The sequence below is a fragment of the Melopsittacus undulatus genome, chromosome 6, assembly GCF_012275295.1.
Source record: "Melopsittacus undulatus isolate bMelUnd1 chromosome 6, bMelUnd1.mat.Z, whole genome shotgun sequence".
NCBI lineage: Eukaryota > Metazoa > Chordata > Aves > Psittaciformes > Psittaculidae > Melopsittacus > Melopsittacus undulatus.
The window spans coordinates 40,709,897-40,781,985 of NC_047532.1; the positions used below are offsets into that span (position 1 = coordinate 40,709,897).

General features: G+C 42.2%; 1 protein-coding gene across 1 annotated transcript; it reads right to left on the reverse strand.

Moving 5' to 3' along the window:
• Positions 1–259: 259 nt before the first annotated feature.
• Positions 260–51,326, reverse strand: LOC101869266 (histone-lysine N-methyltransferase MECOM). The gene is made up of 15 exons (XM_031047120.2): positions 51,070–51,326; positions 49,241–49,375; positions 38,628–38,730; positions 35,465–35,681; positions 31,733–31,880; positions 30,549–30,702; positions 23,576–24,938; positions 21,516–21,603; positions 11,224–11,390; positions 9,797–9,874; positions 7,875–8,044; positions 6,623–6,767; positions 3,622–3,858; positions 2,877–3,063; positions 260–1,919 (listed from the first exon to the last, which is right to left on the reverse strand). Exons 3-15 carry the CDS (start codon positions 38,674–38,676, stop codon positions 1,785–1,787), a joined length of 3,138 nt encoding a protein of 1,045 aa, XP_030902980.2. The 5' UTR covers positions 38,677–38,730; positions 49,241–49,375; positions 51,070–51,326; the 3' UTR covers positions 260–1,784.
• Positions 51,327–72,089: the final 20,763 nt, after the last annotated feature.

Consider the following 72,089-nt stretch of genomic DNA (forward strand, 5'->3'; position numbering starts at 1 on the left):
CAGTGTTTGAAGGTGCACCAATCCTTCCTGTAAAATAAGTTAAATATTTATCTTTTCCAAGGTAGTTTTGAAACTTAAAAGACCGACCTAAAACCCCCAAATGGTGTGAATGAGTCCAAGATGCTTTGCAATGCCCCATCCTCTGGTTACCCTTATCCTTATAACCCAACAGACACAGCCATTGCTTCCCAGACTGCAGACAAACTACATCAATTTTCCCTGACCCAGACAAAAGCAAGACAAAAAGAAAAAGGATTCCTTCAGTTTTGTAGTCCTTTATTATTTTTTAAGTTGATCCTCTCATAGTAATGTACTGAAATGCGTAACAGTTACATTGTACAAAGCATTTAAAGAAAGTACCTCAACTTGCCGATTATTTCAAAATGAGATTATAAACAAAAGGAAAAATAAATCTGGTCCCTCACTAAAGGCCAAAAAAATACCCCAAAAAATAACTGAATACCTTCCATTATTTATTTATTTTTTTTAAAACATAAATTTGGAACACTTCATCTTACAAATAGGATTAACATGAACATAATAACATCACACAAGTTCGCAGACAACCAGCTTAAAATATTGGGTACAGCTTTTTAATCAGAAGAATCATGCTTTCATGAAGAAATTATAACTGTTTATACAATCGAATCAATTTACTGTATTACAAAAAAAAAAAACCCCAACAAACCAACCCTAAGTCGCATCTATTAGTTATTTAGTTCATTAAAATGCAAAAATAAAATAAAAGAGGAATGTAAGAAAAGTTCAAACACTGTTTTGCACTCCCATATACACAGATCAGTTCACCTCACTCTTTTTGAAGTACATGGGTGCCTTACATTGTAACACAGTGGGGGGCTGGAGCAGTGCTGTTTGTTACAGGAACAGTGCTATTTTTAATCAACAAACAATCGTTTGCCAACAAATAAATACATGGTACACACAACACAAAGAAGAAATTAGAGGGTAGGGGAGAAAGGAAACAATACAACAAAATAGTGACATGATTGTCGAAAATTAAAATCTCCTTACAATGATTTGAACTAGTGGTGCTGTCGATGAATGCAGTGCTTTCACAGAATTATCTGGATGATTTAGCTTCTTGGAGTAGTGAACATTCATAGTTTACAATATACACAAGCCTCTTATGTATTGTTTCTCAGAGGTTTTTTTTTCTTGTTTTTCCTTTTTTTTAACAATGCAGTTGAGAAGGCAAAAGAATCACGGAGAGAACAAAATATTCCCTGCTACTTCTTTCTACATTTACGATGGATAGTGTGCATTTGATAGAACTATTTTCTTTCCTTGAAGGGCTAAAATGCATAAAGCTTTAATGAAGAGATTTGTACATGAAAGCAACTGTTCCCAATCCTGTGTCAAACTATCTTATACAAAAAGAAAATCAATTCAGTTCCTACATTAAAGGAGTGCCCATGTGTGTATCAATGCAGTCTTAACCCTTTTGTCCCTGCCCCTCAAAGCCGGGTGAACTGGAAGACACTTTTTCCCGGCACCAGTTTACATAATCCACTGAAACTTTTATTTTTGTTAAGTCGCATTGATCCTCCAGAAGTCAGCAGCTGCCTTTGCTGTGCAAAACAAAATATTGAGAATAAATAGTTCATTTCTTTTTAAAATTATTCCGTTTAAGGTCACCGGACTTTAAATGAGTGACCCTGCAGATTTATAAGGCATTCTGCTCAGCAGTCTTTTAAATAGTCATATATGAAAGAGCCATGCTACTGGTTTGGACTTGGTCCCATTCGCGGTAAGACTTCACAATGTCATACGTGACTGATGGACTGAATGGCACTGGATTCTGCAGCAGCTCTTGCCATAGTGTGCCACATATTGGGAGAATTGTGGGATGCAGAATGAAGGGAGTCCTTGTCGGAGAGAGAGAGCATCATCGCATACGCCTGGATGGGATGAGAAGAAGGACAAATAGGTCATGATCCCCCCGTACAGATCTGAGCTTGGACTCATGCCATCCTACACAGTTCAGGCATCATTTAGGCCACAACTGCTATTCTCAACTTGCTTTTTAAAAAAATCAAAATGCGTTAGGTAAAACCACTGTCAACCTTTTCACTGACACTTTTGACTCACTAATAGTAATAATAATTTCTGCTTTCATCTGGCTTCTCAAAGCTCTGAGAAACCTTTGATAGTAGACAAGGTCTCAGAGTCTCCTTTGCCTTCAGATTCTTGGCACAGAAGACTCTTTTCAAGAGCCTGAGGAATCACATTATCCCTTGGCTGGTCCTGTATTTCACCAAATACCACAGTCTCCAGCGCTGACCTTTTCTACAAGCATATTCTGCAGTTTTTAAGTTAGATTGTTTTTTGTTTTTTAAAAAAAAAGGGGCTAAAAAGACCCATTTTAATTAATGTTTAAAAAAAAAATCAAGAACTAGCACTAGGATAGCAGCCTAGTTATTGCTGCATGAAAAACATGCTGCAGACCAAGAGGCAGTAACATCCAACAGACCAGAATAACAAGTACCAAGAAGCCAAGCCAGCCAGATTAAATCAAATCCCTGCAAGGCAGCAGCTACATGCTACAGCATCAGTGTGACCACACCAGCTTGTCTGAAAGCAGAGTGGGAGTATTTCTTACTGTATTTCTACGGATGGCAGGTAGGAACAAAAATAGCCAAAAGGAAAGAAATCCCTCCATTATCAGGGACCAGAGCACCTGTCAGGTCTCCCAGGTGCAACGGGAGCACAGGAGGGGGTCGGGGCAGGCTGAGGACTGCCAGTGCAGAGCACAGCCCTGTCTGAGGAAGCTGAAACAACCTTGCCTGCCACACACTAACAGCTTAATCCTTCAGGGATTTGGTGACAGTAACATTTTGACTGAGTTAAGCTTTTACCTGGGACTTGGATTTCCTGTACAAGGGTTGTTTTAGGTCCTCTGGCAGCTGGGAAGTATTGAAAGCTGCCAATTCAGTGTCACTATATTGATTTTCTTCCATTTTCCTCATTTTGAGGCTATCTGTGAAGTGCCTTATGTGGTCCAAAGCCGAAAGTCCAGTCTTATTATACTCCTCCTCTTTATACCTATAAAAACACCATGGAAGTTTTAATATCAATTAAGTGATCCTCTCTGCATTCCCTCATCATCTCGCATTTACGTATTTGAGGAATTTTCCCCTTTTCTTACATTCATAAGCCACCTTGCCCTGTGGAACTCTGATCTTGAAATAAAAGAAATTTCCTTTTATTTTCTAAAGAGGAGGGGGTTGGCAGTGGGAGCATGGGAGGAAGAGGCTGTCTCTCTTCTGGTGTCTCCACAGCATTTCACATAACCATTATGGGAGATCCAGGTCAGTTTACGAAGCAGATAATGTCTCTCCCATGAACATTTCCTGTCTCACTCAGAACATGACAATAGCTCCCTGAGCACAGTTATTTTTTCTCTGAAGGGCTACAGATTGCATGAAGAAACTGAAAACAGGGCTGGTATTGACCCAAACACAGACACATGTTGCTATTGTAACCGGGAAGCTGGCTACTTCGGACAGGTTCCCACAGCACACAGTTTGGCACTGGCACTCTTGTATGGTTTATTGTTTTTATTCCACATATCGGGCATGCCAATACTTGGAAGAAACCAACCTGCTAGGGGAAGTTTTGCAGTTCATGTCCAAAGTACTTGTTTCCTCGTAATCCTCCTCTGGAGTCCCCTCATGTATGTCACTAGTAACAGGCTCTTTGACTGCTTTCCCTGCAATTTCACTCTCTTCATCTTCTTCGTCCATCATTACTTCATCTTCTGCCTCTTCGTCATCCAGCAAATCTGAGTTCTGGCTGGCTACCATGGCTTTTTCATCCTTAAAGTGGCTGCCATTCATTCTGAAAGTACCGAAAGAAACCCCAGCAATAATCACAGTTACAAAAGCTCCTCACTAGTAGATTGTCAGAGGCAGATGTCAAAATGATCTGTCCCAGTAGAATAAAGGGATTTCTGGATTTTGTATCTTGTTTAGCTTCAGATGTTTATGCAGAAAATTGGTGAAATTTCTACTAAAAATCAATGGGATGTTACAGTATCATGAGCATGGTATTTTCCAGTTATCCTGATAAAACTACTGTTCAAGTGGAGGTATGCTCAGATATCCATTCCAAATTTTCTCATGCATTATTTCATCTCATGTTTCCAATCATACACGTAGTCTGTGCAAAACAACTCACTGCCTTTTAGCAGAAGCTGTAGGGGCCAAGAAACTCTGAAAATCAGATCTGGCATTTTCAAAAATGACATCCAATACTGCATTCAGAGTTTTAAAGTCAGAATTACACGCATAATTTATTTTGCACACTACCTACCACCCATTTAGAAGCCATACTACTTCACTGAACATATGGATTACATACACGGGAACCTAAGTGACTTCAGCTAAAGACCCGAAGAGGAGCCTTCAGTATTGCCTGCACACTGAACTATATTATTGACTGATTTGAAGGGTAAGAAGTAATGAAAAGGAAGGTCGCATAACATTTCAGGCGTATTTCTTCCTATTAAGCAAGTAATTATAGCAATACACACATGGAAAACCATTTGGTATACTCGCTGTTATTACGCTGTCCTTTGCTTTCCAACAATGACTTCTCTTAACTACTTCCCATGGGATTTTATCAAGGACATAATACCCATGCTGAAGTAGGGGCTCGTTTGCTAAAGGCCTCAACCTTGTAGGATTCTAAGCATTTGGAGCTGCATCATGTCTGCTGTGTTATATGAGAGCCGAAGAAGCTCAGCACCAATGCTGCGTCAACAAATGCATGGCCAGAGGTACTAGCAGTGTAGAAGGGCAGCACTCAGTGGAGCCACACAAATTCATGCTACCAGTGTATCTGCTCATTATGTAGCACACAGGCCTTGATTCATCTATTGTTCTCATTGTGCAAAAGGTCCTTACTCTTCCAGGAATACAGTTATAAAAATGGAAACTGTATTGTCCACCCACAGTTTGCTTTAGACTCCATGTGCTTCAAACTGTGTGGGACAATATGGAATATAACCAAAAGTCTGGCAAGATAAGGATGCGCCCTAGAGGTGTATTTAGAGTTTAACATTTGACTTGCTGTTGTAACAGATATACCTTCTTATGGAGCATACAAAAGTGACAGGTGGTTTCCTATACAATAGTATCATTTTCCTAAAAACAATGGAGTTTCATCTATTTTCCAAGCAAATTCCATCAGACTGTCATGAGTTGAGTATTGCATTAAAAAAATAATAATTAAAAAAAAAAGCTAGGGAATGGTCTGTTTATATCACAGTATCAAAAAAAATCTGAGGCTCTGCAGAGTTGGGACAGCTGAAGCAGCCACCCCCTCTACAATAATCAGAACAGTATCTCTTTATCATCTTCTATTTAAATAGGCAGAAATAAGAAATTGTTGAGCATGGTTTGGGCTGCCAACTTGCTTGTTATGCTCAATTGAGGCTGCTAGAAATGAAAGGGAGATGGACTACAACCAAAGTAACAAAAGCCATGTGATTAAGAAAACAGATTCTCTAATTATGCTTTCAAATGCAGCAATTTGTGAGGGATAAAATATCCGTCAAGAGCAGTCTGAAGTGCCAAATTTAGAAAGGAAACACCGCACAACCCAGCAACCTTTCCACTTTGCTGACTTCCTGTCAGAGGACATGTTGAGACCAGATGTGCAAGGAAAAAATCCCAAGCCCTCATTGCCAATCAAGATGGAATGAAATTTGAATATGCATGTAATCACTTAATCCAATACTTTTGTGGAAATCATGTTATGTCCACCTTTTTTATCCCTTCACAAAAGCATCTGGAAATTGAGAAGACTGTGAAATTTGTCACAAACAGCAAGAATTTTTTGATGCTGATAACATAATGCCAATTCAAAGGTATAAATAATCCATAATGCAACGCCAATCTCAAAAAAATATGTATAGCTGACATGTGTATCCCTGTTACAGTCTTTTCTGTTTGGTTGTACTTTTATTAGCTGATAATATTTAGAAGTGGTCTCTCTTCTGTTAGTTCAGAAGAATTAAAACACTCATATACCTAATAAATCTTAGCAGGAAAAAGTCTTCCACATCCTGGAGTACAGGTGGACTACCAACATCTACTCATAGCCTCACGTGTTTTTTGCTGGTCAGCATCTTTCCTGGGATTGAGTTACTTACAGGAAAGGACTTTTAGTTATAATCTTTCATTTGATCTGAGAATTTCGCTTAGTTTACTTTACTAATTGCACATTTAAATTGCATTTAAGTCTTAAGGCTCTCTACACTTAGCCACAGGATGCACAATTCACTTGCTCTGCCATGAATGTAAAATGAGGGCATTTTTCAACAGATTTAAGTTAATGGAGGGAACTGGAAACTGAGAGTTTCTGATACAAGGAGGAATGTGTTCATAGATGGAACCTTCTTTCCAGCATCTGCCACTGGCAATACAATTATACACAACGGGGAGGGAATTGACATGCTTCTTTTTGTAATACAGCAAGGGGAACACTGAAGCAACCAGATTGTTGAAGTATCTCTGGCTCCAGACATTATCAAAAATGAGAAATCAGCCAGCAAACCTGAAAAGTTGCACCTTTTGAATGCAGATCCAATGCAACTTACCTCTCCTCTGAGTTTCGGGGGGACTGATTATTGTGGTTGCTGTTTCCAATAAAATTCCTAATTTCTGTGAAGTAAGAGTCTTCCTTGTCATCTAGGATTGCTCCCGTGCTTTCCAGTTCTGAGTGAGGTGAAGATGTTGCAGTACCTTAAAGCAAAATAGAGAATTTCTATTGCTGGTCTTTTACATTTTCTATGTCTAAACATTTATGTCAAATTGAAATTGCAACGATGGTTAAAATGGGCAAGAGCCAGAAAAAGTTGGTCATAGTGATCTATCAGCTTTCGGCCATAAAACTGGTAATTAAAAGGGAAGTGGTATTATCTATGGGCAAAGGTGGTTTACAACTAAAAAGACTGCTTGCATGCTGGATGCCATTTCCATGGTCCATAATCACTTTTGCCATGTATCTGTTTCAATATCTCCCTCCTGTTCCCTTGTGACTCCAAGACTGTCAGTCAATAACTTTGTTAGACCAATGGCTGAACTGAGCAAACAGAAATTCTTTTTATTAGCTACAGTTATGCAGAGTTGTTTAAAACATGAACAGCCACTGACATAATCACCCAGGTTCATTAGCACTGATAGACCACTGACAGATGTCTTTGAGCATCAGGGAAAAGACAGCTATGGATTCACTGCATATACCTGGTTATTTCCAGAGGTGTAAAGTGTGTACTTAAAAGACTACAGACAGGATTTTCATTAAACCCTGAAGATACCTAAACCAGACCAATGATACCCATTACTTGCCACTGCTTTTGCTGCTGCTGTGCACTGACCAGTTTGCTTTGAGGTTTGGGAGACACCATTACCTCCATAATAGCTAGTGCTTTTCAGCTCCTGAGTGGGGATATTTTAGAAGGTGCCAAAAAAATCTTTTAGAGTACCCTCTGGACTCCAAATCTAGGACTCCTATTGAGAGCCAAGTGACTGCAGAGGTGGGATTAAATCGATTTTCTCAGTCTGTTCTCAAAATGCTATGGTTGGCTTAATTAAAACCAAAAGAAAAGACATCATCCAGTGGTATTAAGTTATACAAAAGTAGAGTTTATACTGGGATTTTCAAAGCACTTTAAATGTCAGCAGAGCTTAGGCACTTACATATTTTCCAAACACCCACTCATTGGAGCAGACGGCACAGAGCAACGTGTGCCTATTGACACTCAGTAGCATTGAAAGTGAACATGCAGTCCCTGTATATGAACACTGGCGGTAGGTAGGGCACTCTGGGGAGGGAAAAGGCATACATACCAGACATGTTCCCATTCTCGTGCTTTTTTAGATGTCTGTCAAGATTGGTTTGTTGACCAAAACACCTGTCACACAAGTGACATTTGAATGGCTTCTCTTTATTGTGGATGTTACGGACATGTCTCTGCAGGTTAGAAGATATGCTAAAGGATCTGTCACAGTATTTGCATCTAAAAAAAAACCCAACAAAACAAAACAAGTGGGTAGAAAAGGATTTGTTAGTGTCTGGAAATGTAAGGTTTGACATAAGAGACATGAAGCACCTTCTGGACTCAGCCTCAGTACCCAACTGCAGTTCCTTGGTCTTTATTAAGGCAAAACCTTTCCTGCAATCCAGACAAGTTTTGGCTGAATAACTGGACAGCTGTGCTCTTGGAATGGAAATATCACTTCTATGGTGGGGTTTTTAGCTTTAATTCACACTAGGTTTTACATTTTAAGTACTGCCTTCAGGAATAAGCATAATATTTCAGAGTTAATGGCATCAAATTAGCTAGAGTAATTGATTCCCATGTTTTTGAAACTGTTGCACGCAAAGTTGGGAAGTTTGAAAACAGTAGAGCAATAACTATTGTTTCATGTGCTGCCAATACAATACAATTACACACTTCTGGAAAAAACATGAAACAGATCTCTACTAATGCTCAAATAAGGTAAAAAGGGCTATTTTTTTTTCCTATTCTAAATTATACTGTGTGATTAAATCTTTTCTTGAGGAATTAGCTTGCTTGATTGCTAATCCCAGAGGAAATTTGGTTATCTTGCAAAAAACAGCAATAAACAATCCCAACCTTTAATATTGTGCCAATGTGAGTAGTTTAGTCTATCACTCTGGTACCAGAGGCATCAATTTTCATACTCTGTAGCAATTTGGAGTCCCTAAAGCCTTTACTGTATTGCTCTTTAAGTCATTACTAAGTCATACTATAACTATTCCAAATTCTCTGGCTGGCAACCAGCCAACAGCCTTCATCACTTTAGTTTTGCAATCTTCTACTTCTCCCATGTTTCTCTTACGCTTGTCAGTGATGTCAGGGGTTTTTTTAGTGCTGAAATCGTCCATTATGCTAGTAATTGCTTGTGGCTTTTATGCAGTGGACAGGTATAACATGCATCAAGACCTTCCTTCAGTAAAATTAGATGTGAATCTCATTTCCCAAAGAGACTAGAGCCAAAAGACATTGTTTCCTCACAAACAATGAGCTTACTCTGCTCTTTGCAGCTCATAAAATGCAGAAATTGGTGCATCTGTTTTACTGGAACATGAACTGGCTGTTTTCCAGTTGATTTAAATTAGTCTTTCATTTTCAATAAAGTGATGCTTCTCTTCACACATTTCTGGATGTGACTGTCCTAAACACACAATATCACATACATACTTCTATCAACAAGAAAGTACACCCACATGGGCTTTGGTTAGGCAGACCTCAGAAAGTATCCAGATTAGGCAGGAAACAAATAAATACAGTAACGCCTTTACAACTGGGACCTTCCAGAAATCAGTCGATTGACAAAATACCCAACTTTAGGCTGTAAATAATAACACAAAGCTCCTACAAAGAAAAAAAAAAATTGCAGGGGAAAATATGGCCATAAATTCTACTGAAAATCACTTCAATCATTCTGGTTCCGAAGTGCCAGCTATCCCATGAGGCAAAGGCAGGATTTGCAGATAGCGCCTGAGCAGCTGCCTAAGCCAAAAGAATTTCACTAAGTAGGACCAAGACCCTCCCCCAGCTCCACAGCTCCAATAGTGAGTATCAGCACTGAATGAAAAAAGCCCTGTTTAAGACCAAAACACAATGGTTGGTCATCAGTGCTAAGGAGCAAGCACTAAAGCTAGCTGAGCAAGGCTATTGAACACTCATTCCCTTGCTTTATTTAGTTGACCAAGCCACCGATGGGATAAGGGGTTGCAGTACCTATAGGGCTGCTCTCCAGTGTGCGTCCTCAGGTGGCGTGTTAGGTTTGCAGATCTTGGGAATATCTTGCCACAGTATCTGTGATAAGAAAAGGTTTGATAAGATAATGCAACCTTCATCCCAATTTGAGCTGCACTGAATGCACAGCCCAAATTGAATCACTAATATAAGGTACTACTGGCATTGCTTTGGTGTAACAACATTATAATAAAAGCATTCAGCAAATGTAAGTGACTGACACAACCACAGAAGAATTGGATTGGAATTGCTAGCACTGACCAGCTTTTCTTGTGCATAAGCAAAGGATATATGAAAACATACCAGTTTTAAAGATCACCCTAAATTTCTAAGCTCACAAGGTGATTATTGGTCACATTCAGATTTGGAATCAAGAGAATCTGTTACTATAGCCTTGGACTTCTGCCTCTATGTAAGCAAATTGCAAATCTTTCAACCAATTCTACGTGTCAGCAAACATGACATCATTCTGTGCACTGAACAGGATCAGAGCAGACAAGACTCAAACACCTAATCCATCAAGGTATGCTTCTATAACAACATGTCGTGAAAGAAGGTGACATGTTTTCAAAAAGATCAGATAAACCTGATATGCCAGTGTCAAACACCTGTGCATTCTGGAGATGATACACAGATCTTAATACTGCAATTTAAAAACAAGTCTCCAAACTCGATAATATGTTACAGGAAAAATTATAGGGAAAAAAATATCGTGAGCCCTCCCCCTTCATTCAAGTAACATACTAATATTCAGTTTATGATCTATTAAGAACATTCAGCCCATTTTATGCATGGGAGCAGAGCACACACAACTTACGTGAATGAGGGTAGTGGTCGTTCCATGTGACAAGTTTGAAGATTGCATCCCTTCACTTTTGAACATCCCATTTACTTTTTCACAATGTGGTATATAAGCCTTCAAAATACCCACACAACTAACTCTACTCTCCTCAACAAAGCTCCCATTCATTTTGGTTGCACTTATAATGACAATCTTCATTGTATATTTTTAAGTCTGTACATAGAAATACTAGTAAGTCATGTATTTTATCACTGATCCCTTTGGATATTAAAACCAGAAACCTGAGAAAAAAACATGTCTTGTAGTTTATGATCAAAAAAAAAAAAACAGTAACGAAAGCACACTTGTGTATATGAAAGTTATGAGAAAATTTGGAAAAAAGGATTGATTATGTAATAGTTTCCACCTCATTTATCAAACTGGTATGATACAGGGCAAGCTCTTTGTTTCATAACACCAATAATTTAATAAGATCCCCAAAGTAAAACGTTTTCCATGTTTTATTGGACACACAGAGCTCTGAGACCTGCCATGGTCCCTGTCAACTATCTGAGCAGGGGGGATTTCAGAAGCCTGAGAGAGCAGCATGGCGTGGCCCTGGGGCTACCTGCAGGTGTAGCGCTCCTTGCCCTTCCGCAGCAGGGTCTCTGGCAGAGTGCTCGGTGGTGCACGGAAGTTGAACATGGATGGCACCGACTGGATCAGCTCATTGGCCTCCGGTTTTAGGGTGCTAAAGCTCTCCAGCTTTTCAGCCATGTTTTCTATAGCTGACATCTGCAACAGAACATAGCACAGAACCTGTCATGGTAAATACTGCTTTGTCTGTCTGCTCTCACTGGAAACACAAAATGCAAAGAACATACACTGCCAAGAGACAAAACAAGGGGAAGGAAGAAAAACAACCAAACGTAGAGCTGCAGTCTCAAAAATTATGGGGCACATTAGGCAAGGTCGTGGCCATGATGTTGTCCCACTTGGAATAATGCCTACAACTATTATAGCATGGTGCTGTTTCTGTACAAGGCCAGCATACAGCAGATCTCCTGTCCTAACTGCTATAATGGAAAACTGCTTCCAAACATCTAAATTAGACAGTGTTCATTTCTTATTTTTAAGCCTCAGCTACTATAAAATTCCAGTTTACACAGTCATGGTCTGTGGGTTTGCACCTGTGAGTCTATGCATCACATCTACTGAAAGCATTGGCCATTTTGGACCAAATCAACAGAAAAAATAAAGACCCAACAACAACTCAATTCCTGCAGTTTGGGTCTTTTTACAGGACTTGCAGAGGACAAATATTGCAGATGAAACCTTATGAATACTCTAGCTCAACCAAGATCTGCAAGAAGCCATATCCAAAAAGGCTCCATCAATGTCCCAGCCACATGCAAACATTCAGTTCAGTCTTATGGCCCATCACAGTCAAAGGCTATGAGACAAATTCATAAGAAATTAACCTTTGGTGGGTTTGGTGTTATGTGTTTACATTATCTATTAGATGCCTATTCTATTTTTTTCTCTGAATATTTCAACCTCTTAATATTCCTTTTGTTGCCTGTAAACCCTATGTGCTTTGGGGTATCTCCACTCTTAGCTGACTGTAATTTTCAGGGAGTAAGGATTACATAATTTCTGGAGAATAGTTTCCTTTAAGGTGTCTGGATCTAACCATCAAAACCTGCTCCAAAATCTCAAACATTGTCACTTGGAAAGTCCATGACTGCCGCTGAGCCCTCTGACAGGCAAGAGTAACTATCTGCCTCTTCATAACACCACAAATAAGTGAAAAAAGAAGAAACCCAAGATCTCACATACAAAGCATAAAAACCACAGCATGAGCCCTGTGCAATACCTTGCTTGTAATGAAGGAAGAAATTACAAGAAAGACAAGATGCTGAATGCTCCTTAGCTGAGAACACCTTTACAACCCTTTCTTCAAAATCCATGAGACTGCTCCGATTGTTGAGATTTTAAAATTTTATTTAACGGGAATAATTGCACATTTGGATTTGGTGGTTTGGTGGTTTGTTTGTTTTTTTTTTTAATTTTATTTTAATGGTCAGAGCTGTGTATTTGTCTCCTGGAATGACTATTCACATGCTGGTTAGCTCTGGCTTTGGGTTGTGGGTTTGTTTTTTTTTCCCTTTAGCCTGTAGCTTGCCCTCTCATTTCATGCTCACGGTCCTAATGCTAAGTACAAATTGCAATGTACAGGGTACCACTGCCAATTTGCCAAACATCTTTTATCAAACCTGGTGAAAAAAAAAATCTCAGAGGGAAGTCAAGATACATTTACTTGTCAGACAACAAATGTGAAAGCATTGTGAGGCAGTAGGGGCTGTAAGCTCTGGGGTTTGATTCATAATCACTCAGCTGCTAAAACATTCTCCACAGATGCAAGTGGACAGCACATTTGTCAATATGAAGGATTTTGACATGTACTGATCACAGGCATGAGATATGTAATGATGATGCTGTTGGGAGGGAAAGTAATTCTATCTCAGCACTGAGATGTCATTATCGACCCATACAACTCAATGTTACCATACATTTCTTTTTATATGACTTCTTTAGTCAGAATTGATTTTTAAAGCTTTTGTAATAGTCCTTTCACCGTCTTTAATTCCTTCTAATTGTTCCCCACAAGAATTCAGTCGTCTATTTTGCAATTGCAGAAAATAAATGGTTTGAATGAAAAATGACCTTTGGCCTTCAGGGTGATTAGCAGCAACAAGACAGAGCATGGGTTATGATAGCACATATTTACGGTGAAGAATAATGTTTTATTTATGTATATTTAATATTCAAGTCAGTTTCATTATCTAGTGGCTTTAAATCATCCTTGGATCATCATTTCTCATGTACTCAGTCCCCTACAGTAATATATTAAGGCAACTATTTTCCCCATTAGATTTGAAATGGCTTAGTCATGCTTATTTTTTTTTTTTTTTTTTTAGTTCTTATTTCCATGATTTTGCAGAGGAGAAACTGGGACTGATTCTTCTCTAATGTATGGCAGTGCAGAGCAAAACTACCTCCAACACCACCTCCAGGATTACATCAGTCCAAAAACAGGTATGAAATCAGCATCTAATTTTAAATCCCTTATTCAGAGGAAACACAAGCACTTCCAACTATTTTAAAGTATTACTTGCTTTCCAAAAATATGTTTCTCACTGTAGGAATGACTATTGTTGTTTTTTTTTAAGACTGATCTATGTAGTTACCTGGTATGATTTATGTTTTTCAAGAAATTCACCAGCAACGACGGGAAGTGCTTGGCCTGAAGCCTGTGCTGATACAAGTAGATACCACTCCACCTTTACTATCTGCTGGAGATAGGGTCACAAGAACCAAAAATTGGGGCATTTTCTTATCAGTCCTAAGTGTGCTGCTGGTGCTCAGGGCATTTGGGATGCAATTCCCTATTGCAAATTGGGCACCTGGGCTGCATGGGCTTGTTACAGCCCACGGAATCCTGCCAGCCCAGACCACAAGCTCTTTATATGCAGGTAGACAGCCCCTGCTCATCAGTCTACCTGCAATATATTAACAGAGTAACGTGAAATCTGGGGTCTGTCACACTGAGGACTAACTTTGGCACCAAAACCAAGCAGGAATTATAAACCTGCAACACATTTTTGGGAAGCTTATACCCTGGTTTCAAGTAGTGGCCCAAGGGAATGTGCAGGAGGGCAGGCAAGGGACAAACCTTCACTCCAGTGTCTTCTGTCACACACCAGCAAGGAGAAGTGCAAGAGCCTTAACTGGGGCTTGGATCTCGATTACAGTGTTGAATGGCCATTGGTGGCTGCTGCTCCCATTCATCTGGTGAAACCCTTTTTGAATCCATTTATATTTTTGTCAAGGAGAGTTCACCAATTTAATTAGGTGCATATGAAAAGACATTGGCTTTTCTTTCTTCTAAGCCATTTGACTGATAATTCAGCTGGGTGCCCCTCATTTTGTTTTCTGGTATTGTTGAAAGTAATGAATAACCATTTCTGCTCACCATTCATCGTCCCTTAGAGCTGGGACACAGCTCCCTCGGGCATTTCTTAAAAAAAAAAAAAATAATTCAAAATGTACTTAGTCTCTTTTTGTATGGAATCTGTTCCCTACCTCTGATCATCATTGTTGCATTTTTCTGTCTTTTCTAATTCTACTTTCTCCTTTTTGAGAGGGTCTTCAGCTGTATTCAAGACCTGAAGGCAGTATAACATAATAATGTTTTCAATTAATTTCTGCTAAGCACTCAGTTATTATTTTTCATAAAACTATCAACTTGAATATTTTTTTCTTGAATGACATGAGTTTTAAGAGTCACACTTTCCCCTCAGTATTACTGACATTGAGTTTTACTGCTGTTTTTATCCCTTGTGACTCAGCTTTCTATGAATCTTCTGCAAAATCTTCATAGTTAGCTTTGGATTTAGCTATTCACAATAAAATACTCTTCTCAAACTCTACTCTTTGTTTGCATATTCACCCTTCTTCCTATGTCATTTACAGACATATGCCAGTGTTCAGAGCCCAGTGACACCACCACAAGGTGGACTCACTGATCATTTTCAATGATGGTAAATATCACAAATTTATTCTTAGCTTTTTTTCTCCAAGATTGTTGTTGTGTTGGGTTTTGGGTTTTTTTTTGGACAGGGTTAATAATTATGAACCCAGAAGATGACTTCCCTTTCTCATTAATGAAACTCCCTCTTTCAGCTGAAACACAACCAAAGCAACTCTTATTGCTTCAAAACACCGTTATTTCTGATGGTAAAAGTAAGTCTTGCCTCCATAGAAACTGCATTGACCATAGAGATGCTATGAATCAGCTATCCACCAAACTTCTGGAGCAAGCTGTTAGGGATAACATCTGTCCCAAGAAGTCAGGTGGGTGCCTATGGATACCTCATTTCTCCAGGGATGGTCCTGGGGACCACCACAGAGGCAGGTGTGTGGCTGAAGCTGCTGGGCTTTCAGGAGGGGTCTGCACCCCAGCTGAGTGCCCAAGGGCTGTGGCGATCCTTGAACAGAGCTGGGGAGGAAGGCACTGCTTGACCCTGAGGATGGGATTAGTATGATTGCCATCTCCATGAAAGCTCTCTGAGGAGTCAGGAGAGTGAGAAGATCCTATTACATGCTTTACATGCAGCTATTGCCTTATGGACAAGTCATGTCTGCTCCTAATCTGAGATCAGTGAATGACAGTATTTTATATAGAACAGCAACTTTTGATTTACACATATAAGAGTTGTTGATTCTATCTGTGTCCAGATGTCTGGAAAAGGAAGCAGCTTTCCCCCACCTCCCTCCAGCTCCCTGAGAGGCTATTAACCTCCTACTGACGCAAAACTAATATGCAGTTGCAATTCCCCAGCTCCGACTCAAAAATGCAGACATTACCATAATCGGCTAAAACAAGTATTTATAAGCATTTCAACGGGCAAGATATCATCATCAGTGGCCTTGAGCATTTGTCTTAAAATTTATTAACCAACAGAAGAAAAAGTGGCATAAATAAAGCAAAGGTTTGTTGTTGCTGGTTTTTAAGAATAACCTGACGATATGAAATAATCTAGCAGACAATGTCATGAATTACATGACCTCATGTTTTACAAACGCAACTCCTTCATTGCTATTATCGCAAAACCAACTGACTTTATGGCTGTAACTCATGGGAAAAAAAAAACTGCTCAAATGTTTGCTTTCTATTTTTACTAGTGTTATTTAAAGAAATCTTGAAAACCCAACCGCTAAAGCTCAGGATTTCTTCCTCACCAGTGCAAGTTAAAATGTTTTCCTGAAGAACTATGACTTGCAAATTTGTTTTCTTGAAACTGTGTATTTGGACGTCCAGCCATGGAACTTGGCTGAGCTACTGAGCTATATTCACATTCAAGAGACCTATCACACGTGGCTGAACCTTATGAAGCAGTGTAGAGAAACTCCTGCTGATCTGCAGTATGATTCCAGAATAACTATCTGTATTCATGCAATTGGTGGGGATTTAGCTGACCTAACAGAATGGACTGTGTCCTAAAATAAGCCCGGTAAAATAAAACCTTTGTTAATGCACTCACCAAATTTCTTTTAATTAGTTTGTAAAATTATTTTAATTATTTACAATGATTCTCCATAAAGCTATTGCAAATAAAGTATGACTCTAATTACAGAACCATTTTATAGCAACCTTTTCATGATGGGACCAGAAGGAGATGAAAGAGTTTACAGACTAAATAAATCATGATCTATTCAAGAGAGGGTGTTGTCATTGATTTGCGCTATCAGGTTCCTGCCAAAGTTAAAAACAATCTGAAATAATCTTGAAATATATGGCACATGCAACTGCCATATTAAGATAGAAAGGTTTATGTGACGTGTTCAAATCTCTCAAGATGAAGATTTATCCATGAATCAGCATCCTGCTCTAGGCACTTTATATTTTAAATACCTATTTCTGCTGCAGCTGCTCAAAGCACTAGCATAGCCAGGAGACATGCGCTCGCAAAAACAGCAGGATGATGGAAATTTGAGGACCAAGCCAATGTCAAAGAAAGCAGACAGAAGAAAAAGACTTCACTGGAGTTTTCAACTTGTCAAATATTCCCAAACATAGCCACTTTTCTGGGGATTCAGGGTGCCTAGGCCAAATCACAAATCCTACCATGGTACTTTCATGTACTACACTAGATTCCCTCTGCTATAAAGAAAATGTTTGAGATTGACCTTTTGTGCTCTCTAAGTCTGGCATCTAACCCTCCCTCCTACCTGTTGAGCTCATTCAGCATCTATGGTACTTGCAGGAGTCCTTTGGTGCTTGCCTAGCTCCTTTTATCTCAGGATTCTAGCGCATCTTATGCAGCTGCAGAAACCGTTGCCTTACAGGAAGAAAATATGATCAAAAGCCATGTGTGCACAAAGCAAAGGTCCATCACTGCTTTTGGACGGCACACAGATGACAGTAGGAAGGGCTAAGTAAGTGCCAATATGCAGGGGCAGCACCTTTGGGAGCTCCTGCACTAGCCCCGTAGAGACACATGTGGGAAGAAGTACGTGAGGATCTCAGATCTCATTTTGAGAAATTCTGTCTTTGTCTTGTGAAATTAGTCCACGTCGCACAGCAAGTGGTGAGTGAGAGTGAGTCAGGACCTGAGCCGCAGCTGGCTGGCTCCAGCTTTCCCTTCTGAAGCCCGAAGGTTGGGAAAAATCTGGGACAAGTATTTATGGGTTCAGTGCTGCAGCTGAGGAGCCAGCAATGCAAAAGCAAAACACAGTGTTATGTGAGTTGCGTCTGCAAAAGCAGTTGCTGGGGATCTTTTTTTTTCATGAACAATTTAAAAGTATTAAAAATAACGCTTTGTAAAAATAGAAGAGGAGGCTCAAATTTATCCAATAATACTTTTCTAGTACTATTCCTGTTTGCGTAAGGGTGATGATGTAAGTATACACACAGGACAAACCTGACCCAAAACCATGTAAAATAAATGGGGTCAGTTTAGCTCAAAACTTCAGTGCTATTAAAGTGACTAACTCTCACTGAAGTCAATGCAAGATAGAAATGTGAAGTCTCCTGAGGCCATGTATTTTAATGTCTCAAACAAAGATTAAATGTTTGTAACTACTGCAATCTATCGAGACTTCAGACTGAAAATTTCACTGCAATCTCTGAAGGAAAGAGATGTCCAAATTGTTCCAAAGGCTTGGAACAATTTCAGTGAAATATAAACAAAGACTGCATTTTGAAACCCTCGCTCAGGTAAAGCTCCCATTGCCTTCACCAAATAAAACCCGCAGGATTAGGTAGGTAAAAATAAAGCCAATTTGACATAAGAGGATATTTATCTGCTACAGCTACAACACTCTGTAGGAAAGTGTGGCATGCTCTGTAATTGAGTGGTAAATTATCTTTCATATTTTATTTTTCTTATGCAATTTATTTCACAATTATTAAATCAAAAATATAAGCCATTAACTTACCCAAATTCTTTGATCAGGCAATTGGAACTGGGAGCAAAATTGAAACAAAAACAACACATTATTCCTGCATTGGAACCCTCATTGCAATCAATCTACTAATTAAGGTTTTATTTAAAGATACTAATAAAAATGTTAGTCTGAATGATTTCTTACATCGGCATATTCTTTCCCTAACAGTGTAATCCTTGCAATGGCAAATTATTGTGAAACAACATTAAATGATCTTATTTTCTTAGCTTTCAGGCCACTACCACTGGGAGGAATTTTGCTGAAGCAGGGACAGGGTAAGGACTGGATGGTTTATGTCATTAATCTCTACTTCAGAAAACTATTCTAAAGATTTATCTGTTAGCTGTCATCTTATCCAGTTAAAAAAAAAAGAAAAAAAAACCAAACCAACAAACATACAACCTTACTTCAGATGGCAAGTTTCAGAAATAAATTTAACCACAGAAACACAAACTTGTAAGACACGAACAATAATTTTGCTCATATTTTAATCCTGCCAGCAGAAAATGAAAACTTGCAGTACACTTCACACCTGTACTTTTACAGGGGTGAACAGGACTATAAAGGAAAAACAGCTTTTCTGCAAGCTGTTCCCCAGTCCTCTATAAATACCAAGCCAAATTCTGCCTTTCCAAACAAGAGATTCCTTTCTATTAAAGTCTGCAAGAAAGAAGATTTTGGCATTGCCTTTTTGACAGGATGTGATGGTGGTTTAGTTTTCTTTTAAATGTATTAAGAGCAGATATTACACTCATGACCTTTGTATCCATGCATCTCACACCAAGTCAAAGACATCTCTAGCAGCTAGGCAGGTGATAAAATGAAAGCCAGTCTTTATCACAGATTTTTTTTTCTATTGCACAATGAGAAACATGGAGAAATAGATTCAGCCATGTGGGCGCACAACCAGCCATTCCTCCTGCCCGAGGGTGCTGGCTCTGCCCCTCCTCAGATGGCACTGCAGGAGGGAGGTGGCATCTGTCACCTCCTGCTCACACTGAAAGACTTGGTGACCAAGCTGGGACCTTCCGCAGGCACCAACAATAGATTTCACTAACTATGAAATATACATGAAGGGTGAAATCCCAGCATCCTGTCTGCTAATGGTAAAATGCCCAATGTCTCCATTTCACCTGCTCACTTAGAGTATCCTCGCCTAACTCCTATAACTCTTCTCCAGTTCCCTGTGTAATTCAGTCATACAATGCTACACAGAAGAGTATCCAGCTGTTTCCCCACTCACCATTCATCTCCTAAAGGTGCATTTTACCCAAGCAGCCTCGTTTCCCACCCACCAATCATGCTACCTATCATCATCATCAAACCAACTTGAGACAAAACCTTCAGAGCCCCCTGAATCCAACTTCACTAAACAACAATCAGTTTACACCTCCTGAAAAGCTAGCTATCACAAAGCAAAATAATACAATTTCTTCCATGAATACAGTACCTAAAATGCCTTCATTTTAATAATTTACTATTAATTTGCAGCCCCTTCAACTGTTCTAACACAATCACTCACCAGAAGAGGAACCAGCCTGGTTTTACACCAGGGAAAACAAAGAGGATGTAGCTCCTGTCTGTGTATTTGTGCATTAGTACTATCTGCTATGAAAGGGGAATTTTTACTTGCTGCTTTGCAACTTGGGCAAATCGGGTAACTCAGCAAGAGGTGCTCAGCTTTTCTTAAATCTTGTACATAAATTCTACCAATTTTAATACTTAACTAGATCTGTCACTTTCTTCAGACATTGGAACTGCAATGGGGGGGGGGGGTGCTCTGCAGTCTCTGCTAATGCAGTAGCATTATGTTTGTGCATCTTGCAACTATATATGTCATCAGCTATTCTTCCTAGTTCCTCAGAAGTCCCATGTTTCAGAATCTATTCCATACAGTACATAACAACAGTTGACTTCATTAAGAAAATTAAAAAAAGGCAAGTGATGGTAGATTATTGGAATGGTTTCCTCAGGAATTCAGAGTAAGCTGAACCAGAGACATCAGCTCCTGAGTGTGTGCTTAAAATGCAACATACACGTGGGGTGTTCTTGTTAGGATGAAACAGCCCATACTCAGTAAGGGGTTCAAATCTGCAAATACAATTTTATTTTAGGCATAAGATTTAACCCAAATTTTTAGCAACATCTCCTTGAGCAAAGAAGAGGAAGCCAAAATAAGGGTTTGGTGCTGTTGAAGAAAAGCAGCATATAGTTTACATGGAAGTCCTCTTTTTGTATTATATACACATTGCAGTTTTTATACCATTTTAGGGACACCCTCCTAAATGTTTGTTTTTCAGCAAATAAAGCAGCAAGATTATGACCTATGAACAAGACAGCAGCCCTCTCAAATAGCATGTCTTCAGATGTGGAAGAGCAGGGATGCTACAAAGAAATTGCATACACTATCGCCCACAATGGCTACCAAAAAAAACAATGAAGCATTTGCATTATGAGACTTAAAAACACTGTGTAGAAGTTTTTATATCTTTTCTGGAGTTCTTAAATATTGACCACTAGAATTTTCATCTTTGTTGGCCTAACTTGGAATCTACATTTCCTCCTTGTAGTCAATAGACTCCACCACAACAGGCCAGAGCACAGGAGAGTGCTGAAGAAGACACAGGTGGCTGCAAGTGTTGGTAGCTATGCTACGGTTTGGAGAAACACAGTTCTAAACCATACATGTAGTTGGAATCTGGCTTCCTCTAAAATCAAAACATGTTGTTTCATCTGCAAAACATCAAGAAGCTCAGAACAATGCTTACGCTTTTCCACCACAATGGTACAGCAAAAGCTATGTGTTTTAGGAAATCCAAAAATGACTAAGACTACATTCATTTCTCAGCACCTGCTTTGAAGCATCAACAGGCTTGTTTACAACATCTAAATTCCCAAAATACTTACTTGTGGATGAAACAAGAATCCCGGGGAAGGTCTCAAGTATTTCTCTTTCAAAGCTTCCAGTGGGTCCGTTAACTTTCTTTTTTCTACTCTGTAAATGTTAAAATTAGATTTGCGTGTGATGAATCAGTCTCAGATATTAATAATCATACAGCTACTCATATTTAAAATAGTCAATTATACATCAAGTGTGTTTTTTTTTCTCAGAAATAATGGTAAAAGATAAGGAAGTATAGTCAACTCGATTCCCGCATACAACTCATTACCTCAGGTAGGGGCTGTGAATTGCCATTAAAGGGAGATTATACCATTTACAGAGGAAATAATCCTATTTCAAAAGACTGTTTAATAATTATAACAGGAACCAGTGACTAACTACTGAGCACTTTTATAAAGAAATAAGGCAACTCAGAGGAGAGGAATTCAAGGTAACAGGGACCCTTGAGCAATGGGACCCTCCTTGTCTGTCTATGCAAGACATCATAGTCACCATCCTGGAAACATCTCCTTGTGCATGGCTGTGCACAAACAAGGAAAGGCAGGCTTGTAGGAACACAGTGAATACGATATGTCAGGAACAAAGACTGTGATCAACTCATGTGGGCATTTAGGCAGTGAAACAGAGCAGATAATTCAGAAGCAGTGTGGAAATTTGAGGTTTTTGCTTTTTCTGTTACTGATGTGTATGGTTTAAGGGACAGAATCTGTTGTCCACACATAGATGTAACTCACAGCAAAGGAAAAGCCTTGGTAACAATTTGCCTTGTGCTCCTGCCAGAATTTGTACAGATTTCATTAGTTTGTAATGCAGGACCATAAAACACGGATCATTATTTCCACTGCTTCGGGCATTTAAAATGAATATGACGCAAAGAAAACCTATGGTCTACTACAGATATCAATCTAGCATGAATAAAACCATCTCAGTAAATAGCATCATATCCTGTTTCTTCATAATGCATACCTGCTGTCTTATGTGAAAGCTTTCCTCAAAAACTTTGCCCACAGCACTTCTTTTTCAGATAAAGTAATAAATTAACATCATTTACATGGCAGCAATTTTTTGTAACAATTTTTAACAATAGGCTGTAAAATTAGTCATTTGTATTACAGACAAATATTTTTATGGCTAATATTTCTCTAAACTAATTTAGATTAATGACTTTGGCTGGTTACAGATATACGAACAGAATGGCGAAGGGCAAAGAGTAGCTGACGTACACAGGATGCAGGTGAAATCCAGATCCCAGTGAGACCGTCTCAGCACTACTGGGAAACACTAAGAGGTCAGGATTTTACCACTTTTTTTTAAAACCTCATCTCACTAAGAGTGCCTGCTTGTGAACCCTTTGAAGGAAACGATGAGGCTCCCATTGATTTCAAAAAGTGGATCAGATTAACTAGCCCATTGGTTACACTTTGTACACACAAGGATGCTGTACCTCCAATTATATTCACAACATGCCTGGAGAAATCAAACCATTGTTGAAATAATGGTAAAAAAGGACAGAAATCACTCTCCTTTCCACACTTTTAATACACCCTAGGATAAATTTGGGTTTTTGCTGTACTCCTATTTAATTCAGGAGGAACTAGAAAGGTGATGTACAACCAGCACCCTGGTGAGATGCACTGCATGGGAAGGCAGAGGGCCCCCAAGGTAAGTGGGCAGCATTAAGGAAGAAAAGGAATTTGGGACAAACCAGTGATGTCAAATACACAATAAACATACAAATATTCACACACTGATGCTAATTAGTTATGGGTAAAGGAATATATTCAGCTTCTGCATGTCAAGCTAATGACTCACGGCAACAAGGGCAGTCATGAAGACTTGCTGAATGTGGCATTACCAAACCCAGGGTTTGCTCTGAACAGCTCCGATTTGAGGTGGGTGCACAGGTCAGCAGGCAGCCTGGGCCACCCCATTTCCTGGTGGCGGGATGACACTTCCAGGGACAGCGGAAGGAGAACAAGGTCATTCTGCATCCATGGGCAGGTGGCCATGGCAGACCTAGCTGCCTGTACCAAAGGATGCTGAAAGGCAGCAGGGAGCGTGTTACCTGTAAATGGGATCCATAAAAAATGGGGTCGGCCTGGCATGCTGCAAGGAGGACTCTGAAGCTTTCCTTTGCTCAAGGTCGCCTCCTTTCTTTTCTCCAAAGACATGGTTTTTCCGAGGCTCAGCTTGTTTTGTGCTACTGGCTCGACTTCTGCTGCCCATGCTGAGATCTAGAGGCTGGTCCTGGCTTGCCACAGAGGGGGCTGTTGGCTTTGAGGGTATAGGAGTAAGTGGCTTCTCCTCCTTACGCTTTATGGTGAGGTCAAAGGGAGACTCAGAGCTTCCCTTTGGGATCTTCTTTATTTCACTGGGTGATTGGGGCTCCACTTTCAAGGGTAACGGTCTCAAGTCTCTATCAGGAAATGGATATATTGATTGAGAGAATGCTGGAAAAAATGGGAGGGGAAACATGGAAGGGTAAGGTAAGGCTCCGACTTTTTTGTCTTGCAGCCCCACAAGTCCTGTTGAACCAAAGTACTTTTCAGCAATAGAAGCAATAGCCTTTATAGAATCATTCACCGCTCCTGACACCGCAGTCTGCTCCTCTAAGGATGGTGAGAAAATGGAATGATTGCTGTGGTCTTTCTTATTATTTATTGAAGCCAGGCTCTGCAGAGAGCTTACTTTGTCTTTGAACATTTTACCATTTTCTTTAAATTTCTCTTTCTCACTTTCAATGTCACTTTCCAGATCAGAGCCCGAGGTGGTTTCCAGGTCACTGCCACTGGGGGTACTGACATCGTCAAGGTCAAGGTCACTACTCTCTGACTGGTCACTGAGTTTCTCATGTGGCCTCTCTTCAGAGGACCTCTCTGGTTGAAGCTCCACTGGCTTATTCTCCCCTACTGATGGTTGTTTATTTAGTGCCTTCAAAATATCCTGCGTAGCTGGCAGTATCTGAGGATTTGTCATGAGGGGACTTTGACTTTTGTTTGTCTGATCTGTGCTCGGTAGTCCTTTAACAGGAGAACTAGTAGGTAGTAAAGGTGGCCTGTGGTACAAGCCTGAAGGAAACAGACCAGGGAAGCTAAAAGAAAATCCAGGAGCTGTTGGAAAGGTAAGACCAGCAGGATGCCTATTGGCTCCAAAATAGTCAGCAAGGCCCGGATTTGCATGATTCATATTAACCATGGACGTTTTATCCATAGCTGGGGTTCCAGGAAGTGAAATGCCTTGGCCAAAAAATCCTCCTGCTGCAAAATGGTTCTTGCCCTCACAAAATCTCCTGTGTTTATTTAAGGAAGACGTAGTGCTGAACATTTGTCCACAGTCTTTGCACTTGATTTGAGTTCTGCAATCAGCATGCATGCGCTTATGACGACAAAGGTTTGAAAACTGAGTATAGGATTTATGGCAGACCTCACCTGTATGCAAACAACAACAACAACACATCTCAGGCTTTATGGTAATTACCGCCACTCTCAAAATTTTGCAAACAACACCATTTTTTACCCACCAAATGTCAATTAGGAAGCTGTAAGGAGAAGTCAGGATGCACAAATGTACAAGCTACTGTACCCTTCTAAGGCAAGGCATCCAAGCAGACAAATGTCTAAAGACAGCACCAAAACCCACTCCAGCAAACCAGAAAAGGTATGAAACCACTAAAAGACAAAGTTTCCTTATTTGGTCTTTGTATTGCACAGTGTTGCATATTTGGTAACGTTATTCCATATTGCATTAGCATCCAGAGCCACGCCAAGACCCATGTCTCAGTGCTGTAACACTGTATGAACCCACAGTGCTCTTGCATCAGCGAGCACTTGTGTTTGCAAATGGCATCCATTTAGATCACTATTACCATGTGGAAAGTTAGTCATTAAAGTAAATAATTGGAGGACCAGACAAAAGATAGATGGACAGAGCTGACTCAAAGAGCATTCAGTCTGCAAGACCATAAAGATACAAAAGAAGTGAAGGAGGAGACAACCAGACACTTTCAAGTGCATAACCTTATTAACAAACAGTATTTTTTTTCACTTACAATTAAGAATTTAATCTCTTCAAAGTCCAGGCTAGAATAACTCACACATCCAAGGCACTTCTATTCATAGAATTCATACAGTCCCTAGAGGTGCCTGGGGTGCTATAACTCTAAATTCCACATTTTAATAATCTTACTAGTCTTAATGTTGCTTATTTGTCTCTTGCACATGAAAAAAAAAAACACTCTGTTTCGACAATTCATTTAAGAATGCAGTTGCATTTATTTGCATGTGTGATGCTCAAAACAGCTCAATGGATTTTGTTTCAAACTCCTCTGGGGTGAGAATAGCTTCAGCCTCACAAAAGCAGCTCTTGGAGAAAGCCTGAATACACACATGTGAGAAGATCTACCTCAAGCTCATGGGCCTGATCTAACCTGCAACATTTGGCAGATCCGAGCATAACTTCCAGCAACCATTTTTAGTAACAGGATGCAGAAAGCTGTCCCGGTGGTGATAAGCGAGATGCTATGAAGAGTGAATCACGTCGCTCAAACAAATGAGATTTTACAGGTCCCTAACTTTCTGGCTGATAAAGACCTTAGGGAGTAAACTGGGGCAACAACCACATTATAAGTCTGTAAGTTAAAATGTGGTTTGGAAGAGGATAATGCTCAGCTCCCCAGTGCTCCCTTTTGGCATTCCTAAAATGGGAAGAGGCATCAAGCAAGTCCCAGGACTGTGCTATTTCTTGTCTCTTCATTATGCTAAAATTTGTCCATACCTCTGCCCTACCTTCCTTCTAACAGTTTAAAAACAAAGCAACAGCATTATTGGTAAGCTGTGTTATCCCCTGCAATAAATCTTTCTTTTTTTTTTTTTTTTTTCCAGCCAGGAAAAAGCATGTGGCCACTTTATTTTTATTTAATTTGTGTTATATCATAAGCTCTCATCTTTCACACATCAAAGCCACTCAACAATACACATTGTGTATTCTGAGGCCTTTTCAACAATCATTTTCATGATTCGAGACAGACTGACATAATTTACAATGGCTCTATTTTAAGCCTGCAAAGGAAACTGAATTGAATGTATCCCATCCTGCACTTTTGGTTCCCATGAACTGCAATCACGTCCTCTAGCTTCCACTCACACCAGGGCCCACACTAACCTTCCTGCTCCTCTAAATCTCTGCCCTTGAGAAACTTGACCACTTGTTGTCATCTCTTAACTGTTTACCTCTTCAGCAGGCTGCTTCATATCTCAGCAACAATGCTCCTATTGTTTGAGGCCTGATCCTGCCTGATCTACCCGTTTTCCCTGTTCACGTCCCTTTGACATCCCTGGGACAATTCATGGGGCAAAGAGTGCAGAATTGGGCCCAAACACAGGAAATTTGCAATGCGGTAATTCAGGAAGAATGTTTGTTGTTGTATATCAGTTACTGTTCCTGCTGGAAATCTTCATTCACAAGGAAAGACAATAAAGAAAAAAGATAAAATTAAAAAGAAAAAATAGAGGGAATATAAAGAAAAATAAAGACATGAAGGAAAATAAAAAATATAATAAAGAGAAAAAAGGGGGAGAGGAGAGGAGAGAAGATAGGATTATTCTAGTTCCTTGTAAAGGGTTGATTTTCTCTGGATAAGTACTTTCTGATTACTTTTTTTTTTTTGAAAATGTTTTATTTGCCTATTTAACGCAGAATTATTTCTTTTAATTTAATATAGAACTATTTGTCATTTTTTGTTGCAGTTTTTTGCTATTTTCTCCTATTTTTAGCCTAATTGTAGGCGCAAGGTTTCTGCTCCCACAAATGAGCGTCACCTCCGTACTTCACAGTACAGAACCAGGTCCCTTACCTTCACTGTTGAGGTCTTACACAAAAATCGCCCCTGCTCCCATCAGGTTGATCACAGAAACCAAAATCAAAGTGACCAGAAGGGTGATGCAGAGTGACATATCCACACGTTTGCACAAGCTTTATCATGGATATTATGGGTCAACTCCTTTCTTTGTGTAAAGCAGGACAACTCTATCAATAAATATTGATAGAGTTATGCCTAACATATAAGCAGCAGAGTATCAACCATATATACTTTTCAAGAAAAAGAGTATCTCCAATGCACGCATTTACAAGGCTAGGCTGATACAGAATTCAAAACAAATCGCGTTTTGTTAACTCCTGATCTTCTAACAGGTTGCGTGAGGGCCTTCTTCTTATCCATATGACTATTAAACATAACCTTCACTCAAGTAGGTTAGACTGGCAAGCAGGTGAAAAGGGGTGTAATGCCACAGATTTGGTCTTCCTAAAGTTTGGAAAGTTCTCCTTTAAAAAACATTGGTACATTATTAAATTATTATTCTCCATTAACATGCTCAAAAATCAATAGAAGCAAGAAATATTTTATTCTGGAGAAAAGCAAAATACACACAATTGAAAGATATCCTTACAAACTAGTAAAAAGGAGATGCAAATTTATCATTTGACTAAATATATTTTATCCTAATTTTAAAACTAAATAAAAACAATAATGGGGATACTGTTACAATATGTAAATATTTATTATTATAATCTCAAACAGTTACCAATTGTCCCAAAGACTAACTTTTTGAGCATAAAAGTTATTTACAGTTATTTAACTAGGTGCTACTTGCTCAAGGTGCCTCTTGCACTTAACAAGCAGTCTATTTAACCCATGGGCTTTCAAGGCCAGCAAAGACATTTTGGGCCCAGGGCCGAAGCCTTTACTCCCCAGAGTAGTCTTGGGGACTGCTGCCTGAAGCCAGGATGTAATATGGCATCAGTGAATCGCAGAGACTCTGTCTATATCAACTGCACCACCTCAACCTCTGTGGATATTCCCAGGAGTCAGGACTCATCAGATAAATTCATGCTATAAGATCTACTTCTTTTCCTTCACATGACTATTTCCAAGTACAAAAGTTTTGCTTAGACTTTAGTAGATGCGGATGGTTATCAACTTTAATTGCTTCCACACATCTAAGCAACAGAAGCTGGGTTTGACTTCTCCTATTACACCTTATTACACCCTTTAAATCTCAGTGCCATACTTTTAAGTGACTAATTTCTAATGGAAGCTTCTTCTGTTGCAGGTTTTATTGATCTACAGACCCCAGGTTTAACACAAGCTCCCAATCTGGCTCCCAAATTGCAAAAATTCATCTCATGCCTACTCACACTCTGTACCGCAATTTTCTGTAGACCCCAGATTAGCCAGCAATTAGTTTGCATATTTTCTGCTTATTAAAAAAATTACTGTACTATTTTGAATATGTTCAGTCTATTATGGCATGTGGTTTCTATTTGGAGAGACTGGAGATTTTGTGAAGGCAGTGAGTAATTACCTTAGTGTTGGTGAGTTTTCACTCAAGCTTGGGTGGTGTACTGTAATAAGAGACAGTTGCCATAAACAGACTGGTACAAGTAAATCATGGTGTGTGGCCTTCTGGTGGAAAACAGATATCTCCTTTAGGTGACCTTACCTCCCTCCCATCGCTCAGCAAAGCCTACCAAACATGTGGTCTCCAAATCCAATGTTCTGCAATTACATGACTGTTACTCATAGGTTGCTCAATGGGTTTTCATCCCTCACACTGTACATATGAAGAGTCTCAGTTGCTGGTTTATCAGAATAAATAGTTACAAAGAGCATTTGAGAGATTATTTAATTTATAAGAGGTGCCACTTACAGACTTTTATGTAGGGCACTGCAACAGGACCATTTGAAGTCTCCCTATCTAGCCAGAAGTTACTGTGCTCTAACAATTATAATCTTTAAGTGTAATCACTTAAGCTGCAATCAGGCTTAAAAATTATTAGTGATATTTATTACTGGATCTAGTTACACATTTTCTCATTGAAGAACACCAAACTAAAGTTATTATCTAACCCAATGTCAGGTATACAGATTTCACACAAATGAGTCCTTCAAGCCAATACTCCTCTTGAGGAATCATCTTAGTGTGCAGTTGACACTTTGTTCAGGTGTGGTGTTGACATTTTGGTAAATTACTGGTGAGAGCAGCAGAAGATGAAGTTTAACAGACAAGTATAGGAGGTGGTCACAATGGACCTTTCAAGCTATAGCAGGTGTCTGAAAAGACTGTGATGAAGATTAGCACTATCAAGAACAATATTCTTAAATATTTTCTGCCTCTGCGTCCTTGGTGAAAGGGAGAGAAAGCAACCTGCACCGTTACCCAGTAGGATCTGGCTCAGCAGTAAACCTAACCTGTGATCCAATTTACAGCCCAGTACAGAGTCAGGCCCACATACAAGGGAAGTTTTATGGCTGGAGCAGCTGTTGGCAAAGATCTAATAGCTCAACTTGATACTTAAATCTGGGGTGTGCACAGGAGCCTCAGGAAGACGGCAAGCTCCTCTGACTGAAATCTACTGCCTCTAAGGCTTATTTTCTAACTCAAGCAAAAGTCATGGCATCTGCTGTGAAGACTTTGTAGCCCAAAATTAACCCAAAAGAAAGCTGCCATCTAGGAACTGCTGGCTTTTCCTAATTCACAGCATGTCCCAACTGTACTGGCAACCAGTGCCACCACCCTGCAACTGCCACCTCCTCCCTTGTGCCAGTATTAACCCTGCCCTGCACAGCAGGGCTGGATCCAGGACAGGGTGCAGTACTGGGACCACTGCTGCTGAAGAGGAGCAGGAGGCAGAGCAGCCAGCTTGGCACAGTGCAAAGCAACAAGGCTGCAGCCACCAAGACTGGGATGGCTTCTTCTTGCTAAATCTCACTCCCCATTTGCTCTCTGCATCTGTGCATGGAAAAGTAACCCAAGGACAACAGGTACATATATACAGCATACAGTATCTGTCTGAAAAGGAAAACCATATGAAAATAATGCTCTGCATTGGACTACAAATTACCCAGAACTCATATAATAACTCACAGCCCCTGTGAAAACAGTGAGAAACTTGAGCATAACACAACCTCCTGCTTCCAGATTACACTGCTTTAAGACAAGAGACATAACTTAACCAAAGATGTTTAGGTGAAGACTTACATATAAAAGGTTTGACACTGCTGTGGATGTGTTTATGCTGTTTGAGGCCTGAAGAAGTGGCAAAGGTTTTACCACACTCTGGACAAGCGTGAGCACGAGCCCCAACATGCTGGGAACGAATATGCCTCTGAAGGTTGCTGGGGTCCGTGAAAACCTGCTAGGAAATGAGTACTGATTAACCAAGAAACTTGACTGCTAAAGAAGCCAGTTATTACAAGAGTCTTTTAAAATTCAAGCCTTAGAGCTATCTGGGAGTCTTTAAGATTAAAAACCTCACTAACCGACGTCAATGGGAGCTGTGCCTACAGGATGGGGCCTCAGTTTCCCAGGATCAGCCAAGTATTTGGTGGCTCTGTTAACCCCTTTGCAGCCACTGCAGCAGCTGCATTTGATCCTGCCATTAGAAGCTGTGCTTTTGAGAGGTCAGGGACTTCACAAAAAATGAGTCAAAATGTAGCTATTTGAAACCTCTATGCATTACTGCAATAGAAATACTTCAAAGCAACAACTGAGTATGTGACAGCAAGAAATCCTGTAGATGACATAGTCCTAGCACCCAGGGCTTGGCTGCATCTTACAACTGTCAGCTCAATATAGAATTCCCATTATTATAGCAAATCTACTTAAAAACAAGGAAGTCCTCATGCAAAAGGCCCAAGCTGTGGGAATCTGATAAAAAGCAATACGGAGCTCCAGATCCTATACAAATGATCTATACAGCAAGCCCGGTGCTGGGAAGTGATAGAAAGGCTCTAGAGATGAGATAGTTGCACTCATCTTGTGCAGCTGGTACCCATTGCTATTTCTTATTTTGATATACTACAACAGTGTCCTGAACTTTCTGGCCCCAGGAGCCGGCACAAAGCCATCCGCCCTGCATTTCCCTAAGGTTTCTTGCCCCCCAGTGATCCTACTTACACCCCACCAGTCCTCACAAAGCACCAAGCCCTGAGCTCAGGGATGCTCCACAACCCGCATCAGCACCCATTTCAAACTCCACAGCCATTTCCAAATCAAAAGGGGTAGAAAATTAACATATTTATAAAGTAGAACTGTAAACCCCTGAGAAACTGTTTGGAGCATGGCAGAAGCTCCCAGCAGCCCAGCCCCAGGCATCCCCATTTCCATGTTCCCCTGCATCCAGCAGCACAAGAACTGCCAGGCAGCCTACAAATTCACTGTACCTTGGCACAGTTTTCACACTCGTAGTGCTTCCCACTGTCATGCGACATTTGGTGGCGTATCAAGTTGGACTTCCAGTTAAAAGCTTTGGGGCACTGGTCACACTTGTACTCCCTCTCCTCGCTGTGTGACAGCATGTGCTTCTCCAGGCTGCGGAAACAGGAACAGGGCTTAGTGAGGGTTTATCACTGGTTTATAGGAAGAGGAGACAGCAAAACACATAATAACAGCAAAAAAAAGAAATAATTAAAAGCACCCTGAAGGCCCAATCCTGATGGACCCAAGTCCTTTAATTACCAGGTTCACGCCAGCCATGCAGAACGTCCTACTCCGACCAGAATAACACATCCTCTCGTGTTTTGCCAGGCTACTTTCAAATGCTGCAGGAGAAGATGCTGACATTGCTCCCTAAGGAGATTATTTCATACACCTCTCAGTATTTCACTCTGGTAATTCTTCCCTGCAGTCTGAGTTATTTCTACCTTATGACTTTCCCTATAAGCACACCCTGGATCCTACCACCTGACATAATTCCACTTCTTTAACGGGAGTCAATTTTTCTTACAACAGGAATAGATAAGGAGAAAACTCCAACAGAGCAGGACAGGGTGAGCATAAAAAGCCTCTAAATATGGTATACTACAACAAAAGTCACATTTGATTAACTGTGTTCAATTGTTTAGTTATTCATTTCTTAGTTACTTATTCAGTCTATTAATAGGGTATTCAATCTCCACGTAATTTCTGCTGCTCATCTTTGAATTAATTTTTGTCTCTGAATTTTCTCAATTCCTGTTTTATTATTCATTTGTAGAAAATATATATTTCTAAACACCTGTATTGCTTGGTCACATACAGAGTCCTAACTCACACTATTACTTGAGCATCACTACATAATGTAAGAGTGGATTCACAAAAAAAGCACTGCAAACTGTGATTTTTAGCCTGGGATGTCAAAGCACATCAGTCTTTCCTCAAGTGAAGCTCCCAGTGATCTCTGCTGAATCACTGGACAAAACCTGCTGGGTTTACAGTCTTGTTTGGGTTGCGCAGCCCTAACAACAACGTCCGTTCTTAACCACAGGCAATGGAAGTGCATTCACCCTGTGGATGCTCTTTACTTCTAACCCCTTTCAGTCTTCTTCCTTTGGGGGAGAAAAATAATTCTGGCTTCTCCTCCTGATACTTCCAGAACAATTGACTCTCCATCATGCACTGGTAAACAATTTCACTCCTAAAACCAGAGAGACTCTTGTCCCTAGCTCTGGCACCAGCTCACAGATGCCTGCCATAGGTACATGATCTGCCATCAGCACTGGGCTGTCCTCGCCCCTCAGATCTCCATCTTCCTGCTCAGCTCTTTCTCCATTTAATTACGCACACCCTCAAGCATGTCTCATTCAGGCCTTTTGTTTCATATAATCTGGATATAGCACACTTTGGTACTTTTTTGCTGCAAACTGTCTTTGTGGTGTTATTAGCCTTTCAATAATTCAAGAGTTCAGAGAATGACTGCATTCTCTCTCATTTTTCACTCTTTCTTACAGTACTGCCCATCTATTTATGATGACTCGTTCTTTGTTTTCTGCCCTTTCTCTTCAATATTTAATATTTTAAGCTAAATTTACATTTCCTCAATGATTCCCATATGTTAGATATCGTCCTCTGGTTTGCAGGCAGAAAAGGACTTTAACACTGAATAACTCACAACATGGAAAAATGCAACAGTCCAGACCCTTGCCTCACCCACACTGCTGCAACTCTTTTGACTTTATCTACCTACATCAGCCCTTCCAAACCAATCACTCAGATCAAAAATTAGATACATGGAGCTACATGTATTAGCATACTGCATATCGCTTAATATTAGCTGAAGAATAAGACCCTGTGCCTGTATAAATTCCAGTTCAACCTGGTTGACCTAGTATGCGGGGAGCAATATTCGACACATCGTGTTTTAATTTCAGTGTCATTAATTCTGCAGAAGTGTAAGGATTGGGTCATCCAGTACATGGACCAAAGACAGCCCACATGATGCTGAGCCACCTCTACTCCATCAAGAGGACCTAAGAAGCACCTGTGTTTTGGGAGAGAGGGCTCTATCTTGCAGAACCAGCACCAGAAGGATCCAGGAGTTGTCCAATGGGGTTAACCCTGGGCATGCACAAATCCATGCTAACTTCCAACAGTCAGCACAATACTCATGGACTAGTAAAGATTTCTATGAAAAATACAAACCCACAAAATACTCTGAATTGACAAGTCAATATTTAAGGAGCTTATCATTATTAAGCAATGCAAATAAATACACTGCTGTCCTTAAAAAGGCAGTTAATAGTCACTTTGGTTGTGCCACACAATGTGGAGAGGGAAGAAGTCACTGTGGGAGTGTGAAAGCTGTGCTACAGACTCTGGGTGAAAACAAAAGATAATATCCCAGGTCTGTTGCTGCTGTAAACCAGCTTCCTAAGGAATGCACTGTCTCATCACAGTAGAAGATCTGGCCCAGGATTTTGCTATTAAGATACCTCAGCATTACTATCAAATGTTGGCTGGGGTCAACCTTTCCCTGGTCCTGAAAACCACTAAGATATAAATCTGTGAGTGATGTGTTGCAGAAGCTCTTGTGTACTATCAATATCTTTCAGTAATTTTTAAAATTTGCTGTAATCTGCACTGCAATACACTATTTTAAGTAGGCACAAAAAATTATAGTGACAGGAAATATGTAAAAGATATTCAGTATATAAAAGCCATAACTACTACTTAAATTCTATGCATATTTCAGGTACACATGCACATGGGTCTATCTTTATAAACATGCAGATATACATATATATATAAAAGATGAACCCCAGTGTTTCAAGACAGTACAGCTATAAATATATATTAACATATAGACATATATATCATAGAATTATTTAGGTTGGAAGGGACCTTAAATACCACCCAATTCCAACCCCTCAACTATGGGCCAGGACACCTTCCACTAGACCAGGTTGCTCAAAGCCCCATCCAATCTGGCCTTGAAACACTTCTCTATGCAACCTATACCAGTGCCTCACCACCCTCACAGTAAAGAATTTCACCCTAATATCTAATCTAAATCTACCACCTTTCTGTTTAAAGGCATTCCCCTTGTCCTATCCCTACAAGCCCTTGTAAAAAGTCCCTCTCCAGCTTTCTTGTAGGTCTTGTAGAGAGATCCCTTGTAGGTACTGGAAGGCTGTTGTAAAGTCTCCCCAGAGCCTTCTCTTCTCCAGGCTGAATAACCCCAACTCTCTCAGCACAACTAGAACATGCCTCTAACTAGCGCAGTTTATTTGCAAAGATAAAAGCTGCAATGTCAGTGAACAACACTTGGAAATGTTGTAAGTTATTTTTACCTAAAACCAATAAGCTTAATTGATCTGAACAATCATCACTCCTTTAATTTCACTGCAACAAGCCAAATTTATGCCAGCAAAAGATCTGATTATTAAAAGATCTAGTTCTTAATTTAAGGTCCCTACAAAGGACTTCAGTATAAGGACCAAATTTCTGATATTATTGAGACTCCATTGTTTTCCATGCCATAAAACACCAACTGGCATAGAAGTCTTACTCATCTTCATCTTCGGTTTGCATAGAAAGTGAAAGTATCAGGTTCTGCCCTAGAGAATGCCCTGCATGATCTGACTGAGACCATTACAGAATTTGCCTCATTCAATAATGTTTGAAGCATCCACTCCCACCTTTGTAAGTCTGGGAAGACTTGATCACACTCTTTACACTCCTGGATTTCATGCACATCCTGAAGGTCATTCTCATTCTCAAGCTTTTTCTGGAAGTCCTCCTCCACCATGGAGAAAGCAGAATGAGGTGTGCTGCAGGGGAACTTCTGGTGGTCTACAAGCTCAGCCTTGGACTCAAAGAGCTGGTCACAGTCCTCACAGCGATACTGGCGCTCCTCTGGAAGACAAAGGGGTTGGGCACAGGGAGACCTCATCACTTTTCAGTCATTTTTAACTACCATCCCAGCAGGAGTTTGATGACACTGTGGTTAAATAAATGGCTAGTCAGTGAAAGAGAGAAGAACCTCAAAAGAAACAAGGATGCCTTAGAACACTTTATTAACAATGCTTTAATTCTACAGTATACGACAGTGCAATATTACCTGTTAATTCCCAGGGTGACATCCAATAGGGCTTCCTAACACTGTCTTAGGAAAAAAGTCAGTGTCTTTATATACTGTCCTAAATGGGAAGATACAGGGTCTTAGGTGGATGTTCAGTGGAAGCCATCAGTCTCCAAGTTTCTGAATGGAGACTAATTTAGACATAACATCAGCATCTAAAATAGCCTGAAGGGTGTTTATAGAGTTTTGAAGTCTCTTCATTTCCCTGAGAGTACTTTTGCAGCACCCAATCCTGTTCAAAGTAAGCCAGAGACACATGAAGTTGGGGACCTTCCTTTAAATTCCATAAATCATATGCTTCTTACTGAAAATGAGTGTAGGAGCTCACTAGAGTGTCACTTTGGAGTGTTACCTGCCCTACAGATATAAATGCCGTGGGGCTCTAACTCAGAAAGGCACTGAGGAGTTGTCCTGTGTTCAGCAGTAGCAGTCATTTTTTCTCCTTTTTGGTAGCTGGTGCAGCACTGTGTTTTGACTTTCAGGCTGGGAACGGTGCTGATAGCACCTATGTTTGTAGTTACTACTCAAATGTTTACTCTGGCCTAGGACTTTCTGAGCCTCATGCTCTGCCAGGGAGGAGGGGAGGCCAGGAGGAAGGAGAGACAGGAAACTTGACCCAGGCTAGCCAAAGAGGTATTCCATACCATAGCATGTCATGCCCAGGATGTAACTGGGAGTTATCCGGAAGGGCTGGGGGTTGGAGGAGATATCGGTCGGTGCTCGGTCAGGCAGGGTAGGGTGAGTTATTGGTCAACGGGTGGTGAGGTGTTGTATTCTATTCACTTGTTATTTTCTTTTATCATTATTATTATTATTAGTGGTAGCAGTAGTGATTTATGTTATACCTTAGTTATTAAACCGTTCTTATCTCAACCTGTGGGAGCTACATTCTTTGGATTCTCCTTCCCAGCTCTGCGGGAGTTGGGGGAGCAAGGGTGGGGAGTCAGTGAACGAGCTGTGCGGATTGGCTTAAACCATGACAAGAGTATCGCTGAAATCTCTAATGTAGGTAGCTGGTTACAGCTTGACAGCTGTTGCAGAGAAAACCTCATAGGGCTCTGTTGCCAACTGTCCACAAGCAATAATTTGGCTCAATCTACTTCTAAATTAGCGCTGTGGGACATATTCTTGCATGTGACTGCAAAGATTTCCTCTGGTGCCAAGATATACATTAGCTGCTTGACCACAGGGACTAGGCATGGAGAACACTATGCTTGAAAAGGGGGACACCTTTAGCAATAACTAAACAAAGTTACTAATGAATAATCCCCAACATCTTCTTAAGATAACAAAAGATACTGCTTTAAATATACAGGCAGTTGTAAGAATGTGAGCCCTTGATGTGAGCCCTGGGAAAAACCCTATGTACTGTCTCTGAATTCCTGAGAATTTGTAGAATGTCCACATTCACATAAACTGCAACCTAACAGGCATCAAGTAGATATCCCACACCCAGTCCCCACTGTGGCTGTATAACCCACTGCCTGATGGACAGCAGAGCAAAATAAGCTTTTTGGAGGTGGGGGACAAATCTGAGCAAGAGCTCAGGAGTTTCAGACGCAGAATCTGTGAGTCAGATGAGTAGCAAATGAGCACAAGGACGAAAAATGGCTCAAATGTTATCACAAGTGACAACATTAACAATTTGAGATTTTTATCTTTTCAAGGTGATAAATTAACAGTTGTTTGGCTAAGTGATAAAAAATAACCCATAATCAGAGTCTGTACACGTCCTGCAGGAGCAACACAGCCTAGAGATGAGGACACGGAGTCTTGTTCTCCTTTTGCAATACACACAGAATGATCAGGTTTTGATGAGGTTTCAATCTTGAAGCCTTACTACTACCCTGTTAACATCTGCCAGCCTCTGTTTCTGAGAGGCAGGTTCAAGTAAGTGAAGTAAAACCTAAACAACATTAGGAGTTGCAGGGACTTAATGCTAAGAAATATCAACTGTGCAAACTGGAGCTGCCCCGAATAACATGTAGAAAATGCGTATAACTATCTCAAAGGCAGATGCTAGGAGGATGGTGCCAAACCCTTTCCAGTGGTGCCCAGTGACAGGACGAGAAGCAGTGGCCATAAACTAAAATACAAGACGTTTCACCTCAACATGAGGAAGAACTTCTTTAGATTGAGGGTTGCAGAGCACTGGAACAGGCTGCCCAGGGAAGGTGTGGAGTCTCCCCCTCTGGAGACATTCAAAACCTGCCTGGAAACATTCATGTATAACCTGCTCTAGGTGACAATGACTTGGCAGGGAGGCTGGAGTAGATGATCTTCAGAGGTCCCTTCCAACCCTAATTATTCTGTGATTCTGTGAAAATGCAACATCGAGTGAAGCAACATTCAGTTGCATTCAAATGCAGCACTGAGTGAAGCTACAGTCCTGGTTGGACCAGGTTGGAATGATGGAGTGAAAAAGAAAATAAACCCCGAAGCCCTCCAATACCAGTGTCAGCATCACTTTTGAGAGCAGACTCACCCTTCAGAGGGCCTGAAGGAGCTGTGATAATATTACACTAATTATGTTCACTGAGCAGCTTTCAGAGAAACACTAGGGCAGAAGACAGACAAATACACCCGTGGTCCAGCTCTCCTCCTGGGCTGTCGTGAAGCCATCCCAGATTTAAAAAGGATTCCAGCAGAGGAGAAATCTCCCTGATTTTTTGCTTAATTTCAACGATACTTTATATTAGATCAGACAATAAGTGGCTAACCATGAATATCTGGAGCCATTGTTTCATGTGAATAATCTTCACTCTTCATGAACAGCAAGAGCTCCTCTCCTGGTTCAATATCTGCTACCACTCTGTAGAATATCTGAAAAAAAACAAAGCAATTATTATATATATCTTGTTGTGATTACCACAATAGGCAAAGAGACATAAACCATTGCTGGTGAATATCACAGGATCAAAACCACTTGTCCAGACCCTGTCCTGGTGTGGCTGCTGGCTGCCATTTGCTGGAGAGGTGCTGATTTTGACTATGGCTCCTTCCAGATCAAAAGTTACTGGAGCTTTGGGTTCTGAGGATAAAAAGGACAATTGCTTTCAACAGTGTCTGCTGTAAAATGAGCTGTATGATGACTGCAAATATCACCAGCAAATTTCATGCTTAGTTATATCAAACCTATGTACAAAGCAGCCATAAAATGCTTCCCTGAGTGATCTATGTAAGGGATGTAACTCTGGTTGCACAGGGGAAAGGTATTAAAGCAGATCTGAGAAGATACTGTTGATTAAGCCACAGGCATCCAACCCCCCTTACAACTATCTATGCAGTCCAGAAAGCTTTGAGGTGAGAGGCTTAGGCAAACCAGCATGCCTGGCTATTCCTCAGCTTCGAACAGGAATCAAAGCAAAAATCAGTCCTGGATAAAGAAACACCGTGAGCAGCCAAAAGCTGGTGGTGGTGACCCTGGCTGGTGGCTCCTGGTCCCCCAGTCTGGGCTTTATGAAGGACCCATCAAGGAAGCAGGAGGCTGCAGGTCAGGGTGGTGTGAGGGCAAAGAGGCCATACTCCCTTCGGTCCGTATACCCAGAGCAAGCACACACTGGCACCGCAAGCCTCTGCTGAAAGGAAATTCCCAAAATCCATGTGGCTGCTTTCTGTCTCAGCAGGAAATATGAAGAACACTAAAAATCTCCATGAAGCAGCTCAAATAAGTATTAGTAACTTCCTCAGGCCTTGTTAAACAAAAACACATGACAGCTATGTTTCCTTTGCTAAAAAATTATGCTTTTGCATTTTTCTCGGACTAATGTATTTTTAAGGGTTTTGCTCTCAAACTCTTAACTCACAATACTCAGTGCACTGGGAGAAAGGCAGATAATCACCTCCACTGTTTAGAGTCATACAGGTGTGTGTGTGTCAGAAGGTAGGTACCGGTAGCTAGAGATGCGTGGGTCGCACATGAACTGTCAGCCAACGGGTGGCCCCGGCAGCCGAGCACATACCGATGTTCTCCAGGAGGTGGCCGTATAACCTAATCGTTTCTTTCTGCACAAGCGGCATTTGCCAACAGATATGAGCTAAACGCCTAAAAATAACTAAAAAGATGCATTTCCTTGGATTTGTTTTCTGTTCTTCACCTTGTCCCACAAAACACTGTGGAGAAGATGTGCAGAGGAGCAGCAGTGAAGGCTGCCAGAGCCAGCTCATCCCAGTGCTGCAGTGCTCATGCCTTTCCAGGAGCCAGAAATGCTGGGGAAAAAAAAATCAGGTACAAGGTACCCGTGCCACAACCCCCTGCTTATGGCAAATTTTCCCCATAAAATCCAGGAGAAGGAGTTTATAGGCAGCCAGATCTGACCAGGCTGCACCTCCTTCTTCTTCCATACTGCCCTGGTCGAACCATCAGCTGGGTCTGCTAGAACTTGCCATTTTTACCCCTTGTCAAAGGGATTTCAAACTCCATGGAGTATTCTGGAGAGTACAAAGGGCCAACAGAGACATGGTCTCATGCATGTCTCTTCATGCAGCTGAGCAAAAGCCTGGTACCATAATCCCCTCTGGAACTGATGCCACCATTGGTGCCAAAAGACGTGGGGCTGCTGTGTGGGCTTCGGCATGCTGGAGATGAAGCTGAGGCAATGTACACTTGATCAAAGGCCGAAATGCATTTAAGTGAAGACAGCTTTTAACGCCCACAAACAGATCTGATGTCAGTGCCACATCCAGTGAATATCTGCTTTAAGTGATGCTTGGTTTTCCATTTATCAAGATAAATGCACTGAAAAATGGCTTTTTTCTTCCAGAAGTATGATGGCCTCTACACATGTGAAAGGGAAGCTACGGTCCAGTCTGTGGAAGATAAGCCTGGTTGCTGGCTGGTTTTGAGGTGGAAAAAAACAGTGTATGGCCCTGCACACTCACATGAGAGACTTCTGCAGACCTCCCTGGGGCGGAAGCAGGATCAGGCCCACCACACGGCCAGGTGGGACCTCCACCATCTCAAAGGGACTGCAACAAAGCTCCTGCTCTGCCCTGGATGGCTCTGCCCAGGACTTGCCTCAGTGCTCCCAGGTCCTGTGTCATAGTCATGTAAACTCAGCTGTTCTGAGGTCAGCAGTGCATCCACACCAAGAAACAAACAAAATCTACAGCTAAGCTTTCTCCGTATTTTTTCCTCCCCATTAAAGTTCTTTTGATAGATCTTTTCACTCTCGTTACAAAGTGAGGACACGTGGACCATATGTAGGCATAAAGAGGGTCTTGTTCATAAAGCACTGCGCTACGATGGCATCACTCCTCTTTGGGAGACCCCAGTACAATACAGCACCTTTCTTGTAGCTGTGAGATAAATCCCTAACCTGGGTGTAAACTCTGCAGCCAATTGCTCTCTCTGCACTGGTATTCAGAAATACCAGAGATGATTAAGTTACCCATCAGAAACTACCTAGCCAGCCTCTCTGCACCTCAGCAGGGAGGCAAGATGGAATATGCCAAAACCCACCATGTTTTCAGTTAAGTGATGTTTCTTTATTTTGCATCTCAGAACTAATGCTCTTCAAAACAATGTCCAAGTGACATGTTTCCAGATTTCTGGTATTTTGACATTATTATAATTAAAATACTAACTTTTACCATTATTACTGAAAATCGTTTTTTAGATTTCTGTATGTATAAAAAAACCCAACCTGTACTAACAGTTTATACACCAGACTGCATTCCAGTGTGGATCTAAAACAAGACATATTCAACTTTCAACCAAAATGACTGTGCAGGTAAATCTAATTTCATTTTAAGAGCTGTACTTGCTACTTCACATGAAAAGCTTTTTTATCACTCTTCCCACCTAAAGCTTCCTGGAATTATCCAGTCTGAGAAACAGTGAGAAGCTAACTGTTGAAATGAACCATGTTGCTCAAATTTTTAGGTAGCAGCAGCCCATCAAGGGCAGACAGTGTGGGGGTCCTGCAAGCCCCCAGATGGGAAAGCTCATAAATTACCCCACGGCCCCTGTTTTGCAACAACAGCAACCTCTACCACAGACAGTATTTTTTTCATATTAAAAATGCTAATGTAAAATAAGCAGACTTTTCAATTGCAAAGCTTGAAGATTTCTTGGATGCAGTCCTGACTCTTCTATCACTTCTTCAGCCAACCAAGCCCATTTTGTTACCTGGCTTTCTTGGGTTAAGCTGTGCTCACGATGTGAGAACGCACAGCAGTCTGCCTCAAGAAGCATAGGAAGAGCTGCTGCACAGTAGAGGAACAACCAGAGGAGGGGGGGAATAAAAGCAAAGTCCAGATGCACATTTCACATGCCCTGGGATCAGCGGTGTATGACTGCAGTTTATATAGGAAGAGCAAAATCGGATCCAGATCTGGAAACACTTTCAAAGTTCAGGGGGTCTGAGGTGGAGAGAAGTTGGGGGAGGCCTAACTCATCAGTCCTCTGTGCCTGCCTACACCGCAGGTCATATATTTATGCTACCGAGCAGAAATAAAAGCTCCCAAACTGCAAAGCTGTAAAGGGAAAGGGGAGGGGAGAAAAGAAAGGAACACACACAATTTACTTTAAAATGGATGAATAAGGCTTCATTGTTATGAATCCCAGTTTACTTTTCCTGGTCAGGCACTTGAAATTTTATTTATGCTTAATAGACTGCATTTGGCATGTGTAAAGATGACAGAAGCGTGAATTATGAATGACCTTCAACCTATTCAGGAAGTTGTAATAATTGAAATAATAGCAAAAACGCACTCCCTGCGAGCTCGGCCCAGGGCTGCGCACTTGGCTGCCGCCATCCGTGCACTCTGAAGTACCCCAGCCATCCCATGTGCCCCAGCCAGACCTGCACCACTCTGAACCCTCCTTTCACTCCCCACCAGTGTGCCCTCCAGCCCCCAGGGGGAGTTGCTGGTTTGGGGGGAAAAAGTGACAATTCATCTGATGAGAATAAGCAAAGGCACTAGCTGCTGCACAAGCATCTGTCATGCTCAGCCCCAAAGAGAAGCTGTATTCTGTTGCATTCAACCAAAGCCTTTATTCCTGTGTATGCATGAGCTTTGGAAAACATTCCACATACCCCAGTGCTGCCTGGCAAATTCAGGTTTTCAGACAGGTGAGTGATGCTGCTTGGAATCGGTGCTTTTTGTCCTTTAACCCTCCAGGCAATGTATTAAGCCTACAGCTAGCACCTCAGGGGAAGGCACTGAGTGGCTTTGACCTGCACCCCACTGATGCAAGCAGGAGGACCAAGTGAAGAACCCACCCTGCATGGAATGGTGGGAAGGTACAGAAGACCCCAAACGTGGAGCGCACCCCAGTGAAAGCCTGGTGAAGTCCACCACTGTGACACTGCTACTCCTGCACCAATATCCAGCACCCAACAGGCTCCCAGCTTCTGCCACAAGCCATGGGTACGTTTACCCTGAGTAACGCACCAGCCCCATCTCCCAGACACCTTTGGAGGCTCCAGTGCAGTTGAGAGGATCATGCCCCAAGCTGGGGCTGGAAAGCAAGCGCCCAGAGAGGCGGTGTGCATACTGCCAACTGGCATTCACCTCCACATTGCTTTGGAGCAAGAATGGAACTTGCCTCAAAAGAAAAACAAATTAAATGTCCAAAACTAATAAGCAAGGAGCATGATCAAAATCAGGATTTATGCTTGCCAGTAAAATGAGAAGGACAAACGGATGCATAACCTCATAACGAGCCATAATTAAGCAGTTGAGGGGAAAAAGAAGAAAGAAAAAGATCCAAATGGTGAAGCTTCAATTTTAGCTCCGGTTCTTCAATTTTAGAAGAACAACTTCTGCAGCTGTAGAACTGTGTGATGAAACCTGAGCCAGGTTCTTTTTGCCATACTCAGGCAAATGATAAATTGAAACTAACTGGAGTTTTTTCAAGGGCTAATGTAGAGGAGTCCTTCTGAGCGCTGTACCAGGCCCAAAGAAAACTCCAGCAAAAATCCACAAGCAAAACTCAGCAAGTGCCTGCATGCAAGCGGCTGTGGGGACACGGGTGGGAGCCCAACAAGGAGGGGAGGACCCTTCCATTCACCCTGCCGAAATGGTGAGGGAGCACCACAGTGCCTCAGCACCAGGACTGCAAACCCTTTCCTTCCTCGTTTCCAAAATGCCCCAGAACTGCCAAAGCAGATCAAGCTGGAGCGAGGACACTCTCCTGAAATGGCACCAGAAATCCCCATTTTGCCACCTTCTGAGGCAAAAGGTGCTACCTGCTCCTCCAAAACGAGGAGGGAGAAGCAGATTGTCTTTCCACAGGGCATCCTCTTCGGCATCTCAGGTGCTGTAGGCCACCTCCCCACTCATACTCATGTCTTCCTGCACAGGTGAATTTTAGCCTTCCTAAAAGCCATGGGACTGGGTGAGCGACTGTCACATCCAGCCAAGCTGCTCCAGCCCCTCAAAATCTCCTGCTTGAGGGCTGATGGCAACCAACACCAGACTATAACTTCTGTGTGTCCACCCATTCTCCTGACTTCACCATGCAGCTGTCTTCCAACATCCCACCTTCATTCATGAACCATACAAACTGTCCAGTGAGTTGTAGTCTTGTCCTGGCTCTGTGGACAACTATAATCCTCTATACTCTTTCTGACAATCACACAAGTGGGATTTGACAGCCCTCACCACAAAAAAAAAGGCATTTTTCCTTAGCGACAACATCCCTTACTGCTTTCATTGAACAGGATCGTCAATAAAAAAACTTATCGTTTTGCAGAAATGGCAACAAGAAGTTGCTGGTTTTGATTCTAAACAATTAATTTTAGGTCATGTCAGGGCAGGCCAACACTGAGAGCAGTAACACCACCAGTGCATTTAGCTCCAGATAATACAGGCAGATGTAAAAATCAGGCAGGAGTTTCACCCACAGCCTCAGCCCTAACTGCAGTTAAGTGGAAAATCACCACCAATGAGCTCCTTGTTCCACCGGCCCTAAACTAGTGCGACCCTGCTCCACTGGAGACAGACTTTCTGTGGGAGTTGGATTAAGCTTTATTTGCTTAATAAACTAATAAATCATAGAAATAATCATGGCAGAATAGGGCCCCGTATGAGCTCAGCATGCGTGTGCCCTCCTGACCTGCAACAGGCAAAACCTTAATTTCACTCTCTGACAACAAAGCCTCAAAACTATTCCTTAAATACACAACTTGTGCAGGTGGCTGTATGTCCAGGGCTGCTGGAGGAGCCTCTGCTGTTTTCTGCCTGAGAGCTGCCTGCCGCAGAGTGGGGGCAGTGGCAGTAAAATCTGAAACATGAAGCTGTGTCTGCAGATTAAAAAAGTTTGTAAAATGTGTAAGATGTGATCAGATCTGGTGAAGCTTACAGCAGGAGGTTCACCCGTGTAAGTTTGTATCACTGACATCGGGCATGTTGTTAAAGAGTGTAGTACTACTGGTTTTTCTCCCACTGCATTGGCATATACTTGAGTATAAGGAAATAAAAGAAAACACACACACAAACCCCAAAAAATCTATCTCAGCACATTCAGCAAACCAAAACCTCAGTAAACTGATCTTGACCCACTTTGAGTTTTCCACGGATAAACCAAAGGGAATCTTCACGAGCTGCTTTGTTGAGGGAGAACTGGAAGCTCAGAGCAGTTTCACAGTGTTATGTGGCTGTATCACTGTTAGAGCTCTGCAAGCAATAAGCCAGATAAAAACAATATTCAGGAGTTTTAACTTCAACTGCTACCAGCTATGTTTCTTAAAAGAAAAAAAATACATATTTTTATAGCTTCAAGGTGACCGTGATCCCAGCCTGAAAAAAAAGCCCAGAACATGGGATAGCCTCTGATATGCCATTGCTATAGTCACTGATGTATTTGCAACTGTACTTTCAGTAACATATATATTTTTAAATAATGCTTTTGCTGGGATGACAGTGCTGCCAGAAAGCCTAACAGGGCTAATCATTCTGAAGTCATTAAAAAATTGAACTAATAGATGTTTAATGATAATAGCGGGGAGCCATCCAAGTTAGCAGAAACTGGTACTGAATCCCAACTGACTCTGAGCTGAAAAAATGCATTCCAGGGCAGTAGCAGTGACAAGACTCTCTGCAGCTCTGCACACACTGTAGTCTCTTTGGGGAAAGGAAAAAAATAGCATGCCCTGTTTGTGGAATTTTGTTAATTCAGATACATCTTAAATTACATATGTTCAGGTTAGATTGAGTATGACAGTAGGTAATAGAAAGACAGCAAAAAGATATCCTAGATCAATCTTGCCTGAAATAAAAAATAAAAAAAAGAAAAAAATGCACCTTTTAAACCCTACTCCACCTCCAATCAAACGAAACATGAGTTGCATCCAGTGTGCATGTTTTGACTGCATCCCACCATTATCGAGCTGTTCATCTTAGCAAAGCTCATTTATACAGTCATAAGAAGAGCCCAGGCCTTTTGTAAAGTTGATCCTAAGTGATGAAACCTAACCTCAACCGTGAGTCAGGGGGTGGGGTGGTATGTCTCTGAAAAAACTCTAATAGAGAAAACAACAAAAAATGTTTTTCTTTCACTCTTTTTGTTAAATACAGAAGGTAGAGCTTAGCAGAGCGACTAGATTACACATCGTGCTGAGATTCATCTAAATCCTGCCTCAAGCAGTCTGGGAATCATACCTGTCTGTCAGTCAAGCTTGAATTTAGTAGCATAAGCTTGTGGGCAGCGTAAGGCTGAGAGCGCTGGCAGGATCTTTTACCTTTTCAGGTACAGCCCAATGTTTGCTTGTGAATTTTACAGATGAGTTGAAGCAATTAGAGGTGAACAATTACTGCTGATAGAGTGTCTGTGCCTCAGGAGCAAGCAGCATCTCCCACAGCAGGGATGCTCCCAGCATGACCAGGGCTTGTGGATGCACCTCGTCCTCCTGGGGAACTAGGGAGAACCAATCAGGGTTCCCCCCACCTGAGTGCACCCCTGCACCCAGCACTGGCTGCAGCTCCAGCTGAACTGGGCTTTCCTGTCCCGGCTGGGCTGCACCACTTCTGCCCTCCAGCTCTAACTGCAACCACTTATACTTGTCCTCAGGCTTCACAGTGGGTTTTTTTTTTCCCTCCTTCCCACTCCACCCCTCTCTATTTCTTTAATTTTATTTAATTTTTTTATCCCCTTTTCCCCCTTTCTTTCTAGGAGCTACAGAGGCAGAGTGACCCAAAGGCACCCCCACGCAGTCTATACACAGGCACACATGCACACTGAGTTCTGACTTGCATTTGTCACTCCTTGTACATGCACACATTTGGCCATGTAATGTCCATTTCCCAGTTTGCCTTCCTATTATATTTTATATTACCTCTGGTGAGCTTGTGCCAGAAGAAAGCAGAAGGAGGAGCTGTTAGAAAGGCTTTTTCACTTTAAGATTCGAGAGCACATTTTTAGCATTAACTTTTTAGGCTCTCGTCATAAAATGTTGGAGTACGCGTACAATTTTGTGGGTAAATGTGCAGTGTTTCCAGAGGGCCATAGGAACAACGATCTCTTGCTGACAGCGCTCAGCTCACAACATGCTACTTGAAGGACAACAAATTCTTAATTTGCAAATCTCAGCAACAATAAGCTATAAAAATATTGAATTATGACCAGCATGATACTGTGCAAAATAAATAATAAGTCTCCAGTGAATGAAAGAAATCATTGGCAGCAGTACAGCCACCACCACCAAATGTCAGAAATGTAAACACTAAAAAAGGAGAGTTAAAAGTGCCATAACGTTCCTTCTAAAACCATCAAAATGTGGGTGCGTATCTACATCGCAGAGGTAAATGGTGATGTTTCAGCTTAGCGTGTATTTTCAGTTGCAGATCACAAATACTGATGCAAAGACAATAAGTTACTTTCACCAATGCACTTGATTCCACTTCTAATCTTTTCTAGCTATGCCAGCTCTTACTAAACATAGAATATTTGGAATTGCTGTTTCAATTAATCTGTATAGTTTTGCTTTCATACCACTGTTCCATAGATGCTCTGCACTCAGAGAATTTCTTTTTTCAGGGTAAAGCATGTTTCAGCTTGGAAAATGTATTTTGCATTTACTAATAATTTTTCTGGTTTCTTTAGCTAAACCAACTACTATATAAAAAAGAAATCACAATTCAGTTGCTGCCTCATTCTGTGCTACGTGTGCTCAGGGTTGAACTATAAAAGTCAAAAATTAAAAAATCCCCTTTTATCATTGGTTCTGAGAAAGTTTTTTTAAACCACTTTTAATCAACTATCTCGCATGAGTGAAACACATAATGCTGTGCTGAAAATAGCAGACTGTCTCGCATTCATTTCCTATACATAAAGAATTTGATTAGAAAAGAATGATTTCTAATTGAAGCTTTGTAACTGATTGTGATTCTTATTTCAATACTGTCAAGGCTATTAAATCAGCTAAAGATAATCTTTAGCATTCACCTGATGCAGTTAATTAAGTGGTGGAAAATGAAACACTGATTAAATGAATCAAATCCTATGTGGCAGGTACCAAACTTTAGATTGGAAACAAGAATTCAAAATCAGTTGTTGCTTTGCTATGTTAGATAGTTTATTTTAAAGGAGTTGAGCTTTCTAAACCTAACTACACTCATTAAAATATTTCATAATGGCATGCATTATCCAGACTAAAGAAAACCTTGATTCAAGAAACACCTAATAACTCATCAGCATAATTGAAAACAAAATGCTTCACTGCATCCTTCCTCTGCCTATCCCAGCCTTTTTTCCAACAAAGAAGGATAAAAAACATTTCAGCTGAACAAAGAGTGGATTTAAGTATAACAAATGAAAAGAAAAAAAACTGAGGATCCTGCTACTAAGAGTTCCAGCGAAGTGTATGGGAAAGTGTAATAATATTCATACACATATGCATTCAAATCCAAAGCCCCAAACATGCAACTACATTGGTAGCATTATCAGTTTTGTGTCTTCCCCTTCACTCTTTCCATTAATTTCACATTACAGCTTCTGACCAACTCAACGGTATAACATAACAGTCCAACTAGACTGTTACATTAGACTGGACCAGGAGCCGGAAAATGCTTCTAATTCAAAATCAGCATATACTGGCTTTGTATTCCCAAGAAAGCACCCCAGTTTTTATCAGGTACAGCAATAAAATTTCAGGAAAAAAAAAATTATTAATTGAACAACAGTATGGAAAGCTAAAAAATTCAGATTAACTATACCCCATAATCAAAATTATTCCATTCTGCATCTCACATCTGTGCCTTATCTTATGCTATAACAGCAAATGGGTCAATATCTCTTGTGAATTGCTGCTGCTTTTTTCCTTTATTTTTTTAACATTGACACTGTAAAGTTCCTTAAAAATAAGTCCAGAAAGTGAACACTACATACCTGGTCACTTATCTGACATGCAACAAGGTTGTGCTGATTGTAGCATCCAGCAAACTTGATATATTTGAGCCAGTTTCCTACATCTGGTTGACTGGCATCTATGCAGAACTTCACATTGCAAAACTCATCCAAGATCTAAAAGGAAGAATATGAAAGAGTAAATCTTTCTGTCACTGTCTAGCCATACTAGTCAAAAGATAAATCACAGGTTTCCAGATACACAAATGGCAAATAATAGCAACAGTAATAATAATAATAATAATAATAATAATAATAATGGCATGTTTATTCAGAAATATGCTTCTCTTGTGAGACCTTTTTCCTTTTTTTTTTGAACAGTCAGAATACATACACAATAATAAAAAGACAATAAATGTACTGAAAAATGTCTTGAGAAGTGTTTAAACTTAATTGAGATGTTGACTAATTACTGCTAAGAAATATGATTTTACCTTAAAAGTGATCTGTTTTCCCTGCATTCATCACTGACTATATTTGAAATTATGATTTTAATTAAATATGACTTCATCGAGCAATATAACAAAAAATATTAAAACAGGTGATATTGGCTCCATTAGAAGTTTCTGTTTTGCTTCAGGATTTACATTGTCTGCAGCACCATTTACTCTTCATATTTGTTGTTTTGAATCAAACTTTATTGGGAAAGCAGAGTTATTTATCTTTTTTTAATATTATGCTTCCCAAACAGCCCATTTTGTGCAACACTTAAATCCCTCCCCTTAATTGAGGCAAATAATATAAGTCCTTATGCCAAACTAAAGAAAATAAATAAAAAACAATGTAAACACTCATGCAAAACATGGCAGGATTCAGTACATACCAATAAATGGTTCCAATTATGCAGACAATAAACAAATCTAATGAGACTGCTTGTGGACAAGCTAAAGAGGATGTTATATTCTAATATTATGACAAGTTACTAATCATGACATACAAATGAATATCGTTACTTATTTGCAAGCTTTACCACCGGCCTATCCTAAACTTTCCCCAGCATCCCAGGAAACTCACTGCTACATTTGTAACTTCTCCGGCTGGGCACCGGCAGCAAACTACCGGGGTTTATTAGGAAAAAAAAACCAAAGCAAACCAACCAAACACCTCAAAACACACGCCCCGAAGGAAAAGCAAAGGGAGAAGAAGGTCGTTTCCCTGTGAGAAGCGTCCGGATGCCCGTCCAGCCCCAAAGCACTTTTGCCCTCAGCGCCGAGCGTACGGGAACACCGGCACGGTGTGTCACTGGGTTAATGAAAACCCGCGGAAGTTTCCTATCAGGAGCTGACAATACAGCCTAAGCCACGGCACGTTCATTAATTAAACGAACCCCACGGAGAGGTGCTCTCCCCGGGGGGGGGCGGGGGCAGCCCCGGTATGGCTGCCGCTGCCCGGGTCACCACCCCCCCGGAGACGGGATCAGGCCGGCCGGGCACTGCCTGGGTTCTCTTCTCGAGCAGCCTTCCCCAACCCCCCAAAAAAGGGGGAAAGCCTAACGCCGAACCCCACCACCCCAAAAACGAGGCCGCGCTGCGCGGGCCCAGCGGAGCCGCGACTGCCCAGCGGCAGCGCAAGGCAAACTCCATCCCCCGCGGGCGCGCACGCTACCCAGACGATAAATTTTTGGAAGAGGGGGCATTTCATTTTCCCTTTCAAAGCAATCTCGGTTCTGCTTTGGGGGAAGACGACTCAGCCCCCAACACCAGGGGCGGCGGAGGAAGGTCGGCCCGGGGCCGCCGGAGCGGCGGGCACCGACGGGGCAACGCGGCCCCGTCCCGCGGGGCCGTGGGCAGCGCCGCAGCCGCCGCTCTTACCTTGTGTCGCCGGGAGCCCGCGGGGGCAAGGAGGAGGGGGAAGAGAGAAAAATATCCTTCAGGCAGCTGGAAGCAACATCTTGGCGTCAAACACGGATGGAGGCCGCAGCCGTCGGGGTCTGGGGTTGCTGTGGGCGCTGAGCGGTCGCGGTGCCCTCCACCATTAGTCGCGGGGCGGCTGGGGCCCGTGCCGCCAAGGGGTAACTTGCCAGCCCCGGAGGGCTCAGCGGCGGCAGGGCTCGGCGGGTTCCTACCGGCTCGCCATCACCTTCCCCTTTCTGCCCCTCCTGGTCTTATCGGCTGGCGTGGGGTGTGTGTGTGTGTGTGTGTAAAGAAAGTTATCGAGGGGGAAGGAAAGGGGGGAAAAAGAACAAAACCAAAGCACCAAAACCCACACAACCCTTTTCAAGAGGGGAAAAGGGAAAAAAAAAAAAAGAAAAAGGAGAAAACAACAACAACAATAAAAACCCCACCGCACACCGCTCAACAAAACAAACTTCTTTCACTTCTCCGCCGGGGATGGGAGAAAAGTGTGTGTGTGTGCGTGTGTGTGTGTGTGTGCGGTGGGCGGGCAGCTCTCTCCCTCCCCACGCCCGCCGTCTGCCCGCGGCGCTTCTTCCCCGCCGCACCCCCGGGCAGCGCCCGGCCCGGCGCGGCCCTACCCGCCCCCCCTCCCCGCCCACCCCGTCGGGTCCTGCCAGCCCGCCGCTCCCCTTTCGGGCACTGTCTCTTTAAAGCGGGGCAGCCCCAGCCGCGTCGGCGGCCATCCCCCCCCTCCTTTTCCTCCGTCCCGGGCGGCGGCGGCGCTCCCGGCGCGCTTAAAGCGACAGCGGCCCCGCGGCCGGGGGTCATCGCCAGGTCGCGGAGGAGCTGCCCCGCCGGGGGGGACACCGGCAGCCAGCTTCGCCCCGCCCGCATCCCCCTCCTGGGGCTGGCAGGGGCTCCACGGCTGTACGCGGTGCCTCGGGCCCTCGCTGCTCGCACCCCGCTCCCTGCGGCCGCGAGCGCCGTCGCGGCGGCCCCGCAGTTGGACTGCGGCGAGCGGGAGCCGCGCTGCGTTTGCCCCGACGGCTTCTCCCGGGGCTCCGGCAGCTGCCCGAGCCCGGCTTGTTATCCGAGTTATTTTGTTCATCGCCGCCATTGCGCTTATTAATAATAATTTTAAATGAAATGCAACTTCTTGGGGGTTTTGAGTGGTTGTTTGCCCGACAGCCCCGGCTGGGGCCGCGGAACCACCCGTTTGCGGCCGCTTCCCAAGTGATTGTTATTTTTTGACACCACCCCCCCCGCCCTGTATTTATTTGGTAACGAATCCCATGAATGGAGCGGGCGGGAGGCTGGGCTCTACCTGCCGGCGGGGGCAGCGGAGGTGGCCGGGCCCGCTCCTGTTCGCAGGGTTTCAGGGCTCCGCCAAACCGGCCCCGCTTCCCACGGCGATGGAAAGCCGCAACCGGCCGGGTCAACAACGGCCAGAAACACGTATAGATGTGTATTCTGGGGAGGAGAGTAGGGGGAAAAAAAAGAGGGCTGAACCGCGGGTTTTATTGCACCATCCAGAAGTGCCACCCACTTTTTTTGCCCCCACTTTTTTTTTTTTTGAAGTGCAGATATATTTCTTAGACTAAAAGTCAATTTTTCTTTCCCGGGGGGCCGCGGAGGGGGACGGGAAAGGAGGGCAGGGGGAGGGCGAGAAGCCGGGTGACAAGAGATGATGATTAATTCGTCTCAGCGGCCTGTTATCTGTGACATTGAACTGTTATTTCAGATAATAGCTATTGTTCGAGGCGGGGAGGGGAGAGAAGGGGGGGGGGGGGGGGGGGGGGGGGGGGGGGGGGGAAACCCCGCACGCAGTGGTGGTAGGTAGGACAGGAAAAAAAAATCCTTTGTCAATAACCTCGAAAAACCTGGTGGGAGATTCCCTTAGCACCCGGGCCTGAGAACCGCCCGGTTTGCCGGACCAGTGATTTCCTGCCCGCCCATTGTGGGAGCTCTTTTTTCCTTTTTTTCTCTCTCTCCTTTTTTTTTTTTTTTTTTTTAATTTAGCCATAAATTGGACCGGCTCGAGCTATGAGCTGTTCTATTTTCTTCCTGTCAGGATGAGGGATTTGTTTTATGATGCATTGTGTATTAAATACAAGTAATCTGGGAAACTGATTGCTCGAGCCCATAGGCCTGATCAGAGGCCCCGATAGGAGCAGGAGCCCCCCCCCTTCCCCCTCCTAGCTTTGCCACAAAAGGAGGAAACGCCGGTGGATAAACAAAAGGGCCTCCCGGTACCGGCGAAGCGGGGCCGGCCGGCACCGGGGCTCCCCCGCCGCCACGGCGCGTCTCGCAGCCGCTAGGTGGCGCCCGCCGACGGGACACAAGCCGGGGCCGCCGCGGGACGCGCCCGAAGCGGGAGCGGGGCCGGGAGCGGGGCTGAAGCTGCCCATTTGGGAAGGTGGGAGGGGGGGAACAGTTTGGGAATTCCCCTTCATGCACCGGTTCCGGCGGCGCGGTTGTACCCAGCTGGGCAGAGGGGAGCGCGGTTCGGGGAGGAGGAGGAGGAAGGCAAATGCCCCCGAACCAGAGGGTCCGTGGCAGGGCAGCTCCGGAGGCGTGGGGGGTCGAGCGTCGCCTCGCCGCCGGTCATGTAAGGGGGACGTTAGAGCTCCGCGCATTTACATGTATTTTCCTTCTTTCAGTTAAGAATCTTTTAACCATATCTGTAGCCTTTTCTCTCTCCCCTTGGAGGGTTTGGTAGGGGCTTCAAAAGGCCCAAATGTTTCCACAGGGTCCCTTTCGCAATTGTTTATTTAAAATAAGTCGCTATATTAGTGGAGGCAGTAAGGAGTTAGTACTCGAGTCTGCTAGTAATTCCCACCAGGCTGTAAACTGATGCCTCTTTTAAGCCTTTAACTTCATGGTCGTCCCAGAAGTAAAAGTTCTCATAATGGAGACCCTATGGGCATCGTGCATTCCAGCACATCATTAAAGCAAAGCAAAGCAGCTCAGCCAAAGCCAGATGAAATAACTGCACTGTCCACTTCTAATGGGCTTCCTGTGGACAAACACTGCAGAGGACAATGGTGAAAAATCAGACAAGTCGCTAGTGATTTTTTAAAATACCATAAATGTTCATATCTGGCTTAACGCTATCCTTCCATTTATAGAGCAAGCCACCTCATAACCACATTTTTAAGTGGGGTTTAATGTTATATTTCTCAAGGTGACTAAACACAATATTGAGCATCCTGACTAACACTGCTGTGAGCGTTTAAAACACTGGGCAAGTGTATTGTGCAGGGACAGGGAAAGGAAAAGCAAAGCAAAACAAACACGCAGAAAACAACAGCCCTCCAACATACCCAGGCGCTTCAAGACAGACCTGGGAAAGGGCAACAAGCAGGAAAGGCGACACAATTTCTTGCTAATTCCTCCCACCCTGCACCGTGGATAGCAACTTAAAAATAAATAGGGGAATCAAGCAAAACTGTAAGTGTTGCTGCTTGCTTAAGGGAACGAGCTGGACCTCTTCCAGTCCTTGTGTGAAGGAGCCTTGGTGGGCATCTCAGTGTTGTCACGGCTCCCTGTGCTGGTGCCCTGTCCCAGCCACCCCTCCTGCCCTCACACGCTGCTGAGCTTATCCCTCCTGGCCAAACGGCAGGTTTTGAGTACGGGAGAGGAGGAAAAAATTAAAGGTAAAAAATGTAAATAAAAAATTTCCCTTGGTCTGGAAATGGGCCCAACTGAAAGCATGTTAATCTCCACCTCAGTAATTTGGTTCTTCTGGAGAAGACAGAAGCCCTGCTGCTGTGCCCTGCACTTCATAAATCACGTCTTTATGTGGACAAGGTCAGGGCACCTAACAGCTCAGACATGGGCCTTTGCAGTGGCTCGGAGGGCTCCGGCATGTTTATTCTCTCACACAGATCTCCGAGGAGCAGTCCAGCACGCTTCTAATTACTTTTGATTATTTTCATTTGCTCGGGTCAGGCTGGTTTTGCCGGCGCTGCTGGAGGGTGGGTTTCCTCCCCACAGCCTGGCTGTTGGGATGTGGAGGGATCAGAGCTCTGTTTCACCCAGCACCCCCTTCCCCAGGCAGTGCAGGGCTCCGGGGACCCCTGGGACTCACTCTGCCGGTGGAGCGGGGTCCCCTTTAAGCAGCTGCAGGGTGCAAAGCCCAAATCCTTCAGCTGCAAGCAAGGACACCCATCCAAGCTGTCCCCTGCCTATAGCCAGGGGCATTTACCAGGCTGAAATAAGGAGTGTTCAAAGAAACACACACCCCCTGCTGAAAATACTGACTGCCTTCGGGGAAGAAAAATAAACAATCCCATAAGCGTTGCAAAAAAAAAAAGTTAGTGTTGCATGTGCAGGTGATAAAAAAGTTGAAGGACCTCTGTGACTCCTGTGGGGAAAGCGTTGTTCTGGGGGAACTGCAGAGCACACGCTGTCCCCAGCCCTGCACAGGGGCAGCAAATGTTTAGGTCTGCTCTCCTCCTACGGCTGCATGAACCCCTTCAGCACAGTGCTTTATTGCTGGGGTAATTAAATACATACAGCAAATGCACAGTGCTCGTGCAGAGCAGATGCATGGCAGGCATGTGCGAGTGGTGCCCCAGCACTGGGAGGGCCTGGGTGTGAGTGAAGCTGTCCCCATGCATGCTGCTGCCTGCCTGCATCCTGTCTTATGGTCTGGAACAACTGTGATGCTGCTACTGGCAGAAGCCAAACCATTACCCAAGTACTGAGCAGAAGGACTCAACTTTTTCTCTCCTGTTAAAATCTGTGCTCTAAACCAGAATGTTTCTTTTTACCCCAGTCTGAGCTTGACAGCCCAGTCCTGCTTTCTCATCCCTCATTATCCTGGTGTATCCATTATCCCAGCAGACTCATTGCCCTCATGTCCTGCCCAGCTCTCACGCATGCAAGGCTGATGGTGTGCCAAGCACCAGAGCGAGCACCCACATGTGAGTGTCTCCCTGAAGGTATGGTCACCATCACGGCTGACTGATGAGAGGAAACTTCTGAGCAGGGGCTGCCTGGTGGGAAGAAGTACCCTGGCAAGCACCAAGCCATGCTCCTGGGGTTCAAGCCTGAATCTTTGTGTACCTTGGGCATTACTGCATACCAGCAGAAGGAAAATCACAGCTGACTCAGCTTCTCCATCAATAACGAAGGTGTAAAAATGGGTCAGTGACTGGTATCCAGCTGCCTGGGTGACTTTGCTCATGTCTTGAAAAGCAAAGCTTGGAAACCCTGTAGAGACTGCTCTTCCTCTCAGCAGGAAGAGAGATTATAGCGCTTTACTGCAAATAAACCATGTCCCTCACAGCCAAACCCAAAATTTGTTCCTGAGTGATGCAGTGGTGCTTGTCCACCCCCAACTCTGAACACACTCCTTGCAGCAGGAGAAAAACTCAGTTTCCTCCTCCAAATCTTCCCCCAGGTTTCCCTGCCAAGGAGTGCACTCTGGCGCTGGATGCTGAAGGACTGTTGCTGGTTTCCTTTGTAGTATTCATTACTTCCATTACAGAAGAGTCTGGAAACCTACAAATCCAGCTCGGGCCCTTCTTGTGCTCAGGGTTACTGCACCCACAGGGCAAGACAGTCCCTGCCAGGTGAGTTTGACACAAGTGTGTGCCAAGTTAAAAGTTGGGTTAGAAACCCGCGTTAGCTAGCTTATTTCAACACCTACTGGAGACACTGCAATTTAAGGCAGTGGCTGACTGATGTAGCTGCTGCTCTCTTGTCCACCCAGAAGCTGTGGTTTCCTGTGCTTTACCTTTGTTACGTTTTGAAAGAAAGCCAAAATTCTGGATAATCTGGAAAACTCACTGGTGAAGCCCTTATTCTGCCTCTCCCACCATCTGCTGGGCAGCCTGGAAGGGCTCTTCTCTCTTAACCACTCAAAGACATTGAGCATGGCCCTCTAAAGCCTACCAACATAACCAAAAAAATACTGATTTGGGATTTTCATTCTCTTTCATTCATCCTTGCTGAAATACAAGTGAATAAATCTGTATCAGGTTTGTGCCCACTCCTGCTCCCTACAGTTTGCTCATCCAGAGATCAATCCTGCAGATGGAGGTGGGGTGGTCAGAGGATCCCACCTGATGTAGCTGCTGCTTCTCTGCCCGGAAATACAACTTTTTGCAGAAGCTGCTCTAAAAATGGAAGAACTCTAAAAAACAGTCCCTGAGAAGGCACCATACCTAGGAGGTAGGAAGCACAGTAAAAGGATTTTGCAGACTTCCTTTGTATGTACATGCCTGAGAATTCAACAGGGACCCATTAATTCTTCACTTCTTCCAAATTTTTAATTTTTAAGCCTTCTCATTTTCTGGAGTCTGAGGGCCTGCTTTGGAAGGCTTTTTCCAGCCCCAGAACCCCTGCTGGGGTCAGGAAAAGCCAGCAGGAAGGGTTTGTAGCAGCAAGACCTGGGGCACCATTCGAGTCTTGGCACTATCCAGAATGTGACAACAGAATCTGCAAATCAAGAGTATGGAAAAGACCAGAACAAGGAAAACACCAAGCCAAAAGGGTTTGGAAGGGTTAAGCAACAGAACTTTACACTACACAGATTAATGTGATGCATAACAGGTAATTCTATTTTAATAACCAATTTTAAGAGTGACTGGCTATTTTCAAAGCATTCCTATTGTAGCCAAAGTTTTAACTAGGCGTACAGGAGTGGACATAAACACCTGCAGACTTTATAAGTGTAAGAAGCAATTTATCACCCAATAAAAAGTCAAACACTCATTTTAAAATTTTCAGGTTTGCATTTGCTTTTAAATGTACATGTGTGGATGGTTCTAGGGGAGGTTCAGAAAAAGTGGATACACATCCTACATGCAGAAACACACATGCAGACAGCCAACAGGAGAAGAAAAACCTGCCTGAAAGCGTCAATGTTACAATTTCATTACATCTATGTTTTGTATTAAACCCATTGTGATCATCGACCAGAGTTGTCTAAAACTTGAACTAAACAGGCATTAAGTCAGCTGGCATATGAAATTACTGCAATTCGATTTTCAGATAAACCACAAACCTTGATGAACTAACATTGTTCCAGCTGAATTAACTCATCATCCATAGAAGGAGAAGGCTGCAGAGGAAAGCAAGGGCTCTAATAGCGACAATTAATCCTCCTCCTATTGCAAGGCACTTGCCTATGAGCAGAGAGATACCCTGCTAAAGCGAAGGTAAGGATTCACACTGCCTCAGAAACATCACTGCCCTACCAAACCCTGACAGTAGCATTAGAAATTATTTACATGTGGGTAGAAGAGAAGTATTTTTGTTTGTTATGGGCTTGTTAAGAAACTATAAATAGGTTAAAATCCCTATCAACAGTTTGAGTCATGCTTGGTAGATAAATCTGAGGACTGGAATTCAGGAATGCTAATTTATGCAGTTGGTGGAGGAACACACAAGGCTGATCCTTATCCTGTACTCTGGTAATCTCCCTGGGATTAAGTCATAAAGTATTCGGACCATAGGTAGCATGTAAGTGGGTCGGATTCCCCACCATCAGTGGGCAGAGCAACGTGTGTGCACCCACCCTAGGTATGCAAACCAGGGTCCCAACCAGTAAATGCTTAACTAGCCCTGAGTACGCACAGCAGCCCACCTGGGCATATATTTGAAGTGCTGCTCCACATAAATTAGTCACACATGGGTAAAGGTTCCTGATTGAGTTTGAAAATTCTTACTCTGAGAGCTACCTGCTTTACACTAAAGAGATTTTGCACAACAAGGAGGTTTCGCTCACTGGGAAAATCTCTAGGGCAGGGGGCAAAATGTATTTGATACAGGTGTCAAAATAAACCTGTCCTATAACCCATTGATCGGTTATTAATGAAACAGCTGTGAACATCAGCATATCCTTGTGGCAGATTTCTTTCCTAAATGAGTTGAACATTTTCCAATTTCAAAGAAAGTGCTGCTACCTATAAACTTGGAGATTAAGGGCTTTTCCCCTAAAACTCAGATCCCTCGGGGCACTTGTGTTCTGGCATGCATCCCTTATTTGCTGAAGAAATTTCAAACTTGGTAATTTAGCACCATACTGATAAAACAGAAGGGGGAAAAAAGAAAGGCAGTTGGGCATGTGTGCATGTGAAGGAGGAGGGAGGTAGGTGGTACAGCTCCAGGCATTTTTTTCCTGTAGCTTTTTTATCCACAAGTCATACTGCAGATTTTGTGTGAGATTCATAGAGAAAACATTCCCAAGATACAATACATTAAGATGCATATCAATCCATGAATTCAGTTTTGTAGATGCAAAACGGCCTGCAGAATTTGAAAGAGGATGGAGGCTGGTTTATAACCATTTTTCCATATAATTTATTTAAACCTAAGATGTTGGGCTAAATTTGCCACTAGCAGAGTTATGAGTATTAGTATTATTAGTATTACAGCAGCACCTAGAGGCCCCAGTTGAAAGTAGGGCTCTTTGTAGGCAGAAAAATAATAAACAAGAGTCTCTGCCCTGAAAAGCTTACAGTTGGCATGGACAGGGTAAAAAGTGTGCTGGATGGGAAGATCATAATTTTATTTTGACAGATGGAATATAGAGATTTGCTCATGGAGAAAATTGGTGGTGGGCTGGGAAGGAGCTCTATGCAGTATTTTCCCATAACTTTCATTCACTGAGAAGTTGCTTTTTACTTCTTTCCTTTGACTGTAATGAACAGAAACTCCTGTCTGCCCACAGATGTTTAAGTCTTCTCATGCATAAATAGGGGGAGTCTGCCTGGTCTCTGCCAGTTAAAACAGCTCTGTGTGCTTTAATATGGCTCATCTGTAGCAGATATTGTACTTTATCACTCTTTTTTAGCTAGGAAAATATTTTAAGATTTGGAAATGGACAGTTGATGCTTTGGAGCAGATCTTCAAACATAAGCACATTGTGCTGATTGGTAGCATAAATGAAAGCTTCTCCTATAGAAGCAGTTTCCTCAAAACTCCTCCTCAAGGATACATGAAACCCTGCCTTCAACTTTTGTGGGAGAAATGTGAAACGGAGCTTGTGATGTCGAATCTTGTTGCTAGGAGTCACCTCGCAATCATGCAAGCACCAAACATGAGATGGATCCACGATCCCCACCAGAAAGAGTGCTGCAACCACAACACTGGCCCCTGCTAAACCTTACTAAGTGACTACAAAAAGCGGGCAGGCATGGCTCAAGATAGATTGCAATTTTTTGGGTCCATAGAAGCAAAATGAGGTAATGTGTTAAGAATAGATATCCTTACACCAGGAAGAATTTTGGAGACTCTATGACGTGTATAGCTGAGAACCCAGTATAGTAAATATGGTACTTAAGATAATTTCTTTACCATTATAAAATTCTTCCCTTTGTATCCTTCAGGCCAGATTTTCACATGGGCAAAGCAGGAGATTTTCTTAGGTTAAGGGAGCTACTGTAGGATGCCTGAGAAAGGTGGCCATCTCTGTTGGCTTTTCAAGAAGTTATAGGAAGATTGGAGCCTGGGAAGGTGGTCACATATTCAGCAGGGAAGCACCAGCAGCTCAAAATGCTGAAGACTGCATTGACAGAAGACAGCTGGCTACCTGTGAGCTCAACTGGTGTCCAAAAGTATTGATGAAGCCCAGACAGAGTGCTGTTTCCATCTGAAATTACTGTGTAGTCCCAGGATTGAACAGAATGCTCAGATGAGACTTGGGCTGGACCAGGACTGTAGATAGAGGAACTGATTCATCTCCAGATGAAAGCCAGTCCTAGATCCTCCCACTGCCTTCAGCTCCAGGACCATGGTGGTACTTGATATGCTGGAGCACATCAGGGCTGCGGCCCCAGACAAGGTCTGGATCAAACCAAAGTATGGTGGCCTCTGGGATCCTGCAGGACCACAGGATATGACAGAAATTTGTGCATCCTGTCATTTTAATGTAATACTTGTGACACCTCCAGAAATTAACTGAAGATAGAAGCTCTCCTGCCAGGCACTGTGAACAATAGCTCAAGTCAGTCACGTATTGCACATAGAAAATCTGTGAGTTTGGGCAATAAAGTACAAATATATGTCACAATATGAATGACCACAATTTTCCCTAGTGCTTGTGGTATATTTAACAATGCTATAAAAGATGAAGGTGGGAGTTGTAAGTGCTCATTAGCACTTCAGAATTACTTAAGTTTTATTTAATTCTCTAATTCATTAATAGTGTCTCAAACAGAAAATAGGTGTGGGTTTTTGTGAACCAGGAAATACTTCTACAGAAAGAAGAAACTGAATTGTCTTTAATGATTTACAAAATGTGAGAGTTTCATTTCAAAATATCATTTATATGCCCAGAAATCTACTTAGCAAATCTAATCCAGAAAAGGAAAATGAACATTATCAATCCATGAATTAAGATGGGAAGTAATTCTGCAGCAGTTTCAGACTGTGCTTTTCCATGTATGACAAGTATCTGAAGGCTTTCTACATATTTGCATTTACCCAATTTTAGCAGGCAAAATGTGGAAATAAAGAACTCCATCATGATCATGAAGAAAGCAATGATAATGACAGCCATTCACCACACTAAAAGTTAAGTGTCCTTCCCCCATTAGTATGTCTACTGATGACAGAGTGAGAAATGTCAATGCCAGGTGCAAAGACTGACCAGAAATCCAAAAACTCCAGTAAAACCTTGTTCTTTTTGATAGAGTACAGCTTCACCAGTTTAAGAGGTACGAAAAGAACAAGATATAAATGTTCTTACAGATAACAAAGAATTTGTTTTCCTGATTTCTAAGCAGCCACATGAAGGTTTTGGTCACCATGGATGATGTTCCACGTGATTCATTGCAACTCCTGTCAGTAGCTAAGTGTCCAGCAGACACATCTGAAGTGCAGTGACCTAGGCTTGTGTGAGTGAGGCTAATAGTGAAAGCAAATGGAAGTTAAAATGAAAGGTGTATATTTTTAGAAGAGTTTGCAGCATTTGGACTCCAGCTTTGGATAGCTTAAATATATTTTGCAAGCTAAAAATCTGTTCTTTGGTTTCAGTTTGTTGATTAAACATACTTGTTACCAAGACCTCCAAGCAGGAAAAAAAATTGAAAAGAAACTTTAACTAAGATATTATCAGCTTCAGCTGCAGCACTGAAAAAGTAATGTGTAGTAGCTCTTCAGATCTCAAGTTATTTCTACTGACTGCTATATAATCAGCATGTTAAATTTGGGCATCTCTTCAGGCACAGTTATTTGTGTGATATATATAGATCAATACTTATTGATTTTATAATTTTGATTCATCTCTATGCGGTGATTCACTTTCACATCATCTTATTCATCAAGCTCTTCTCTGTACCTTTGCTTTCAAGCTTCCCAGTGCTTCCAGGCCACTTGAGCAGTGTCCCACCACAATCACCCCTTTGGCCCCTGCACACAATTTCTGTGGCCACATGCTTGGTTGTGTCCGAAGGAGTTTAGTGTGCAAAGAACTGCTGCAGGATACCCAGGGTTCTTAATACATGAGGATAAAGTTCATATATCTCCTTCATTAAAGCCATAGCTCTGCTGTTCCATCTTTCCAAGGAGACTTTGCCACTGCAAGGGACTGAGTGCAGACAATGTATCTGGGTAGTTCTCACTCAGTGGCCATACCTTCAAATTTCTCTCTGTGCTGGCTTATGAATATATGAGATGGGCAAAATTTTGTGCTGAATATTGATACTTGCTCTTTTTACCCTTGGAGATTTTCAGGACCAGTGCTGGCACCTTAAGACATTCCCTGCTGCAGCTGCTCCAGCATACAGCAACCGAACGAGTAGCTGGCACGAAAAGACCAACAGTGACTGATTAAGAACGACCTGCTTGACATACTAGAGGAAACCAGTGCCATTGCTACTGCTGGCAAGCACATCAGGGAAATCCTGTTAACTTCACTGGATTGCATACATGCAAATGATAGTGGATTAGAGTGTGTTAGTGAAGCTGCTTTTCCTGCTGAGCTCACACCAGTTTGCATCAGAATAAATTGTGCCTGGATGCACTAGAGGTGCCCCAAAGAGACTAAATAGTGTTTTAACAATTCAGTTCTGCCTCAAGCTCCAGCTAGATGGGACAAACCTGGTCTCTACAGATGTGCCTGCTGCTGGCGTGCTGCATTACTGCTAGCAGCCCTTACACACCATCAGTGCTGGCAGTGGTAACAGGATGTGGAGCAAAAGTGGTTAAAAACCAGCAGCTGAAATTGATGTGATGAATGAATTTAAGGCAAACAGGAAAACTTCTTTATGCTGAAAATGCCCAACAAAAAGAACTGAACTCTGTTCCAATGCAACGATTTCACAATGTTTTTACAGAAGGTGCCAAAGGGAGCTAGGATGTAGTGCATCCATGAAATGGAAGTTATTGGGTGAATGCCTTCTGGAAGGAAAACAAAAAGGGTTGGTGAAGGCTAAACAAGGTTTCAGGGGGGCTCACACACCACAGCAAGAGAGAAGGCATAGGCTAATTACAAAATAAGACTGATCACCATGCAAAAAATAAATGACTCCATAAATAGCTTTAGATATCATGTTAAAAGCACCTTTAGGAACAAAAAGATGCTATGCTAAATCCAAGAGATCTAAAGAGCTGTTGTTACACATCCATTACATTTTCTGAGCTGTCTCATGTACTTTTTGAAGTTCTGTATACATGATACAGCAAGGCAAAACATTTTATGTACCGTAAGAAATTTGAAACAATGTTTAATGTTCAAAAGAAAAAGTTAACAAAACCACACTTCAGTAGCTTTTTTATTTCTCTATTTTATGACCTTTCAAGAACTTAGAGTAAAAGGAAACAAGAAGGAAGGATATGCAGCCATACATGCTCCTCCTTGCTTTTTTCTACATTGCTGATCAGAGCCCAAGGCAGAAATCATAATAAAAAATGGCTCTTTTTTAATATCTAAATAGGAGCAGCTGAAACACTGATAGTACAACATGGTTTGGAATGGAAAGCATTTGTTCCTCTTGCACCTAACAACAGTCATATGCTATATGATTTTCCAATTTTTCTCCCTAAAGCTACAGAAGGCCATCAGATCTTCACAACTGTTTGAGACAGTTTTTCTCCTGTTTCTGCTTTTTCTAAAACCAAAATCAGCTACAACTATGACTCCCAAGAACTATTTCTGCAAGCATCAGCCAATAAAGATTTTCTCTCTGTTCCTTCTAAAAATCCTTGTTCATATCATTACAGAACTTTCAATGGGTGTATTGGGCAGTGATTCCCACAGCTTCCATCCTGCAGGATGCCAAAATGATTGCGGTGCAGCTGCCATGGGGCACCGATGTTAAAGCTTGCACATATACACAAAATCCACTTTCCAACCTGATTATCCACTTCAGATTCAAATAGGAACTATGCATCAATTCATCTTGGGAAGGGAAAAAATCAATATATGAGAGCTGCTCATTTCCCTTGGAAGAAGAAGATAACAATAAAAAGAGTAAACATGATGTGAAATTAAAGCATGGTGTAGCACACTAATATGTTGGATAAATGAATAAAAAATTGACATCTGAGTGGCATAAGCTGCATCAAAGCTAGCATCGTATCAAATCATTAGATGGAAACAGATGCTTAAATTGTCATGTTGCTACTGTAAAAATCTTCAGCGAATGTACATCTATGCTACTGGTGAATAGAGAGTTTGGTAGAAAGTAAGGAATTCTTTCTGCTGATTTCCAGAGGAAAATACAAGAGAAATCGCAAGAATATAAGCAATGCTTTGTAAAATGTGTTTCACAAAATGTCTTGAATGAGTAATCATTGAACCTTAAAAAATCCTAGCATTTTCTATAGCCACAAGGACTATATTTAACTACATTTTGAACATTTCTTAATGTGGTGTTATGATGCCTGTTGTTACTCTCAATTAACACTTTTCTTCTTTAAACAAGAAGTTTCAATGGCATGTCTTCAATTGCAATCCTGTAGATTTAATATCTGTAATTTAGAGGTAAGTCTAAGCAAATCTGAAGGGTTTTTAGGTGCTAGATTATGAACCTGCAATCCAAGATTTGTTCATGGTATAGTTTCACTGAACATTTCAGTGCTTTTTTACTTGGGATGATTTGCACTTGGATGGATTTATTCCTGGCATGAATTTCAATGCCAGAATAAAAATCAGATACAACTACTTAGAGTGGCACCCCTTGACTAAAATAAAATGTATGGGGAAAAAAGATAGGTGAGTGTTTGGGCAGCATGTGTTTTTGTTTTGAAGAGTGATATCTATGGAGGATAGATCTATGGCATCTCCTGAGCTAATATTATGGCTTGCTACATCATTGTAAAGTGTACATTAGGTTGGGAGGTACTTATAGCAGGGCATCAAGATGCAGCTTCCCTCTCCTATATTTGAAGTGAAAGGTGTGATGGCAGAAGTAGTGACAGAGAAAAAATCCTGCTTCTTCAGGAGCTAATTCATAAACCTCAGACGTCTTCCACTCATTTCACTAAAAAGATATTCCAAACACTTTCAACATTAAACTCTACAGGGAGCTCACATCCTTCATGACTGAACAGGCAAACAGGCTAGAGATGGAGCCCACAGCCGGTGAAGTGAGGAGCATCACCTCCAGCTGGGAACACACTGGCTGGGTAATGTGGTTGGTTACTGCATTAGCATTTCAGGTCAATGCAGAATTAACATCTGAATCTCTCAGAAAAGATATTTAATGACCCTTCAACCCTTTGAAACTTCCCAAATCTCAAAGAACACCTCTGGTATGTGTTACCATCATGCCTGTTCAACACTGACCCAGGGAAAGTGTCACCTCCTGAATCACAGGGGATGCTTCCAGTAACATCAATATTTTCCCAGGAGGTCCCCCAGCCAAAGCTTGCCTTGGCCCAGCCCTCTTTGGAATATCTTCTAGAGCTGTAGCACAAGGTGGTGTGGCTGGAGACCAAGTCAAGGCATTATTTTATTTTGTTTTGGTTAGCAGAGTTGATATTTGGTCAAAGGCTCCTAGCTGTGAAATGATGAGAAGCTGCCAATTTCTAAGCTAAATGTTGTACATTCATATCCTGCTACCACTAAATCCATTATGATTAGCCAGGAGTGAACTTAGAAGGTTCAGAAATAAGGTTTAGATAAACATCCCCAAATTTTGGATGCTTATCTGAGCCTGACCCAAACCCCCTGAGTATGGAGAATTGAGCTGGAAATCTGGCAAGAATGTTAATTTCCACACTTTTCATTTCTCTCTTGAAGGCTATATTTGCAGTTTAAGAAATTTCCTTTAATTGGAATTAGCATAATACATTATTTCCCTATGGTGAGAACAGCTTTTCTGTAGTTATTCTGCCTGTTTGGATTTCATCCAAGGAAGTACAAAAGTTGATGAAAGTGAACACAAAAGTCCAAAATAAATAAGTGAACCAAACTCTTTAAACCCCACAAATGTGTAGATTCTGCTTAAGACTTCCCCCCAAATAAACAACTGGTCCAATTCTAAAATGATGCCCTTTGGTTTTAATGGTGCCTCTGTACAAATGCCAGCTGTACCATTCTCACATACATTTGGAAATTATTAATGCTTTGGAGCATATTGTGCCCCTTCTTTTCTGGGGCATATCACTGCTTCAGATAGCATCTTATTTGTTTATTTTTTTAATTATCAACACCTGCAAAAATACTGTGCCAAGTTACGTCAAATCTTTGGGGAGATTGGAGTTACAATCAGTGGGTATATGATCCTCCAAAATTTAAGGGTTATGAGACACCAACTCATTCACATACTAGGTTATGTGATGCCTTCTATGTAAATGAAGTATTTAAGCAACCAACGGAGCCTTTGGATGAGGGAAACTTTATGCCAACATTGCACATGGGAGCCCCAACCTGCCATGAAAAGACCCAGCCTATGGAGGTGTAAATCTAGCCGCTAGACCTGACCTTGCTGTAGACCTCAGGTTCAGCTGGGACAAAGATGATAAAATGGAAATGCTGCAAATACCCAAAGTGATATTCTTTTCAAATTAGCCTCTCTGTAAATCACATTGTGATATGAGGTGCATTCAGAAGGACGTAAGTGACCTCAAACGTTTCCAGACGTGGGCTGGGAAGGTCATGTTAGCACCCAGATGCTCGCCCTTCCTCCTGCCTTTCTTCTCAAGCACTCACAGCTCCCAAGTAGTGAACTAATTATAGCAGCAGTTTGTGTGTGTGCATAGGTGTAAGCTCAGCACGCACATATATCCATGCACATCCATGAACCTCAATGTCTGCTCACATTTAATGAATAAAATAAACAAAAATTAGTATTGACAGAAATGCCTGTTACGTAACGCTCACAGGGAAGAAAAGCAAAGTCAAGTGCAATTCCACAAACACTAGGTACTCAAAAATAATCCCGTTCAAGCTCAAACCCAGGACAACATACCTACACCACCAGCTTGGGCACTGAAACAGAAAACCAGCCTGGTGTTTCCCAGCTCCCTGCTCCTTATCAAGGAGAGATCTGGGCAAGCTGCCCGGCAGCCTCAGAGGGCTGTGCCACTCCCTGCCAGAACAGACAGGGCCGTGCTGCCTGCCACTTGGGAAAGAAGAAAATGCCATCCAGCCCAAACACAAAGGGCAAGATGATATCTTGCTGCTGGTGTGGTGAAGTCATATACTAGGAAAAATATATTTAGCTGTTTCTGGGCAGAGTCCTCAGGAGGCTGCAGAGCTGGTCTGACACTGACATTGCCTTGTTTGCCTGTCCCAGAGCACCAATGGGCCACCAGCCAGCCACTCCCCTCAAAGCGCAACAAATCTGGGGGCAATGGCTACAACCAGTTGTGCTCCCCCATGGAGTTCTCCCAGCCAAGCAGATACTGTTTCGTTTAGAACAGAAGGGTGTTTGAGGAAGCCGCAGGGCACAGCATGGCCCTTTGAGCCCCCACAGCAGCAGACCACTACACTGGTATATATTGTACGTAAGTCAACAAGGCTACTTAAACCTGATTATGTCCAATTATTTTCTTCATGTAGAAGGACAGCCTGCGTTCAGGGAAGAGGGCAAGAGTGGGAAGAGGGCAGACCCCACAGCAGGGGCTTAAGGCTCACTTCTGGGAGGGGAGCTGGGATGACACTACCCCTGTGATCCTACACTTCTAGTATTTCCTGGGACCTCCTCCAGGTCTGCTTCTCTCTCCCTCATTTTTTACTTACACTTGTCTGTAATACTTTTATGGCATATACTGGGAGAGTGAAGTTTTGCCAGCTTCTCATTTAGAAAATAATTTCTAAAATTAAGTACTCTAACAATAGTTTAAACATTAGAGTAAAATCTGCTTCCCTGAAGCCTCCCGCATTCAGGCGTAGGACTGGGTTTGCTGTTGGCTGATGCCATTTCACTGCAGGTAGTATAGCAATACTTCTGTAAACCCAGTGTGGTCATCAACTCCACATGGAGCTGGCATCCTGTTCTCTGGGAGCCCAGACTTAGAAACATAAACTGTTGTATTTATATTTTTCTTTGACAGATTTGGGTTGAAACATCTTTTCAGATCACCACTCAAGAGAAGACCAGCTGATTCATTGAAAATTGTGTTTTCCTGGATACTTCATGTCTGAATGTGTATGTGGAAGAACAGGACATGAAGCATAAGTCTATTCAGACCTCTTTCATTGCTTCAGGAAAGGGAATACCATCACATATTTTTTTCTCCATAAAACTGTGTCACAAGGGCAAGCCCACTAGTAGACATGAAATAGAGAGAGATAGACACATGGAAGATTTGTGGCACAGAGACGATGCTGAGGCAAAAGTGAAGGCTGTGTTTTGATACTAAATTCCAAGGGGAAAACTGAGGGGTGATGTGTTGAATACGGCACTTTTAAGAAAGAAAAAATGAAGGGCATTTCAGAAGAATGCAGTATAAAAATTGAGTTTGTGATCTTTGGTAAATTTTGATTCTGAGATATCTTTACCTAAAACTGAAGGCAGCTGGCAATGATAGGAATAATCTACTAAGGGATGTCTGGTAAATCACTGGAAGTAGAGGAGGTACCTTTAGCATATTGGAAATGTCAGAGTTTGACTGAAGAAGACAACCAGAATCATACAGAGAGATCCACTGTAAAGTCATCATAAACAAATGCACCAAGTGCAGAGTAGAGGTGTAAAATAGTTCCATCGTGAAATCCTGACCACACTGAGGGCAACAGAAAGCCCCTAATTGCCTTTAGATAGCGAGAGCAACAGTTCAAGTGTTTGTTTAGCAATCAGAGAAGGAACATGACCTGGTGTACAGCCCATACTGCTTTGTGATAAACATGTTATAAAACACATATTTGCATAGAACTTGTGTTGCTTACAATGGGAAAATTATGGGGAAGGTGGCGTTTTTTATACGCCACAAAAGAGCACAGGCTGGAGAATGGTGGCAGTTCTGCTCTCCTGGCTCAACATCCTGAATTTTAGGTTCTCTTCTGCAGTCTCTTCTCTCATGTTACCATAATTTTATAGTTGGACTCATCAGCTGGCATTAGCCAGTATCACCAAATTTAACAGCATCATAAAACAAACAACCCGAGAGTTTGTCACCACAGCAGTGTACTTTATAAGGCACAAGTCTAAATAAATACGTAACTCATCACACCCTTTCAAAAGTGCTGGAACAGGAACAGACTGAACCAAAAGCGTTGATTTATGTCTAAAGCAACATTGACTCCAAAGTAAGAGTGAAAATGTAGGTTAGATGGATAGTGGGTGGTACAAAGAGTTATTGCTCTTGTCATTTTGTACCTTAAGAGTGCTGTGAAGGGTGGATGAGAGCAGAGAACAAGACTAGATAGGAAACAGACACCCTGAATACATGGACTGGAAACAAAGAACAGTCAAAGCTCATCCTATCTGATTGAAAATACAGTTTAAAACCATAATTTGCAGCATAGATCAAGGTGAAGAGTGGGAGGACTGTGAATCAGAAGCATCTTTCTGCTTTCCTGGTAAGACATGAAGCCCTTCCACAAATACACTAGGGAGCACCAGCTCTGTGTGCAACACTGGAATGGCTACACAGGACTGCATGGTTGCTTTCAACCCATGAATGAAATCATCTGAGAGGACCCATTGAATTTAGGTGTGTTAACATAGAGTTATACATCCACACTGCCTATAGGGAAATGTCAGCAAATAGTTTGAGATCTTCTGTATTTGAGATCTTCTCCCTGCTTAGGCTGGGACAGCAGAGAGAATTACCTCTGGGCAGCCCTCTTGGGCCTAGCAAGCTGAGTTTTAATAAAAATAGCATATGAACAGGCTGTCCATGTAATTTTTGTTCATATACAGAAGTAACAGTGTCAGTAGATATACTGTGATTTACTTTGTGAGACTCATGTGAAAAATAATTAGGCATTGCACTATAAACCCTCATTTCCCAAATCTAAGCACCAAACCAAAGCACCCATATGTTTAAAGGACTTTGGTTCTATTCTTCATGTCAAAATGGTAAACTAAAGAGGTAATTTCAGTAGGGAATTATTATAGTCAAGTTGCATGAGATTCACTCTGATGTACTCTAAATGATGTGTTAAATGATGATTTCCAACACAGCATGTAGCAGAGAGTTTGTTTGGAATGACATTTGTTGTGGCACCAGTGGCCACTACGAAGATGAATTTATATATACACTTAGAGCACCTGCCTGTGGAGGTGTTGCAGATAAGTTCTGCATGAGCAGATGACAACAGAATTTTTCCAAGCAGTCACAAACTGAATTTATGCTCCAAAATAGCAATGAAAAGGTTGTCTCCAGCACTCTCCACTGCTTTCATGAAATATACGCAGCCAAACTGTCAGCTGTTGTTATTAAACATTACAGGATGATTTCTTCAGCAAGTAACTATCCTTTAGCAAACGAGCCACATTGCTGTGGTTACTTGAAGCTTGTTTTAGTTTTACAGGTTTTGCAGAACTTCTCCTTGCTATGTGATTGTGAATGGTGACATTTATAAATGAATATAATGTTTGAAATTGTATTCAGACCTACTTAAGCACAAACATCTACACAAACAAAGCTCTGATACTCAGAGATTAGCAGAATACTGATAGAAAGATAACATGAAGGCTGAGTAAGGAGCAATGATGGATTTGCCCACTATTCTTTCAGCTTTGTTAAGGAATCCTTCCCGATGAAGTAACTTCTTTACCCTGCAAATATTTAGCTTCAATTTTAAAGCTGTGTGTTATTATATAAACACAGCAACAGCATCCTCGTCAGTCCTAGAGAGTGATGCCACCTCCCTTGAGGACAGTAGTCATAGTCAGAGATCTCCTGGAGATCTATCTGTTGCTTTGCCACCAGGTCTTAGGAGTGGGACCTTTGTTTTCTGTGGGGGTTTGTTCTTCTCTGGGCTACTGTGTGGAGTGTATAAAATTCTTATTCCCTGAGTGAGAGAAGGTGCACTTTTTGCAGTGCATTTCTTCCTTACCTGCAGACTAACCACTGTCTGGTGATGACCTGGGACCTGCTCGGGCTCTTTGAGAGATCAGAGCAGGAGGACCAGGGTAAGCTCTCCTGGCCTCTCTGTGGGGCTAGCTCACTGCTTATCTGGAGCTCTAGGAAGTCAGCTCAGAAAGCTAATTTGGTAGGAAACTATTGACTCTTTTTAAGTTTGGGTTTTGACAGTTCCTCTGCCCAAGTTGGCTTCTTGCACAGTGGGGCAGGTGGCCTTCCAAGAGCCAGCTCTGCCCAGGGCCCAGGAGAGCAACACAGCAGCACCTTGCCTTATGGATTCATCCATGCACCCATCCCATTTCCTGTACAGTGCAGCTGCCCAGCCCTCTGCCTCCTCACCTGGCTCCGAATGCCTTTCTATGACTGCTTACATGAGTTTGGGCCCTTGTGGTTCCAAATCTTACTTCGCCTGGTGCAAACTGCTTTTGCACGTGAGGGAGACACGAGGCTAGGTCTCCCAATGGACATGGTCCTGGTATTGCCCCCAAATCCAATCAAACCTCTGCCAAATTATCAGCTTCTCTTCTGCCATGCTTTCTTTCCCTCTCCCACATCCCAGA

Excerpts from the sequence above, each read along its gene's own strand:
- LOC101869266 (XM_031047120.2), bottom strand. The coding sequence starts at position 38,676 with ATGAAGAGTGAAGATTATTCACATGAAACAATGGCTCCAGATATTCAT. Across the intron at positions 31,881-35,464 it reads GTCTTCCCAGACTTACAAAG|CCTGGAGAAGCACATGCTGT; the intron begins GTGGGAGTGGAT and ends CTGTTTCCGCAG. Across the intron at positions 6,768-7,874 it reads CGAGAATGGGAACATGTCTG|GTACTGCAACATCTTCACCT; the intron begins GTATGTATGCCT and ends TTTTGCTTTAAG.